At 34.0% G+C, this 72,089-nt stretch overlaps 1 protein-coding gene across 1 annotated transcript; it reads left to right on the forward strand.

Moving 5' to 3' along the window:
* The first annotated feature begins 35,571 nt into the window (after nt 1–35,571).
* LOC128998344 (mesoderm induction early response protein 3-like) lies at nt 35,572–57,573 on the forward strand. Its single transcript, XM_054424448.1, has 8 exons — nt 35,572–35,735; nt 39,772–39,943; nt 42,212–42,295; nt 46,595–46,796; nt 47,083–47,141; nt 51,541–51,756; nt 54,265–54,459; nt 56,386–57,573. The coding sequence occupies exons 2-8, from the start codon at nt 39,797–39,799 to the stop codon at nt 56,422–56,424; spliced, it is 942 nt and encodes a 313-aa protein (XP_054280423.1). The 5' UTR covers nt 35,572–35,735; nt 39,772–39,796; the 3' UTR covers nt 56,425–57,573.
* The last annotated feature ends 14,516 nt before the right edge of the window (nt 57,574–72,089 follow it).

Consider the following 72,089-nt stretch of genomic DNA (forward strand, 5'->3'; position numbering starts at 1 on the left):
TCTTTTAACATATGTCTCCTGTGTACTTAACACCTTAACAACTTCCATTTAGTTAAGTATCAAAACACATAGTGAAAAAAAAGCAGTATAATATAATAGTGTACTTAACACCTTATTAACTTTATTTAGTTAAGTATAGAAACACGTACTGGTCAGCGGCAGAATAGTATGATACGTTAAAATAATACAATACAACACAAGTTTTAATAAAACACTACTACCGGCATAACAGCGTAAAGAATAGAACAGTGAATTAAATGCTAAACTCACCTCAAGTCGGAGAAAGACACTGAACAAGACTGATTTCTTAAAATAAACTTCCATCCTTTTATAAGACAACAAGCGGAAGTAGGCCTTGGCCTCACACCAAATATGGCCAAGCATCAAAGTGACACACAATACGCATATCATGTCCTCGACATTATTAGCCAAAACATTTTAGTCACGATTGTGCTATTATGCCCTCGACATTGTTAGCCAAACATTTTAGCCAAAATTGTGCCAACAATATAACCTATTGCAACAATATAACAGGGTCGCATAACAATGCGACCATATATATTCCAATTACGCACCGTCGCGCGAGCACGTCCATGGTCCCTGTCGCCGCGCGATCACATCAAGCACGTCCGGGGTCGCACGTCGCCGCGCGATAACATCTAACCCAGAGACACGCATATTCACAGTAAAGCCTAGTCAACTTAACGAATATTAAACAGTCACAGCAGCGTTCAACCATCAAGTGGATATTACTCCACAACAGCACTGTGCCACTGATATATTCAGTTTGATACAAACACATATTAATATAACACACTATATGTTAATTAGCATGTTGGTTTAACCGAATACTGTTTTTAGTTCAGTTGTTTAAAACCCTCTGCAAAATAACAGTTAGAATACCCCTACAAACAATACATAAGATTTATTTACACTTAATTATATTAACCAAGCGGGGATTTTTGTGGGATATTTGCACAGGGATCCCGGTGCAGGGATTTATCCCGCTACCACCTAGTGGACAAAATCCAAACTCACAGGACCTAGTGGTGAAAATCAGAACTACACACACCACCCCCGGGGGGCGGCAATCACCTAGCGGCCAAAATCAGGACTCCGTCAATCTCTTACACCGCACAGCGAATTCCCACAGGATTTTTTTTTCCCACCATAGACACGCGGGACACCTAGCGGCCAAAATCAAAACTCCGTCACCCCTCTGGTGGCCAAAATCAAAACCAAACACACCTAGCGGACAAAATCAGAACTCCATCACCCCTCTGGTGGCCAAAATCAAAACCAGACACATTAGCTGCGGCGGCGGCGGCGGCGGCGGCTACCGCGGCTGCTATCGCCTCCATATACACCCTTACACTCTTGTCTTATTAACTACCGTTGTAGCCGAGTGGATAGCGTACTCGCCTCTCACCCAGGCGCCCCGGGTTCGAATCCTCAACCCGCCCAAACACTTTTTATCCTATACACACACACCTCCAAGTCTATTATACCACCTTACACTCTTATCCTATTAACTGCCGTTGTGGCCGAGTGGATAGCGTACTCGCCTCTCATCCAGTCGGACCGTGTTCGATCCCCCGAGCCGCCAAGTACTTTTTATCCCATGTCCAAATATGGAGCTCCCATAAGAGCCCATGTAAGTTCTATCTTCGCCCACATACTACTTTGGGGGATCAACTTAAATTGAAAACATTCTATTAGAAAATCGAGACAGTTTTCCAAGCGTTGTAAACAGGAATCACGTTCAAAGGGGGCTTAGTCACGTGTGGGGTTTAGATTTGAGTAGGTTCGGTTAAAACTAGAGAAGGATTGACGTAAAAGTTGGCGTGTGTGATAGAAATATTTCCAAATACATACAACGACACAACATTTATACAGGGTGAATAAAAAGTCAAATCCCCCCCTCTAATATTTTTCCAAGTAAATATACAGAGATGTCCTTTTGGTGGTCGTGCAAAGCTGCACGATGTCCTTTTAGCAGGAAGTTTTATTTTATGATTTTGAAATTTTTTAGTGTCCCCCCAAAAGGGAGGATTTGGGGGGCAACTCAAATATTTTAAATGTAAACTCCCTTCAAGTGACACCTCATTTTGAAGTGTTTAAGAAAACTTAAAGAATGGTGAAAACTAGAGGTCGCTATCTCTTCTCTATCCAAAATGGTAGCCCGTCAAATGTTGTGGAAAATCAATAGTAAAATTGGTTCGTAATGGTAATATTGGCTACCATTTTGGATAGAGAAGAGATAGTGAACTCTAGTTTTCACCATTCTTTAAGTTTTTATAAACACTTCAAAATGAGGTGTCACTTGAAGGGAGTTTACGTTTAAAATATTTGAGTTGCCCCCCCCCCCAAATCCTCCCTTTTGGGGGGACACTCAAAAATTTCAAAATCATAAAATGAAAATTCCTGCTAATATTGCACGACCACCAAGAGGATATCTCTGTATATTAATTTACTTGGAAAAATATTAGAGGGGGGGGTCTTGACTTTTTATTCACCCTGTATAAGCATTTGAAACATCAATGATAACGTTTCAATTGTAATGCTTTTGTCCAAAAATATACCAAAATAACAAATGCCATGATAATAAATGGGGTGTTTTTTGATAAATAAAAAAACTTTTTGTTCATTTCTGGTAAAGTGATTTGAATACAAATGGCAGACCAGTATTTTATATTTAAAACACTGTATTGACATTTGTAGGTGACTTTTCAACCAGTATTACTTATAATAAGAAGTAATACTCTTATGGACGTTCTTTTTTTAAACCATACTCATATTATTTTGTTTATGCAATCTTAGTTTTTAATACTGTAATATAAATTCAAACCTTGGCTGACCGAACTGTGAAAAACTAATTGAATATTTTTTTCAAAAACTGCGTATTTTTATATGAAAAAAAATATTTATGTTAAATATCAGAATTGAAGTTTTCTGTTGTACGTTCGATCCATTATACTGCCTGCTGAATGACGAAGATTTCCTAGATTATCTTATAAAGCGTATTTGACTAATGATGCCTTCAGTATTCATATTGTGATGAATTTCACTTTGACAAATGACATGAGACCAGACATTGACGAGTATCTAGACATGTGTATTACTAATCCGCTTAGTTAGTAATACCCATTACATCGCAAGACTCTCTGAAGAGGCAAAGCCACTGCTAGAACGATACCAAGGTCTCTTTGACAATGATCCCTTTGCTGAGGACACGCTTCTAGCAGGTGAAGAGCTTATGTCAGTCATTGCCGAAAATCGCAAAACTAAGTGGTGTGATCTTGTGGATAGTTTAGATATGCAGGTGAACAGCAGACGGGCCTGGAAGTTCCTCAAGAACATAAATGGAGATGCGACAAAACCAAAAGTCTTTACAACAGTTACTGCCGATCAAGTCGCTACCAACCTTCTTTTAAATGGCAAAACCTATGGAAGTAAATACCGGGAGCCTGTTGTGCGTGATGTGGCAAGTGAGAATCACTTCCTGGAAGAACCATTCACCATGTCCGAGCTAACTGCAGTCATTACCAGCTTAAAGACTAATAGAGCTCCAGGTATTGACGAGATCAGAGTCGAACAACTAAAGAACCTAGGTAAAAATGTCATGCAATGGTTGTTGAGCCTCATGACCAGTCTTGCACATTAGATGATCTTTTACATGCGAATGACAAAGCCATATCGGTAGCTAATTTTTGGAAAAGCGAAGTCTGATTTCCGGACACGGAAAGTAAGTTAGTAATACTTTATAAGCAATCCACGAATATCTAAATACATGTATTTAGTATTTAATTAGCTTCTAGCCCAGAAGTGTTTCCCAAATTACTTCAGGCTGGGCCTAGAGGGGTCGTGGCATTATCACCTAGATACAAATCCAAATCCAATAGTGATAGAAAAAGATTTGAAACCGGGACCTCGAGTTCATAAGTCCTGCGCTGTGCCACTGGACCAATCCCTCCCCCTATGTATTCAGTAATATGAGCTAGATAAGTAGAAAATAACATCACCTATTTCATTAGATCGGTTAGTTTTCACTGATTAATTTTCTAAATCTTAAATAAGACGTGTACCATAATGTTTTAAAGTCAAATATTCATGACACTCGTTCCGAAAACCCTAACATTTTCAAGAATCAATTTTGTGTTTTAAACTTAAACGTAACAGAATTTCAGGAGTTTTTGTCGCATTTTGAGATTGAGCAATTTAAAGGGGTTTGTAGAGAGATCATAAGTTTTTGTTTACTAATACTGACTGTTATAATATTTTTATATCCTGACTTTTTTTCTATATTCTATATATATGTTTGTGCATAACTCCTAACATGTTTCAAGTGTGATTCTTTAGTAAAGTAAAGCCTAATTTTGGTTCAGGTAAATATTCACATGTTTATAACGAATTCTGTATCTTTACAACTTAACATAATTTGATTACATCCATAGTTTTGAAAACTCAAAGATCTCATGTATTTCCTACATCTTCTTGTTGAATTATGAAAACGCTCGATTTTATGGCTAATATGAAGTACTTTGTGTGGCAAAACATTATATTCACATATGATCAACAATAAGTATTTATCATCATTATTTAGACATAACTCCCGCCCGATCACGTAGTGTCCCGTTACCGAGTATTACCCGTCGGTTTAACCCTAAATGTTTGTTTTTATGTTCGTTTACGTTTGCGTGTTTAATATATTTATTTATTATGAACTGTCGACCATCAAATGAAGCGAGAAGACATATTTATTGGCTCAATCATGACTCCTATTTGAGTTGAAACCGGTTGCAATTTAGCAACACATTTATCACGTAAATGCAGGTATTTGCCAGGGCTAGAGATTTACACAAATTCTTTAGCATTATTTATTCATGGAACCTATCGTAATTGGTGCTTCCTAATGTAACATTAGAGTTAAAGGAATGAAAACTAAATGGCTAGTTATATATTACGAGGGTAACCCAAAACATAATATGACAATCGTATCAATGAGAATTGTATTGATAGTTAGGTGAACAAATTAATTTTCCTACAGTCACCCGTGAAAGTGGGCCTCCTTGCACAGATTATAGTACAGAAAACCTAACTTTGGCACAAAGTTTTTACTTTTGCGCACACCAGTATTCCAACCAAACAATATAGCAGTGCGTCTTTTGGGCACGTGATCCGTGTACGCATGAAATTAAGTTGGTAACACTCACGAATACTAGAAAAATACCGGTATGGGTCATAAACATAAACAAATGACGTTGTTGGCCCGAATCCTATACTAATAGCATTAAACATATGTTTTGGCAGTTCCATTAAAGCAATGTTAAATAATGTTTATTTTCGGGCCAAAAACGTAATTTTTTTATGTTAATGATCCATACCGGTATTTTTCTAGATAAAATACCGGTAACACTTAAAGATATTACGACTACGATCAGCTGGTGCAGCGTTTCCCATTTCGTTCAATGTTTGGATTTAACCCAACCTAAAAACGCGTTGTACAGTGTTTGAAAGACTAATTGTTTATATGATTTATAGTAAATGTGTAGTTATGTTTTACTATATGATTTATGAAAAATAAAGGGATAGGCTAAGGTCTGGAACCCCACAGTTAACTTTTTAACGCGTTGCAGTAAAAAAACCAAACTTGGCACATATTTACAACATAAGAAATTGCACTTTTTCATCAAAGTTACAACTTTGCCCCAGCCCCCAAAATGGGGTATTTTGGGGACAACTTAAAATTTTTAAAATGTAAACACTTATCATGTGACCCCTCATTTTTTAGAGTTTATCAAGAGGAATTGAATGGAGCAAACCAGAGATCAATATTGCACCCCTAATCAAGATGGCAGCTATTTTAATTTAAGATGAGCAAGCAAGATAAAGTCTGGACACCCTCAGTTAACTTTATAACGTGTGACAGTGGTAAAACCAAACTCGGCACATGTTTACAACATACAAAAATGCACTTTTTCATTAAAGTTAGAACTTGTAACCGACAAGTTTTGGGCAGCCCTAAATTTTCAAATGTAAACACCTATCATGTGACCCCTCATTTTAAAGGTTTTCTCAGGACAAATTAAACGGCGCAAACTAGAGGTCAATATCACAGCCCTATTAAAAATGGCATTTTGAAATATCCCTTATTAACTTTTTATCATGTTATAGCAGAAAAACTAAACTCAGCATACCTTTATAAAAAAAAAGGGAATTCACCTTTTGTTCAGTAGTAAAATATTACATTTTTAAAGTTAACTGAGGGTGTCCAGACTTCATCTTGCTTGCTCATCTTAAATAATTAAAATGGCTGCCACTTTGATTAGGGGTGCGATATTTTCCATTGGTTTGCGCCATTCAATTTCTCTTGATAAACCTTTTAAAATGAGGGGTCACATGATAGATTATTACTTTTGAAAATTTGTTGTTGCCCCCAAAATACCCCATTTTGGGGGCTTGGGCTGGTGAAAAGTGTTAACTTTGATAAAAAGGTGTAGTTTCTTATGTTGTAAATATGTGCCGAGTTTGGTTTTCCTACTGCAATGTGTTAAAAAGTTAACTGGGGAGTTCCAGACTTTTGCCTAACCCTGTATAATGTGTAACACGAGTGCAAATCTTTGCCCACTAGTTACACAAATAATTTAAGACATCCAAATTGAAGACTACGTCGGAATTCATACATTTTAACAACATTACGATAGTCAGTTTGTTCAAATTCATTATCATTGTAGATCTTATAGTCAAATGTGGAAAACTCGAGATAATGCTCATGAGTTTAGACCATTGTGATATTGGTTATAAGGCTATCAATTAACAGCCTGTGTAGGTATATCCTCAGTGTTTTTTATGCAAATGGCAAAATACTGTACTCGTGCAGTGGCAAAAACTATTTTCCAGTGAACACTGCAAACTTGGAAAGATCAAATATACTGTAAAATCTGTATCGTAGGAAATAAAATACGCCACGTCCAATTTCCGTAAGCTTTTGTGTTATGTCAGTGTTTCCATGTTAGCTGAAAAAAATCCTTACTTCAACCAATGAAATACACTTGATATAGCAAATATTTATAGTTTTATTTGACTTTAATTATAATAGTTACCCACGTAACATGTTGCTCTACCACGCAATCGATTTCAAACATGTTTGTACTAAAGTACAGAAGTTAGTTTAGAAAAAAATAACGTGGTGATGATTTAAAAGAACATCAACCATTAAACTATTTTGAATGTGTTGAAATGTTTACAGTAAAATCTTTGATGTTGAGAATGTAATAAATAATTATCACTAGTGGCCAGTAGGGCTATAGCGATGCATCTCCGGAGTATTAACTCAATAATATACTCATTAATATTGTTGACACTGGAGAGTAAAGTAATGATGTATTGTTTCTGTTGACGTTTGCTTATCAACGTAACTGTATCAAATTTAAACGTATTCTGAGAGCGTAATAATAATAATAATAATAAATATTTATTGTCATTTGGTAATATAAACATTACAATAGACAAGGTCAACATGTTTTGTTACATATGTTATATAAAATATTAAATAGGCTACAGAAAATGTTAAAATAAAGTTAAAAGAATCTTAAAAGGATAAAGCATCAGTAATAATAAAAAAAAACTTTGATATTAACAGGGAAAAGACCATAACAAGAACAAATAATCATCAAGACTGCTTGGCCTCACATTTAAGAGTTGAAAAATCTACATTCTGCAAAAACTCCTAGGCGTAATGATTTTAGGCGTTGATTTAGGCGTTGATGATGATGAGAGCGTAATGATTTTATCATAAATAAGAACTGTAAGGCCTACAGTATTATACTTATACTCATGAGTTCATTCAATAAGGTGGAACTACGCATACTTGCTTGTGGTATTATGTGCCAATCCACCAATTAGCCCTGAATCCAGTTAGGATCCGTATAAAGTACTAATTTCTTCTTCCAAGGAGAGTTCATATATCAAAATGGGAGTTTACATTCGACAGAAGGTGAACATTCATTACAATACCATTCTGGAAAATATAATATATTAAATTATACGGTATAATTTAATCTACATAAAGCTCACAAAGGAAGATGTGGTAGAGAAATTGAAATAGACTTCCGCCGGTTTTTCGTAGGAGGAATCTTCTGTTTTTTATATATCTAACTTTTGTATAACACTACTTAATATTACAAAATAAATAAGTCATACCAGCGTCAAATTTGAATTATAGCAAATACTTTTTGAAATAACACAAATGTTTACATTCTTAGTATCCGGATCACGGATGCAAATACAAGGTTAAATTACCCATTGTATCTGTCAAATGGTCCAGTTTGAATAACAGTGATCCCGTTTTCAAACCTAAAATCTCATTTTTAAGCAGAATAACAAGCTATTAAATTATTAATACTACGTTCCTGTTTATTCCAAGGGTTGAAAGAAGTCGCGACAAACTCTCAGGAACACTAACGGACAGGAAAACGTTGAATACAAATTTGTTCATGTGTGTAAGTTCTCTTCGCTCTCTTCGCTATCCCTGCAATAAAAAGGATCGATTTGGTCAAAAACTTATTAGTAGGCTTATGAAACCTAGCTTGTTTAACAGTTACAAAATATAAGTTTAACCTCTTATCACGTTTTAATATTAATCAGTACAGAGACAAATAACAAACCCACATAAAGAAATGCCAAGAAATTTAACTAACCTTTACGACTCATACAATCACCTTTTCATTTTTACATCTAAGGAACATTTTAAATTAATCCAAATGATTGTAGATTCCGTTAAACTTAGAATTTTCTCATAAACTGTTATAAACATTACTTGTATTATAAACACAATAATTATATTCGTTTTATTACGAACCTTGGTGTATAATACAAAATATTCTTAGTGTAGATTAATCGTTTAGAAACTTACTAAAATGCAAAATAAATGCTATTTTAACTCTCTCCCCCTACACATAGTATACGGAGAAAGTTTTATTTCCGTAAAAATTTTCGAGTTTGGGTTATTGAGTTATTTTTTAATTATGAGTTGAAATGGTGATTTCCCGTAAAAACCAATAATATAACAGTAAAATCGAATTTTCACAAATACGGCTCAAACGATTTGAATTAAAATTTAGTATTTTGTGGCCCTTCAAAACAAAACTGTACAACCCAAAATGCTTTAAGAATTACGGTTTAAAAGTTATTGTGATTTTTGTGATTTTACCTATATTATAACTAACTATCACTAGTCCCACCGCTTACCCATTAGGGTTTTTGACAAGCTAATGGAAGAAAGTATATGTCAGTTGTTTCAGATACCGTTTATTGAGGTCTTTATTATAAACGTAAAGCTATGAAAGAGGTTCTACCTGAACGATAATACAAAACATGTATTTAACAATAGGATAGTATAAATAGAAAAATAAACATTCTTTGCTATGGTTAGTTATTGCTCACAGTTTTACATACCTCTACACGATAGATGTGTTTTAGCTGTTTTTATATTTGTATTTATTTATATTTACTGTTTATTTTATATTGTTGTTTTATATCCGGTTAAACAATATGTTATTCCTAAATAGTTCTTGTTTAGTTGAAGAACAATTTTGAGGAAATAGTTAAGCTGAATGACGAGGTTGAGATGAGCCTAGTCTTTTGGAAGATTATTAAATTTTTATGTATTTATCTGCATGCCTATTAGCTGAAAACTTTATTAAAGAATAGGTAGGTTTAGAGCTAAAATGAAGAAAATACTAAAATTGTTCACTTTGGCCAAAACGCTAACAATAGAGATGTAAATTTCAACATTGCCAACTATTCAATTAATTGTGTGGAGAGCTTTAAATATTTAGGAGTTACCGTCAATAGTACAAATTCTGAAGATCTGGAGATACAAAGTAAACTAGCAAATGCCAATAAGAGCGTTGGGGCCAACAAACTTTTATCAAGATGCTCAAAATTAAGATTATACAAGACCATTATACAGGCAGTGTTATTGTATAGAAGTGAAACATGGGTCCTCTCCAAAAGAAATGAAGGACGTTTGACGGTGTTTGAAAATAAGGTACTTGATAAAATATTCGGCCCAATTTATGAAGAAGGAGTTTGGCGCATAAGGAAAAATAGAGAGCCGCGTACCTTATACAAATAGCCAGACATAATAGCGCTTATGAAAGCTAAAAGAATTAGTTGGCTAGGTCATGAACTTCGGAGAAAGGATGGTACAAGACTGAAGGAGGTTTGTGAGACCGTACCTACAGGAAGACGTCCGTTGGGCGACCAACCACATTAAGATGGTATGACCAAGTCAAAAAGGATGTGATCCAATGCAGAGGAGAAATCCGGGTGGTGGAGGATAGAGAAGAGTGGAGGCGGCTAATCTACGAGGCAAAAAAATACTGAGATTTGTGACGCCCCATCTAATGTATTTACCAAGTTTCCTTTTTTTCCAGTATTTACCAAGTTAAACAATGGTCAAAACTTGGAAATTAGAAATATTACGCAAATTAACAAACTCCATTATATTCCACGAGAAAATTATAAATGGGTATTTTAAAATTATAGTCACTTACATTTTAAGATCAATTAACTTTCACTTGATTAAGGTTGATTTACAATATAATCAATCACCGCATCATCATTAAACGTGAATTGCTCCTTTTTTTCAATCCAAGGCAATCCACACACAACTATCCTTTTAGACAACGTGGAAATTGAGTCCACAGAAGGCGTCAAGTTCCTTGGTTTAATATTAGACAAACACCTTCGTTTTTATGATCATATCGTCAGTGTGTGTACGAGGGTTGGTTCCGGCATCTTTCTTTTAAAACAATTGTTAAATTTTTCTGATCAGAACGTCCTTATGACCGCCTATTATGGGGTAATTTTCCCTCATTTAGTATACGCAGTGCCGGCATGGGGATGTGAGGATGGAAGATTTCTATTTCGACTTCAAAAAAAGAGAGCAATTCGAACCATCTTTAAAATTAGCTCAAGAACTTCATGCAAAGATTTTTTTCAGTCTTCAAACATTTTAACTTTTCCATGCATATACATCCTTGAAACACTCTTGTCTGAAAAAGAACATTTCCATTTTTTCAAGTTCCAGATCATGTCCATATTCTTAGCGAAACAGTCTTAATCTTCAGATACCAAAACATTCAACCATCTTTTTCAAAAAAACATCTTTATTATAACGGTATACTGCTTTTCAATGCACTGCCAACACATCTAAAAATTGAGTCAACCCCTGTTATTTTTAAAAAATCACTTCGAAAATGTCCAAGTGTTACTTCCGTGTCCGTGATTTTATTGCTGATGGGTAGTCATGGGCATATGGTATGCTTGGTTCATGAATTGATTACAATTAAATATTGTTTATTTTAGTAGTTATTTTATAGTTTATAAGACTCTGTATTTTTTTAAATGTACATTGACTTAGCCAATGCATTAATGTAAATCTGGCCAGATAAAAGACTTATGACTTATGACTTGTAACACACGAATCGATAAACATTACAAAAACGAACAGGTCTACCAGTGTACACTGTTGGCGTCTTGCTCGGATAGTGTCAATGTCAACCGACTTCGACTACGACGACGCTACCGAGATATACAGTTTTAATGACGTCAGTGTAATTACAAAACGGGCATTACAACGGTTACAACTTTTGAGCTGATTGATGAAGGTATATTGATGAAGCCTACTGTTTAGTTACACACCTCAGGGGCTAAAAATGCGGATTGTAATTCATATTCTTGAAAGGCCTTAACGAGAAATTGACAAGACTGATCTCAATCAAGCTGAAACCTACATATATTTAATTTCCTTTATAAGCTTTGTTTAAGTTTAACCAACTTCTAAAAGCAGAAGGTTAGGTTAGTTTAAAAATAGTCATAGACAGACGCTCTTCCTTCAACGCTGGACTCATTAAAACAATTATTGGTAATAAAGACAGGTACAAGGATAATCCTCTTCCATTTAAAAAGCCACTCAAGTGTTAATTTTAGAAATCGCAAAACTACAAGAGACATTACATCGGGGAAACAATGATACTTGCCTTTTTTGTGAAACTTCTGCTCATCCTTAACTATTCTATTTACCCGGTACACCGAATATAAATATTCTAAGCTACAGTCGAGAAACAAAAGTGTAAAAAAACACTGATTAATGTTTGTCATAAATTCGTCATGGTAGTAGGAGTGGGGAAATTAATTAAAATGCCACCCTTAATATTTTATTTTACGAACAAAGCCATTTGTAACATCTGCTAAGCCGGTACTAGGATATTCGTTGAGACTGCAGACAAGTTAAGTAAGTATATCTATCTCTCTCCTCAATTTGTATTTATGTTTTCCTGATTTCGTTTTCATATATCAACAATTTTCATAGGTGATAGTTGACAATTAACAGCTAGGAGACACATGACTAGTTTATGAAGTGAAAATGACTTTTTGGCAATCACTCAATATTTCTGATTCTGAATTCGATTTTATATGGAATCAAACGTTTTCATAACGTGCGTTGTTCGTGTTTTATGTTGATGTTAAGATTTTCAAAATGTTACTTACGATGCAGATGATGTATTTTCAAACTTGTATCAACTCACTTCTTTGATTATTTATCTAGTATTAAAGTTAAATATCACAACAATTACGTAACAAGAGAAACGTACTTACATGTAATACAGGATGTACAGTTTGCCTGTGCCACCATTGGTATCTCAGGAAATATTTAAGTGAAAATCCAATCAGGCAAATGGAAATTTGCTCCTTGATTACAACTAAACGCTACATGTCTAATGATATGCTGTTCACATAAGACACTAAAACTCATTGCATTAACCCTTCAAGTTGGGGTTTTTTTAACGCCCGCCGGACCCTGCTACAGTAGTTTTCCTTCAAATCTCACCAAACCATCCCTCGCGGTGCTCTTTGTTGTTTGACATCAAAATAAAGTTCCATAACATGTAGAGGCTATCATTTAAAATTTTGAGTCCATATTAACAACTACGTGTACACGTTATGGTTACGAAGAAAATTCCGAAAACTGTAAATTTAAAGTTACTATTTAGCTCTTAAGGAAAATAAGTCACCTGTTTAGTTTGCTTATTTATGGATGTATTTTTATCAAATTATAAAACTTTATTTCATTCATTAGCTATTAACTTTTCACTAAATTTGCACTTAACTAACTTTCGAGTAGCAGCAAACTTAAGTACTTTTAATTCAACTTAATATTAATTAAATACCCCCGCCGCAGCAAACCTACCGACTAAGCGAATTTCCATTTGTCTGAATTGATTTTCAATTAAATATATTTTAATAACATTAGGTTTAACGAGTAGATACCTAGGTTTGCTGCTACAAGGAAACTAATAAAGTGTGTTTTTGAGTAAAATATTGATAGCTTAGTCAAAATAAATAAATTTGCCAAGTTTGATCAAAATGTATCCATAAACAAGCAAACTACAACATTTGACAATATTCTCCATAAGAATAACATGGGAATTTTAAATTTACAATTTTTTTAATTTTCTCCGTTACTAATAATAATTGAACAAAAATACTTTTATATACTAAATTATTTGTTTTTTTAAGCTCTTTAAAAAGGTCTAAAGAGAAATCGGGAAATTTTCTGTTTTGAGGGTCAAAAGTGAGAAAAACCAATTTTTACCCCATAAAACCCCCCGTAAAGCCCCGTTCCCATGGTCCGATCGTGCTGGTTCGCGAACTCATTCAAGTTTATCCCGCTTTACACCTTTAAACCAAATTTCATCAAAATCGGACAAAAATTACTCAAGTTATCGCGTTCACGGACGTATATATATATATATATATATATAAGTCTATATATATATATATATATACATATATAAAAATTTGAACGAATGGTGTTTTTGGCCTATGGGGACATCAAAATGAAAAAGTAAATTGGTCCCGGGTCTAGGTCTTACCGTGCCACCTACGGTAATAGCTACTTCCCTATAGGGAAATTCGCTAAAAAGGAAGAAATCTGAAAATACAGCCTAAGGAAATAGTGAAAATCTAATCAGGCAAATGGAAATTTGCTTAGTTGGCAGGTTCGCTGCAGCGGGGGTATTTTGAATTATTGCAATATTAAATACATTAATCTGTGTTACAGTATTTTTTCTAGTAGCCCATTTTAGCGAATTTCCCTATAGGGAAGTAGCTATTACCGTAGGTGGCACGGTAAGACCTAGACCCGGGACCAATTTACTTTTTCATTTTGATGTCCCCAGAGGCCAAAAACACTATTCGTTCAAATTTTTATATATGTATATATATATATATATATAGACTTATATATATATATATATATATATATATACGTCCGTGAACGCGATAACTTGAGTAATTTTTGTCCGATTTTGATGAAATTTGGTTTAAAGGTGTAAAGCGGGATAAACTTGAATGAGTTCGCGAACCAGCACGATCGGACCATGGGAACGGGGCTTTACGGGGTGTTTTGTGGGGTAAAAATTGGTTTTTCTCACTTTTGACCCTCAAAACACAAAATTTCCCAATTTCTCTTTAGACCTTTTTAAAGAGCTTAAAAAAACAAATAATTTAGTATATAAAAGTATTTTTGTTCGATTATTAGTAACGGAGAACATTAAAAAAATTGTAAATTTAAAATTCCCATGTTATTCTTATGGAGAATATTGTCAAATTTTGTAGTTTGCTTGTTTATGAATATATTTTGATCAAACTTGGCAAATTTATTTATTTCGTACTAAGCTATCAATATTTTACTCAAAAACACACTTTATTAGTTTCCTTGTAGCAGCAAACCTAGGTACTCGCTAAACCTAATGTTATTAAAATATATTTAACTGAAAATCAATTCAGACAAATGGAAATTCGCTTAGTCGGCAGGTTTGCTGCAGCGGGGGTATTTTTGTTCACTTTTTTGTTGTTGTACAATTATCTATTAGAGAAAAATAAACCTAAAATATAAACTACTGTATTAACATTTATTAGACGATAGTGAGCCGAAAATATAAAATATTTATTTCATTTCGGATTTGTATGGTATATAAAACATTTTGCACGTTTAGTAGTTCAATAACAAATTATTGATCACTTGTAAAGAACAGCAAATTCATATTTATGGTACATTATGTTATTTATTTACCCAGTTATTTATATTCACGTGAAGTCTAACTACTTATATATTTCTAAGGGCCTCAAAAATTAGCACCGTCTTCAACGGTGATCTTAACCGTAACTATAACTTTGTGGCTTAAATATTCGTAAAAATCTTCAACATAAATGCACGAAAACTTAATATTGTTAGTTTTATGTAAACTATACAATTTCACCTCAGGTGGTCTAGTCCGCAACAATAACATAAAATCTTTCGCTGGTAACAGGTTTTGTTTCGTTGATGCCACATCTGGGGTGAATTAGCATTTAAAGTGATATTTCACAAAAGTAATTTGTCTAATGACAATGCTTGGGAGCATTGGGTAACATTTGTCTTGTGCACATTTACAAACGTCTATTAAGCATTTGCAGTAGGAATATATTGATGTAGACTGCACGATTGTAAAAGTTAATCTTATATAAAATGCATAGCACTAATCCCAATTTATTTAAAAGGTGACATTTACTTTCATATTTTGTATTAATTCATAATATAAACTTCTTAGGTAATATAAAATTATTTAAAATAACGATGAGCACGAACTGTGTATCACCTCACATTGATTTGGTTATTTATGCTAATCCAGTAATAAAATTAAATAATATCACACTTATTACGTAACAAAAACATAATATAAACATAAGTATGTTTTTAATTATAATATAATATAATATTAAAGATATGAATAGTTTGACTGTACCGCCATTAGTATCTCTGAAACTATTAGATGAAAGAAAACTTTAATGTTACCTTATTGCTGAGCTTTAAACTCTTACTTTTGACTGTCAAAAAGAAAGGTTGAGATTCTAATTGATTTATTTACGTATATTTAATAGTTCCTAACATGTATTTGGTAGTTAGAGATTTTCCAACAAGTTTGTATTTACCTAAATGGATTTTTACCTAAACAATTCCTTAAATCTGTCAGATGCATTCTCTGTTTAAATAGCATGAGATTTAACGAGTACTAGGGTTTTGTTACAAGGAAGGTAATGAAGTGTGTCTGTTAAAGAAGTGTTGATAGCTTAGTATAAAATAAATAAATTGAATAAGTTTGATAAAAATATATCCATAAACAAGCAATCTACAACGGTTTACTTACTTTCAAAAAAAAATATAGAAATTTTTATTTACATTTTTTCCGTAATCAATATCAAGTAAAAAACACTTCGAACTGCCAGATTATTTATTTTACTCTATACATTTGTCATACAGGGTGAGGCAGTGAGAGCACCCCAATTTTCTTTCGTTGCCACATTATAAGTAAAGCAACAATGAATGAACAGCTGTGCTTATAACATCAATCAAACTATGCAATATTAGTAAACATTGTGCCTGAGGCGTGTAGCACTGATATTTTGATGAAGAAACCGATTTTTAAAATAGTGATCCTTGTGCAAACACCCAGAGATTGTTTGGACCACGTTCCATACTTGGTCAATATGGTGGTGTTCCAGATTGGAAAACAATAGGGAACTGGGTAAAATTGCTTAGGATAACAGCTTAAACCGTAAAAATGGGTACCGCAAAACTCTTTGTAAACCAGCAAATGTTGAAAGAGTGTGAGTCGCAGTAACTCAAAGTCCAAAAAGAATGTCAGAATGCTTTCGTTGTTGGAAGTTTTACGTTGGCCCTTTGCTTCTTTTGAGGTTCTCCCTATAAGCAACTTAAAATTTAAATTTGACAAAGTTGCCATAGAGATTGTCTTGAATTTTCAAGAAACTAAAGTGATTCCTAAAGAAATGTTTGAAGGAGTATTCAATGGCTTTTCAAGTGACTGAAAGGACAAAGACGTCGCTTAAAGGATTTTGTTTTCAAGAAATTGAAAAATGACTTTGTTAAGTTAAAATGGCAAAAGAGAAGCTTTATTTTGATACGCTATTTATATGTATAGGGTAAATAGTATTGAATTTGTACTATTTATAAATTGGGGCGCTTTCATTTCTTCACCCTGTATTAAGAAATTCTGTTCTGAAGGGTGAAAATTATAAACCCCGATTCTTAACCCGTAAACCCCCACTCCCAACGGTCGTGGTGGTTCGTGAACTCACGAACTACGAATTAACGTAGGAATTCACGCTTGTACTAAATTTTGTTGAAATCTGACCAATTTTACTCGGGTTAACGAACATAAACAAACACACATACAGGGTGTTTTTTTAAAAACTTGCATCTTTATTTATGTAAAAACCGCAATAGATAGAAATATGCAGTTTGCGGGAATCATCTATTGACGTAGGGGGCCCAATTGTTTTGAATTCAACGTTACATTCACATTCCCCCCCTTTCCACCCCTGCCCCCAACTTATTTTTTTAAATAGCAAGGTACCGCTTGTGACATATCAAATGAAAGAGCATAAAAAAAGAAAATGTTTGATGAAAAAAAATTAAAAATCGGTTCATAAATTTGCGAGATATTTCCCCCCCCCCTTCCCCGGAACTTGATTATTTTTTTAATAGCAAAGTACCCCTTGTGACATATCAAATGAAAGAGCATGAAAAAAGAAAATTTTTGGTGGAATTTATTTTTCATTTGATATGTCACAAGGGCGGGTACCTTGCTATTAAAAAAACAACTGATGGGTAGGGGAAAAAGGGGGGGATTATCTCACAAATTCATGAGCCGATTTACATTTTTTTTCACCAAAAATTTTCTTTTTTCATGCTCTTTCATTTGATATGTCACAAGGGGTACTTTGCTCTTAAAAAAATAATCAAGTTCCGGGGAAGGGGGGGGAAATATCTCTAAAATTTATGAACCGATTTTTAATTTTTTTTCATCAAACATTTTCTTTTTTCATGCTCTTTCATTTGATATGTCACAAGGGGTACCTTGCTATTTAAAAAAATAAGTTGGGGGCAGGGGGGAAAGGGGGGGAATGTGAATGTAACGTTGAATTCAAAACAATTGGGCCCCCTACGTCAATAGATGATTCCCGCAAACTGCATATTTCTATCTATTGCGGTTTTTACATAAATAAAGATGCAAGTTTTTAAAAAAACACCCTGTATATATATTTGAACTAATAGTGTTTGTAGCATCTGGGAGCCATCAAAAATGAAAAAGTAAATCGGTCCCGGGTCCATGTCTTACTGAGATACCTACCTATAGGTTATTTCCTATATGGAAAATAGGGAAACAAACAAAATCTTAAATGTGCTCCCTACAGTGCATGTCCTTATGTCTTTAATATCGTTAGATAAAATCGCAATTACGATGCAGGTTATTCCAGGCAGTAAACACCCAACAACTGTAATTATTTTACTTAAATTATCTTACATTAAAATACCCCGGCCGCAGACTAAGCTAATTTTGATTTCCCTGGTTGGATTTCTTCTAAAATATTCCCTTAAAATTGTCAGAAGTATTTCCTATTTACATAACATTAATTTTAATGTGTACTATGGTTTGCTGCTGCAGGGAAGGTAATTAGATGTGTTTTTTATTGCAATGTTAATAGCTTAGTACCTATGGAATAAAAAAATTCAAAATTTGATTAAAATGTATCCATAAACAAGCAAACTAAAAGCGTTTTTTTTTATTCTCCATAAGAATAACATGGAAACTTTAAAATTAATTTTTCTAATTATCTACGAAACCAATTGGCATACAACAACGCTTCAATATACTAAATTATTTCTCTATTTAGGCTTTACAAAATGGTATAGAAATAAATGGTGAAATTTCATGTTTTAGGGACAAAAAATCAAAAACCCAATTTTATCTCATAAATAAGAAAAACACAAAACCATCAATGATTAAAATGTATCCATAAACAAGCAAACTAAAAGCGTTTTTTTTTATTCTCCATAAGAATAACATGGAAACTTTAAAATTAATTTTTCTAATTATCTACGAAACCAATTGGCATACAACAACGCTTCAATATACTAAATTATTTCTCTATTTAGGCTTTACAAAATGGTATAGAAATAAATGGTGAAATTTCATGTTTTAGGGACAAAAAATCAAAAACCCAATTTTATCTCATAAATAAGAAAAACACAAAACCATCTACCACACCCTGTTAGCACAAACACACAAAAATGATCCGATTTTGATGACATTTTTTACAATCGTGTAAACATACGTTTACTCGAACGATATCGTGAGCCAGCATGATCGGACTATGGAAGCGGGTGTTTATGTGGTTTACCCCCGTTTCCATAGTCCGATCATGCAAGTATATATTTACCGTTACTCACAAGACGGTAAATATTCATAAAAGATGGTAAGTGGTGATCAATTTCGATTGGACACTCCAAACATCATCAGACCCGATAGGCGAATAAGACACCACTTACCATCTTTTGCGTCTTGCGAGTAACAGTATAAGCGTAAATATATTGTTTATGTGTTATAAGACGTTTCTTGTATTTACTTTCTTTTATTTTAACAGTAAAAGTCATTCTTACGTAGTAATATAAGTTTCTTCATAACAACTACCAATATTTGAAAAAATCTTAATTTATCTTTTACCCTCCTCATTCAATCACCATTATCATGTAGTTTGACCGATAATTTTACTTAACACTCATGACCGGACACTCTGTCTATGAATTTTAATTGAGGGTGTTTTTGGTCTCTGGGGATCTCATAACGAAAAAGTAAATTGGGTTGGGTTAGGTCTTACCATGAGGCCTAGGGTAGCTTATTCCCTATATGGGAAATTTACTAAATCACTCTTTGCGTGGTATTAATAATAAGACCTATTATTAATAGCAAGAGGTATTAATATTAAGAGCTTGCCACAGTTTTCTACATTAAAGTACGGGGGATTGTTAAATTGAACAATGTTTTCTCCATGATTCTGTGTAAGCTTTCCTTCCCATTCCATTATTATCTGATTTCGTAGCGACTTATCTTGTTGTCTCAATTACAGAAGTGTAGATAGCTATACAGTCGGTGTTATAGTAAACTTGAGTGACAAAGCTAAACTAAGTTTGTGTTTTAAAGTTAAGTGGCTTATTTAAATACTTGAAAAGTGAAACTACATTAAAATATACATTTTAGATCTAAAATAACTTTAATATAATTAGCTTAAAATCCGTTAACTAAATAAAAGAATTCAAAGATGTATACAATTATATTTTCCATGCCAAATGAACAAATACTTCATCAATATGAGGTACTTCATTCGTCATTGAAAATATTTAAGTATAATCTAATTTTAGTAAATATTGTGCATAAAAATCAGCTGGTCGTTTTCCCCTTGCTCTAAATTGGAGCTGGGGTAACAAATACATTATTTGAGATCAGCTGTTTTTGAAAATAACTTTTTCCTGTTCAAAGTGATAAAAAGGGTTTTTTACTTTCCAAATCATTTTTCATGACCATTAATGCTTTAGATAACGCGTTGGTTAAGTATTTCTTATTAGTAACCAATTATAAATTGTATAACAATTTGCAATCTATTGGTTACTCCAATTTTCTGGACCTTATACCTTCCCTAAAACGCAATTTTCAGGAAAGGAATCATTGGGAAAATCAATAAAATAATCCAACAACAACCGGGAGAAACTGTAATAAGTTTAAATGTATCGCAGAATTTTTATTGATCACCTCAATCAATTCAAATTTTTTAGCATTAACAATACCATATTTTTTGTTTTAATGAAGCTTTAATTACACATTTAGGGACAAATTATCAGTTTATGGGGATTGTTAAGAAGAGGGGGCGTTTGGAGACTGATAGAAGCCGTTTGTGAAATCAAGAATAACAAACTATTTTGAGCGATGGGTTGTGTTTGAAGTATCTTTTGAAATAATACCTGACCCACTTTGCGTACATCCCAAAAACGTAGATTTAATTTTCCTAATATTATACCAAGCATATTCCATGACCATAAATGCTTAAGAGTTAAGGGTTCAATGGCCATAAAATCCCCATGTTATTCTTATGGAGAATATTGTGAACTGTTGTTGTTTGCTTTTTATGGATATAAAAACCTAAGCCTATGTACTTTTCAATCTAATGTTATTTAAATAGGTTTAATTTGAAATCAAATCAGGCAAATGGAAATTCGCATAGTCTGCAGGTTTGCTGCTTGACTTACTGTATTTCTATTCTGTCAAAATGAATGTTCTATCTCCCCTACACGCAGGTATTTTTTATTTTTATTTATTTTTTTTGTAAAAACCCCATCTAAACAGATTAATTCATTCAAAATTATAACGGATATATTATACAGTATAGTACACTAAATATAAAGTTTGTCTACGTTCTCAATGTATTTCAATAGTTAACAATGCAGCTTAAACAAAAAAACTAGGCTATGTTTCCGGATAATATCGGTTTGGTAGTCAGTTAGTAAATTTTAATCAGCAGGTTTCTTGTATTTTAGAGGTTGTGGCAGAAATTATTACTAGAGAATATTACCACACTCTGCTTTTAAATTTCTTACTTTTAAGATTCGTTAATCACAAAATCTAAACGTGATTTTGAGATCATAATTGTTTCACAGTGACAATAGTTTACAGATTTAAACTTAACTTAACTTTAAATTAAATTAACCATATTTAATTTAAGTCCAAAGAAGCCTTTATAACGTTATATATTACATTTCTTAAAATTACGTACCCTATTGCATTGTAAAATTTTTAAATTACAATAAAGATTCTTATTATTATTCCGCTTCTTATCCTTAAACCATCGAAAGAGTTTCTACATACATAACTGTTATAACATTTTATGACAGTCTTATTAACAAAATTAATAACAATGTTTACCAATTATTTACAATTAAGATAAACTATCTACTTCCCTAGTTTTTCACTAAGCCCTTTGGTTTTTAAGATATTTTATTGCCAAATTATACGATTTTCAGTTTATCCCAATATAAAATTTATTTATAGCATTAATATGATTGTTTATGCATAATTTTTAATAATATTTTCCAAAATGGATTTTTATACAGCTTGTTACCGTTCAGTTGATTGTGTTTTTGATCTACGTACTGTTGTTGTTATTTACAACGGACATGAATTATTTCACTCTGCTCTTGTACCAAACATTTAGTATTTGTAAAATGGTGGATCCGTTGATATGAATGAATAACTTGCTAAATACTGGTTTCCTGCATTGATTCAAAAACTCGTTGGCTAAGCGAACGCTTTCGAAAAATGAGAACTATATGAAATCTATTTTTAAAACAAAATCCATTTTAATAAATGAGAGGGGTTTTGGTCCCCGTGAAAAATGTATCAAGTAGGTATAAACAAAATTACTAGCCACATAACACTCTAGATTTCCATAATTATTCTTCTTAATACATACTAAATATATGGCCAAATAAACCTATTTATTACATTGTTTGCAAATATTGAAATCCTTAAAAACCCTAAAAATATCGTTAGTTTGATGATTAGATAGGCTAGTATTGTTAAAGTACAGTTTTTGTTTGTTAGTAAAGTAACGATGGATTATTAATTAGATATACCAATTAAATAACGAGTTTTGAGCAATGTTTTATAATATAAACTGCATGTAGGATTTGTAACACCACTGGTTGCTTGAATACAAGTATTGCGAAAAGAGAATTTTTCGTAAGTTTCATTAATCAACTAAGTTGGTAAGATGGTTTTCTAGCTGCCAACAAAATTTGTTAATGTCATGCTAACAAATATATATGGAAAAGATTTAATTGTGGTTTAATTTTTTCTGAGTACAAAGATTTAGGTCTACGGGTTCAAATCTCAAAAAATTTGTTCACGGTAACCTAAAAACTACATATAATGTACAATTTGTTATTGTATTCTAGCCAAAAATTGACTGTTTGTCGAGAGGAATTTTCGGGATGCGACTTGCAAGATATTGGACTTGAATTGTTTTTCCTTTTTTTTCAAGATAACTTGCCATGAAAATATATTAAAACAGTTTATGCTGATTTCGGTATAACCAATATTATCACAGAACTATACATCAATTTTTAAACTGAACTGAAAGTCCCGAGTGTAAAAAGTAACAAAGACGTTATCCAAGTTGAACAATTACGAATTCGTTGAATTTCTAATTTAATTGTCCAATTTCTGCAGTTTGAAAATTCAACATTACTGTTGAATACATTTGAATTCAATTGTTTTATGACTTGTTTACTTTCTATAGGAATGCAGACTCAATGGTATTTTCCGCATTCAATATGTAAATATAAAAAGTAATTGTATAAAGAACTTTTGTGAAGTAATTTCAACACATTCTCAAACCAACACATGCTAAAGTACAACACATCTGGTTCAATCATCTTGGTGGTTCTCAAAGATCCCACGGTGAGAATTGTGTTTGTAAATCAAATAAGTTGGATCCTAATAACAAAATTCAATTCCCTGATATTCCCTACTATTGCATTATTACCTTCACGAAAATGAATATAGAATTTTATAATTTAGAAGTTTTACCTTACCTATTATTTAAAAAAGGCCTCATTGATAATAATTACAGTTAATAAATCACAAACAACCTTAGGTGTCTGCCTTCTTGCACATTTGGTAGAAAGTCACCTTTGGAAAAATTACCAGTAACAATACTTAGCTAATTTACTAAATATGTGGTTTTACACTTTTTCAGCACAATGTGTTTTTATGCCGTACATATGCTGTGTGTTTTTTCCACCCTTAACTAATCAATGTACTTTTAAAAGATACTGTACCTTCAAGTTTATATGTTTTATAGTAATAATCTTTGATGGACCCAAATATTCCATGGAACCAACACTTCAGTGCTAAATCGGTCATGTTCTATATTTTATTAAATATACTGTAAAATGGAAATCTGTATCACCTTCTAAAATGGTTAAATATTTATTTTAGGCAATAAGTGCAAATATACTCGGGTATGAAATGGCAAACTAAGGTAAAACCAACTCATTATTGCCAATTGTCAAACTGTGAATCGCTACATTATTTAAAAAGTGGTAAATTATTTTACATGTTTTATTGCAGACACATTTTGATTGCAAAAATAAAATGCCTTATTGCATTAAAATGTCATGTATGTAGTTATATGTAATATCATTATATCATGTAATGAGTTTAAACTGTTATCACTAACACTGAGTATAGTAAATGTTTTAGTATTATTGTATTTTGTAAATGAAGTATTTTATCAAGATTTTTCAATGAGATTTTAAGAGTCTTTGAATTTGTTGATTAATACTTATTTTATCTCTTAGATTTGTTTTACCTCCCGCCGCTCTGCTTAACTGGTGCATCAAGTTATTTGATCATGTAATAGATTTGTTGTTTAATTGGTGTTCTTGCTCGTCTTCACGCAGAAAGTTTGTCAAAAATTTTAGATTGAGGTAAAATAAATTACTTTATCTATATATTAACACAGCATCATAATTACAAACTTGTAGGTATATTATTAACTAAATTATGTGCTTTAATATGACACAACACACACTAACAATTTAGTAAACCAAACTAAAAGTGTAAACAACACTTAGTACAGATTTCATTTATAATTTTGAGTTACTACCCTTTAGAGGCATAGTATTTTAAATGCTATTTTGATCATTTTAAATTATTAAAACTACTGTTTTTGCTAAAATAAAATATTGTATTTACGTGACATTTCTAAGAGTACAAAATCTACCTTTTCATCCAAATTTTTATATCATTAAATGTTATTAAATTCGATTCTGATTTTAAATTATGCCGATGAAGTGATTATCAGTACAACGTTATTTTCATAAAATATTTCCTTACTTACTTTACCTGAGACAATCCAAAAGTTTTCCGACTGGTAAAAATTCACAGGTTGAAGAAAACACAATTAATATAGGTCTGCACGTTCCGACTACCGCATCGAGACTAACCCGGCCAGGCGCCACGCTGCTATGTGCCGTAGCGCGCCGAGTCCGTCGTCATGGCAACAACGTACGTGGACACTAACAATCAGGCCAGGGTATATTAGAGCAAAATCACCCAATCTAAAGTTCACCGGGGAAAACCCTTCCACCCAAAGGTTAATGATACGCTGCAAAAATAATTTCACCTAAACGAATTGAAGAGCTACCAATGTCAATAGGCTTGATTGTTTCAAACACCCTTCCACTCATAAACTCAAGTAATTGATTTCGAAATCACATTTCTGTAGTTTATGCGCATGTTTTGATCTTTCGTTTCACAGCATTTCATCGCTTCGATTGGCAAAAACAAATGTATCATAGAGGGAGCATTTTGTAACGTTTAATCGGTTATAGAACTGTAATGTAAAACGCATCTATATACTTGAAGAATTTAAGGGTTTTTATTTCAAGCATTAGATTCATCGATGCTCAAAGAATCGTAAAACTCCTTCCTTAGTAAAGAGGAAAGGAATGTACCATTATGTGTTTATATCACACATTATATTTTGGGCACTTTTTACATTTTACCACCGTTTGTTGTGATAAGTGTATGAACTGTTACTCATCGCATTGCTAAATTCGATTTTTTTAGTTTCTGTGTTAGTGCCTTTTTAAATTAAGTAAACCAGAGGTTGATTTATTATAGAAGAATGATTTATAGTTACTCTTGTGGGGTGAGGCACTCTTATCGTCTAAACTCTTATGAAGAACATAGTATGCAAAAATTGTAGAGTTACGCAATTAACGAAATTTACATGACAATTCAATGGCGATCTTTTTCATTAAAATAGGTCAATCAAAATAAGTAGTATTTTATTTTACATTTTAATTTAACTTTTATGCTTTTAGCGAATTTCCCTATAGGGAAGTAGCTATTACCGTAGGTGGCACGGTAAGACCTAGACCCGGGACCGATTTACTTTTTCATTTTGATGTCCCCAGAGGCCAAAAACACTATTCGTTCAAATTGTTATATATGTATATATATATATATATATATACATATATATATATATAGACTTATATATATATATATATATATACGTCCGTGAACGCGATAACTTGAGTAATTTTTGTCCGATTTTGATGAAATTTTGTTTAAAGGTGTAAAGCGGGATAAACTTGAATGAGTTCGCGAACCAGCACGATCGGACCATGGAAACGGGGCTTTACAGGGGGTTTTATGGGGTAAAAATTGGTTTTTCTCACTTTTGACCCTCAAAACACAAAATTTCCCAATTTCTCTTTAGACCTTTTTAAAGAGCTTAAAAAAACAAATAATTTAGTATGTAAAAGTATTTTTGTTCGATTATTAGTAACGGAGAAAATTAAAAAAATTGTAAATTTAAAATTCCCATGTTATTCTTATGGAGAATATTGTCAAATGTTGTAGTTTGCTTGTTTATGAATATATTTTGATCAAACTTGGCAAATTTATTTATTTTGTACTAAGCTATCAATATTTTACTCAAAAACACACTTGATTAGTTTCCTTGTAGCAGCAAACCTAGGTACTCGTTAAACCTAATGTTATTAAAATATATTTAACTGAAAATCAATTCAGACAAATGGAAATTCGCTTAGTCGGCAGGTTTGCTGCGGCGGGGGTATTTTATAAAAGACTAGAAAAAGTATACTATTTTTACACTCTTTTTCAGTGCTACGACTGTAATTTCATCAGGCCTCTGAACATATTTTCTTTATTAAAACGTCTTTTGTGTTTATATTCAGATTTTGTATCTCCAAACATAGAATTAATGTCAAAATAGCGACGGAAACTCAAAGTCATTGTATCATTAAAAATAAATTATAGTAATACAAAATTAATATGTTTGTTTTTGTTAAAACCGTTAAAAACCCGAAATACATGCACTAATCATAAGTGGGGATTTAAATGTTACATGAAGTTCAGGATTGCCAACCTTGTTCCATTTTACCTCTCGTGAGAAAATTATTCACGAGGAGAATTTTGTCTGGGAATGATGGTGTTTTTGTGTATAATCGTATAATATGTACTAAACTAGAGCATGGCAATGCAGCCTTTATACAATCACTCTAGCCTGATCACATTTATTAGGATTTGTAAAAATCATCATTATGTCATCTTTAAAACTAAACTGTATCTGTAAAACTATAAACTGTAAACTGTATCTGTAAAACTACACTAAACTGTAAACTGTAATTTAACAATAAAAGCTGTTTACTACTGGCCCACTTTTAATTGCATAGATGATTTTAATAGAAGAAGTCTTGCGATCGTTTAACTCCTTTTCATAGATTTTTTTTCATTGGAGCTAGAATAAAAGAATTGAACACCTATAAAATGAAGAAAAACTAAATGTTTTGTTATTTAGTCTTACCAACCAGCCAGCCTCACAAACTCCTAGGTTTTAGAGAGTATTTTTACTTACATAAAATTATTTAATAAATAAGAGATAGATAAAAAACACATGACCTTTCTCTTTGTATTTTGGGTGGAAACTCCCTAATACCCATAATGCACAGAGATTTAAAGTTTTTCATTTTAATTTGGTAAATGAACAGGTTTTTCTGAGACAGATGTTTTTCATCGCATAACCAATGTTTAACTTTGTCAAACGTTTGCTCTAGTTTTACCTAATCAACTATGAAAAGTGTATGGTTTGTAAAGTATTGTGTGGCTGAAAATGAAAACTTTGGTTAAGTAAAGCTAAAGATTTAATATTATAGATCTTAAAAAAATTATCACCCAGTTTATATGGTTGAATATTCTTTGAAAACCTTACTATTTACTGGTAGAGACAGATGGATTGGCTTTCATTAAATTGTTTTGTTTATATTTTCAAATTCTAAAACAGTATGAGTAACCAAAGTGGATTTTAGACATATACAGGAGTTGTCTAAAGAGTGTTTAGACAATTCTCATATACTTCGTAGTTTAACATTGAGTTTACGACATGTCACTAGTGTTCGATATCATAGCAGCCTCATGGTTTATGTCGTAACTACTGCCATCTTTCAAACGATCTTCATTCCATGAAATTGCACAACAGTTGTCTCCGGTTTATCCAGAGTTAAAAGTATTGCTCATACTAATTTGCCTCGAATATGTTTTATGGCTATGTTGGTGTTCAGTGTGTGGAGCTACAAATGTTTGAAATTAGTACGAGCTGCTATACGCGTGCTTTGCAACGGGAAGAGGATACGAAAGATAGTAATGCTGTAGTTACGATCCGTATGAAATGGTTACTCATTCATTTTGGACACAAACCTTAATTTTACTTCTTAGCGTAATATAATTATTTTCACTAAATTCAGATAGGGGGTATTAATTTCCTCACCAACCAAGTACAATGTATCATCGGCGCTGATGCGTGTACTGTAACTTAATGAATTTAATTCATCGAACATTGTAAGTTACACCCACTTATTTTCAAACCCCTACATAAAATTTAAGTCAATACAACTAAATGAAGATAGTTCATTTCGTCTTCGGTAAAATACGATACTTTATTTTACTCATATGTTTAGTAGTATAATACATTTTAAAATTTAAGATTCAAAATTGTATCAAAACTGTGTCACTGAGTAGGACGATTACTGTTTCAACCGTAGTGTTCAAGACGTTGTCTGTATATAAGTTTGCTACCTAGCACAAGTATAATGTTAGCCTAGGTGTGGTTAAAATGGAACAAATACAGATTTTAATTCAAACTACAGTCGGTTTAGCATCCGAAAAATCATAAAGTTCAACCATATACTGAAAGTAAGGGTAAAAAGTAGATCGTAATAGTAGTTTACGCAACGATCGCGTTATAGTATACGTTACTAGTTCTGAAAATAGGTGTTTACCGGACGAGTGTGGGGAGTACGGGATTACCATACGAGTCCGGTAAACACATTTTGGACGAGTTACGTACGATAGTTTACGCCATACTACTAAATCTGTACAAATCCTTATATATTACCACCAACTAAAGGACTAACAATCACTAGTTATAACCTCTAAGAGAGGTTATGTTTTTGTTTATAAACTAGCCAGTCTCACTCATTGCCAAATACAGTATATAATCAGCTGGTTGGTGTCCGGAAAACTCATTACAGTACAGTACTGCGTAATGAACTCCCATTTGATTAAGCTGACGGCAAACAGCTGTTTTCTGGACTAAATCCTTGCGTGGGAACTTCGTCAAAACAGTGTAGTGTGGCGTAAAGACTATTTGCGCGAGTTGCGTACACTACTTTACCTAAGGCAGTTTTTTAATTACTAACAATCACTACTCATAACTTCTAAGAGAGGTTATATTTTCGTTTAAATAAACCTATCATTGCAACTGACAGTGATGCAACGAATCATTATTGCACCAAACACCAATTGCACTCATTATCAATTGAATTGACCTGAACAGCTGATTAGTTGAAGTTCAAAGCATTACAATTATACTTCTTTTCTCTCAATTCTTGAACCTCATTGGTCCGTTACCCATGTTATTATGTAAAAAACAATGCTGTTCAGTACCTAAGTAAACAATGCCGTTAAGTGAATTTTTCAATTTTAAGAACTGAACAGAAACGGTTAGATAAAAAAACTGCCGTAGGTAATAGTATATTACGTTACTAGTCCTGAAAATAAGTGTTTACCGGACGAGTGTGGTCGTTCCCGTGCGAGACAAAGTCGAGTACGGGATTACCATACGAGTCCGGTACACACATTTTGGACGAGTTACGTACGATAGTTCACGCCATACTACTTAATTCGTACAAATCCTTATATATTTCCACCAACTAAAGGACTAAACATCACCAGTCATAACCTCTAATAGAGGTTATGTTTTTCTTTATAACCAATCATTGCCATCTAAATACAGTATAATCAGCTGATTGGTGTCCGGTAAAACTCATTGCAGAACAGTATTACGCAATGAAACCCCATTTGAATAAGCTGGCGGCAAACAGCTGTTTTCTGGACTAAATGCTTGCGTGGGAAGTACGTCAAAATAATGTAGTGTGGCGTAAAATATTTTACAAATCTAAAAACTAGTTTTATTCTAATGGTCGGGGTAAGCACAATGCAATCGAGTGCGACTTGAGCATATCGTGGAACGTTCCTACAACAATGGGCGCGATGAACTAACATTCCAATGTTTGTTCTACAAACACAGACCGATACAACGCCCAACGTTTGTAATGGGCTCTGCTGTAATCCTCTGTAACCCATACAATTCTCTCTCCTCAACTTAATGATGTGAAGTGTTCTCTTTGTTATAAAACACAAGTTTGGTACGTTTAGTATAAAACTGTTTGACACGCAACGAAGCACGATGGTTTTACGTAAACGAATATTTTGTCTTGTACTTCTACATTCATTTCGACCAAATCCTAAACAATTTATAATTTCTATTTATATTTATAGGAAATTATTTTTAAGTAGTGTTAACGTTCCTTATTTGTATATTTGTTATTCATTTTTGCCACTAATAAACAGATTTCGTTTACTGTGTCAGAACTATGTCAGAAAGCTTCCATGGCCAACCGCCATAATGAAATTTAAAAGGTTAAGCGGTAAAGGACAGTGTACCAACACCGAGTGAGGAAAACTATAAATCTTCTCTATTTGCAAATTTATGAAGATATACAAAAATATCCCCTTACTAAAGAACTAAATTCATGGCAATAGGTGGTTCAATCGCTGCCTCATTTATGTTACTTAAATATAACGTTTTTTGTGTAAAAATAAGGCAAAATTAAGAGTTTTCCGACTAACTTTGCCTTATTTTTACACAAAAAACGTTATATTTCAGTTGTCTTTGGTCCGATCTTTTTGATATTGGTATCGTTTGATAGGGTATTGCAAATTCTAAAGAAAAGTATTGTTTACATTTTTTCATAGAATTAGCAGTTTTTGAGTTATTTAAGTTAGACAAACTCAAATGGCCGCCATTTTTAAATTTACAATCCGAACAACTTTAGTATTTTTTCTATTATAGGTCTTGTGTATGTTAACATGGTTAATAAATTTCATAATCATCGAACGAAAAACTTCACGGATAAAAATATTTTTGTATAAAAAACAAAATGGAGGATAACTGGGTAAATATGCATTTACGGACATACCTTCACGTAAACTTTTTTCTTCCTTTTAGTATGAGGATTCATTTCCCAGTCCTGAAACGTTTTTTATGGACACCCTGTATACTGTATACATACATGAAAATTTGAACCAATGGTGTTTTTGGCCTATAGGGACATCAAGTAAATCGGCCCCGGTTCCCGGGCCTAGGTCTTACCATGCCACCTACGGTAATAGCTACTTCCCTATAGGGAAATTCCCTAAAAACTAAGAATAATTTATTACTTTAATAATAACTTAATTTACCTAACTTCTAGAACTTAGCGCTCAAAGTTGAAGTTCCTGAGTTACGAGGTACCGTAAGTTCCAGTGAAATAACTACAGCATTTAAAAGCTCCGTAAATGTAACTTATTTTATATGTACTGTTAAAACGATTAAAACAGAGCTCAAAGAAGCCTTTGCAGCGAGCTCAGTGATTGAGGAGACTACATACAATTGAGGTGGTAGCATTCATTATACTATGATATTAGACTACTCTAACATTTTGAATTTTCTCAAACAATGTGACTACATTTGCAAAGTGGCACACACTCCCAATGTAATATGATCAAATTTATAAAAATATTTATCTCTCACTAAGCTAAAATAATTTTACTAAAACCCACACTTCATTACCTTCCTTGTCGCAGCAAACTCAAGTACTCACCTAATAAATAAATAGGGAATACGTATTACTTGTTAAGGGAATATTTTGGTAAAATCCAATCAGGCATATAGAAATTCGCTCAGTCTGCAGGTTTGCTGAGGTGTGGTATTTAGTTTTTTATTGGCCGGTTGGACCTACTGTTACCCTAGTAGTCTCGCTATATTGTAATCTTAAAAACATTGTCGTATGTTACTGTTCTATTAATAATTAATATAACAAAACACATGTTCATGCTAGAGTTAGTTTATAGAATATATTTTTACTTTAATTAATTAGGAATGTGTTACTCAACCAAATTTATTTTCCATCTTAAATACACGTAATAACGATAAATGTCATTAATTCTTTTTAGGAGTGATTTAATCTAATAAATATATTCCTTTGGTAACCATTGACTGTATCCCATTGGTTAGCTTGGTCATAAATCCAAGCAAACCAAATTGAACGTAAATGTATCATTCCAAAATAAAACTGTAACTAAATAGGCCTAGTTGTTTAACTGTTTGTTATCTGTAATCATGTCGTCTGGTTATAAAGGTTGGTACTGTATATTGATATCTATGCATCGCTGGTAGCATTAATTAATTACTTTACTGTCTATGTTTCGAGTCTTGTTATGAAGTCTGCGCATCAAGTGAATGCCTAATAGGTAAGTCTTGTTTTATTTAACCTAGTTGAGTATTCAATTTTGAATCAGCAATAGTGCAAATGAAAATTATTGGGAGGTTAAAAATCAATAAACTAGTTTACCTTGTGGTTGCCAGATTCTTGAAATGTGTAGATATCTTGCTCTTTTATATCTTGAGCATATCTTGAGCAAGATATCTACACATTTCAAGAATCTGGCAACCACAAGGTAAACTAGTTTATTAATAATTCGTTCTTGAAGCTGGAATAATACACAAGTTAAAAATCAATTTTAATTCAATCAGAGTAGTAAATTCAGAAAACAACAACCTAATAATTTTAATAATAAACTTTTGTTCCATTCTCCGTTCTATGCTCACTATTTAACAGCTGTTCAGTAATTATCCTATTAATTAACATATTTAATAATTCCACTTATAAATTACAAGTAATATGTTACTAATTTTTATAGTACTTCATTGTCCTCACAATAGGAATTACTTCACTTCAGATAAGACAAACTACGCTTTATCTACAACTAACTCGTTCTACATTTCTACAATAATCTATCCAAATATCTATACTCATTTAAAAAATGAATAACTGTTCGAATCACCTTCTCTTTAATTTTTAAGCTGAGAGTATTTAAACTCAAATAGTATTGATTTGGTTCTAAACTTCTTGATCAGCATTGTAGGCCTAAGTGTTATTAAATTTAAGAAGTTATTTATTTATTCGTATGAAGCAGTTATTTACATCCTTTTTACAATATGGATTAAGCTCTACAAATACTCCGCACGAATTGCTTAAAAAGAAAAAAAAAACTATAATAATAGTAAGTATAGAAGGGTACAACAAGTCTACAAAGTCCTAAAAAAGTGTATTTGATAATTTACCTACACTGCCTACGAGCGTTCTTATTTACCGTTCTGTGAGTAACAGTATAAGCGTAAATATATATTTAAGGGTTATAAGACGTTTCTTTTATTTACTTCCCGTGAATAAATTAATAAATAAAAATGCCTTTATCTTGAATGAATGAATGATTTATTCCGTCAAATTTGCTACTAAGTACAATGTTGACCTTTTTACTATAATATTAAGTTTAGGCCTACAACATAAAATAATCAAAAACTGAAAAAAATAACAAAGTTGTGAACTTAATGTTGAATTGATCAAATCGATCAAAGCAATCACTATCTAATCGATCAAGCGTTTCTCAGTACAACTGCTTTTCAGAACAATTTACATGTATATGTAGGATGTAAGGATGTAACATTAACTTATTGTTACTTAAGTAACAATAAGTAACAATAACTAACAAACAAATAATAGAAACAATAAAATACCCCCGCCGCAGCAAACCTGCAGACTAAGTGAATTTCATCATGTCTGATTACATATTTACTCAAATATTACCATAAATAAGACATATTTATTCCCAATTTAAATAACATTAGATTTAACGAGTGCTTAGGTTTGCTGCTACAGGGGAGATAAACAGTGTTTTTTTACCAAACGTCAATAGTATAGGATGAAATAAATAAATTTGCCAAATTTGATCAACATATATCCAAAAAAACAAGTAAACTACAACAGTTTTCATTTTCTCCATAAGACTAACATGGAAATTTTAAATTTTAATTTTTTTTTAATTTTCTCCGTAACCATTAGGCATACAACGATGCTTCAATATACTAAATTATTTATTTTTTCAAGCTCTACATAATGGTTGGCAAAGAAATTCAAAAATTTTACGTTTTTAGGGTCAAAAATGGGAAAAACCCATTTTTACCCCATAAAGACCCCCATTAACCCGCGTTCCCATGGTCCGATCATGCTGGTTCGCGAACTCGTTCGAATAAATACACGTTTATACAAAATTTCATCAAAATCGGATGATTTTTGTTCGAGTTATCTTGCTGACGGACACATATATATATGAATTTGAACGGATGGTGTTTTTGGTCTCTGGGGACCTCAAAACGAAAAAGTAAATCAGTCCCGGGTCCAGGTCTTACCATGAGACCTACGTTAATAGCTTATTCCCTATATAGGAAATTCACTAAAACAAAAACAAGTAAATCGAAATAACATTAGAGATAAACTAATCATATCATCAGTGTACAATTCTTTAATTTTTACTCTAAAAGATGACAAGGTTTTTTTTGAGGCCAGATGAGAAGTCATTGTATAGCTAGCTTTGGGCCGAAGTACGAGAAGCTTCTCCTTCCAAACTCAAGCCTCGCTCTTGGAAAGTGCTAAGCTGGAGACTTCCATGGTGGGTACTGTGCTGAAAAAAGAGCCTCTCAAGAAGGTAGGTACTATTTATGGCTCCGGTACGACATGGGGCCTTGTGCACCATGAAGCACGTAATGATCCTGCAAACAGTGTCTACTGTTGTCATCCCTGCTACAGCTCTGAATGAAGAGACATGTTCAACTTTTTTGAGCCCAAAAAATTAAATGAATGGAAGAATTTTCTGTTTTTGCATTCGGTGCATGGCTTCTCCAGAGATGCTGTTTCCATAAGCAGGGACACAATATGAAAACACTGACAGAACTAGTGACTGCATGAGGCGCAGCTTCGCAGACTCTGGCAGCAGATTTCTGTACAGCCCTCTCAGCCTTCCTAACGTGCACTGCGAAGCCATGTGTGACGTGGCACGGCCGTGGACGTGGTCAGAGAAGACGAGGCCTTAAAAATTGCAATAATTTAGGATTGCCCTAAAGACGTTACATCCTTAATATTTATATGTTAAACATTCGTTGGTAAACCGGAGGCTACATCCACTATATAATATATAATTAGATAACCAAACAGTAAAGCACAAAACATGAAATTGAATTGACCCTAAAAATATAGAAACAAAATTTCGTAGACACGAGCGATCAGTGTCACCAACAAGAACTAGACACGAAAAACGAGCGTTAAAATTTACAATAGAATGAGAAGTACAGTATACTTGTGTTGGTTAGTCTATGGCACTGTGCAACAAATTCACTATTAGGCATTGTGGGATTTTGCGGCCGTGATTGTGCACTATGCGGCCCCACAGAAACGGTGCTATTAATTGTTAACTCTATGCTCACTGTAGTTTTTTCTATGTTAGGCCCCCCCCCCCACTTGAGTCGAGTATGTTTATATCGCTTTGCTTGTGTTGTGTTTGTTGTGTTTAAATTCTTAATTCTTGTGTTTGTGAGTTGATCTGTTGATGTCAAAAATCTAAACAATCTTTCACAGATTACAGACAAAAGATTTATGATTTAAATTTAGGTTGGCGTTTATTTAAATGATACATAAAAAAACTTATCATGCCCACTGATAAGTAATGGTTTTTATCTAAGTGAGTAATAGCAATACTGTACTTAAATTCTTAATGGTTTATTATTGCATTGGCCTAGCCTTGCATGCACTGTCTTGTTTAGGCATACATCATGAAATACTTTACTTACAGTGTATGTATATAAGTTGATATGCATTTTTTGAAAAGGTAGTCATCTTTCCTTGATTTAATGATCGTACCAACTTAACTATGAATGAAATAACTTAGTAAAACCAGCCAGGAATCTGTCCAGAATCAATTTCCCATGTAAAGACAGCCCTTTTAGGGAATACAATTAACATAGCCTGCTTATAAGTTAGGCCTAGTTGTATGATGAGGTCAGTTCATATTCTTCATTGATAACTAAACACAATAATAAATCTTGTCATGCAACATGCAATAAAATACAAAGAAAAAACATTAAAAGCCAAGGTCTGCAAATCAAGCAGCTAATGCAAAAGGTGCGTAACTTCAGCTTATGCAAAGGAAGACATTTTAATGTAGGGCCTAGGTGAGTAACCACCATCCAATTTTTTCCCTAGGAGAGTCCCGAATGTTATGACTGAGTCGTGGATACTTCTGAATTTTATGTAAGAATATTACGATAGCCTAATTAGAGTAACTGGAAACACAGAGGATACGCGTCCGGTAACCAGACGTGGATTAGGCGTCCGGTAGTGACGTCATCGGGTTGTGGGGTCCCGGAACGCTATTACCACAACGATACGATGTCAGGCCAGCGTTGTTCGTGGTGTAGTGGATAGAGTGCTCGGCTGGTATCCAAGAGGTCCCTGGTTCGAAACCCATCAGTTTTTTATTACTTTTTGTCACAGATTTTGCTTTGAATGTAATTTCTTCCGAACTGTACATCTTTTGTTAGAATTTTTGGCATTTATAGGCTAATTTTATGTTATGAAGAGAATTGAACCTTCATTTGATTTTTTTCATTATCATCAAGTTTGGTTGGTTAGGTTAGGTTATGACAGTAACTGCCGGACGCCTATCCACGTCTGGTTACCGGACGCGTATCCTCTGCGAACTGGAAAATCTTTGTTTAACCTCATAGGAATAAGTTACCTTGAAATGGCTTTGGCTAACTGTAAACTTACAGGAACTTTTCTTACTGTATTGTAGGCCTAAATTGCTTTTATAACTATTTTTTCACAAGAACATAACTTAGTAGTACAAGAAGCATTTTTACCATTGGATATAACTATATTGGATATACGCCTAAATTGCTTTTATAACTATTTTTTCACAAGAACATAACTTAGTAGTACAAGAAGCATTTTTACCATTGGATATATTTAAAACACATTTATCATTGGATGTAGCCTACAAATCACCAGTTGGTTTAACACAAGGCAAATTAAAGAATTTAATTTAACTAAGTTTATGGTAATATAAAAGTGCCGGTATAAAGTGCTAGGCAATCTTCTTTGTATCACCCGGGCCTATCATTATTGTTTATCAAGTAGGCTAAGTTGAGTCAAAAAATCATTTTAAAATATAGGCAATTAATGAATTAACTGAGATTAAGTTAATGTTCAACCAAGATCGTTATCAAAAATCCAAACAAATATACTTTCTGCTGTTACGAGAGGTCTGTTTCACAGCGGATTGTCTTGTTTGTCATTTTGGGCTATTTTCAGTGAGCCTTATACTTTCTGGGACGATCACTGATCTTTTGATAGCCTATACCTAAGTTAAGTTATATGTTAAGCCTTCCTGAAAAAGTCTTAACATTAAGGCATTGAGTTAAGACTTTAAAAATAATTTCTTCTTCCAAAAATCACTTTAGGACTTCTATATTTTAGTTTTACTGTTATCCTGTTTAAACTTTCAACCCATCTTACAAGAAGTCTGTGAAGCAAGTTGGGTGGATTCTATGTTGTGAATGTTGTAATACAGTATCTAGTATGTCTTATTCTTACTTAGTTCATTTTATCAATGATTAGGCACCTATATAAACAACAAATTGCACATATAGGCATATTATTAACTTACTCTGTTTTGCCTTTTTGCTCTGTGACTGTTTGATATGTTTCAGAATGTTTAGTTTAGTTTTGATGAGTGACAATAGGCCTACGCCTAAGTTTAAGTAATGTAGGTGGTAGAATTAAATTTTATGTAAGTTTACCGGTAGGCTATAGATTAGATTTTTAATAACTTCCCATAGAGAGTACCCTATCCTTCCAACCCATGTAGGTGGATGTCCTTGATTTAGCTCAGCCAAATTATAGCAACACTATACATTACTGGTACTATATTGCCTCCTCCTTTGCTTGGAACCAGATTAGACTGGATAAGCTGTGTCAATTGTTAAGTTAATGATCTAGCCTATAACCTTTAATGATATATTTACACTAGCCTACAAGAGTTTCTAAAACATTTTACAAAAGGAATTATTAGTAGGCCTACCAGTAATGGCGGTGATTATTGGTACTCAAACAGGAACATTGTTGTCAAGAAACTCACGTACCTTGTTGTTCGGTTTTGCTCTCAGGAGACTACTAAGTCCCTCCAAGCTGTTTGATTTTGAATGTTTATGTTGAGTTTTTTTTCTGTCAAGGAGCTTGTTATAGTCCAAGGGCAATGTCCAGAAAAGTATCTTTGGGTCTTACTAATAAGAATAAGAAAGTTTATTGCCATTGACCAAGCTGTACATGGAATAAGCATTGTCAAATTACATTTTAAATTTTTTTTTTTTTTTTTTTTTTAAAAAGAGGTTGGCGGCCTCTTTTAACCTTGCATTTGCCCGTCCACATAGACTAAGCGCCCGTGCGTGGATCGTTTACAGCAAAGCAAGGAGTGAGCCGGTACAGTACAAAGGTGAACTGTACTGATAAAATGTTATCGGCAGTGACCAGGATCCGAACCCACGACATCGCTGCCTTGGGCCCGAAGTCCGCGACGCTACCGACTGAGCCACCGACTCACTAAAATAAATAAATAAATAAATAAAATATTATTGTATTACTAAACATGTTCATATCTATAGGAACCATAACAAAGATTGAGAATAACGATTGAGAATTCTTAATTTATAGTATGAAAGATTCCGCTTTAATTTAAATATCATGAAGTCCTTAACTGAGTAGAATGGGTTAGCTGCAAGCCAGTTATAAATTTTTGACTTAAAAAGAGGAAGATCCTATGTAAGGGGATGTAAATAATTGTGTTTGCCCCTAGCTTTGTTGCTGTATACTTTAACCCTTTAGGCCCGGTTCACACGAACGACATACCTAGCAGACTAAGCTCACTCGTGGCAGCTACCCAGTCGCCCAGTCGAGCTGCGTAGCAATACACGTAGCCTTATGGGAGCGTTCACACGAGCGTTCGGGTAGTCGCGCTGCAGCTCGCATTCTTACCTTTGTTCTCAATGTGCACCAGTGATGGATCCGAGTGGTTTTGATATCGATATTTACACCTAGTCTGTGGACATGTCGCTCGTGTGAACCGGTGTGATCCTGTGGTCCGCTACCCAGCCGTGCTTACCTAGTCCGCTAGGTATGTAGTTCTTGTGAACCGGGCCTAAAATGGTTTCCGGTTAGAATGAACTTTGTTCTCAGAGGAAAGGATGTAGCTGCTAAAGAGTTCAGACCTGTGCTTACAAAGAGTGGCCTACAGTCATCTACCGCCCGCTACAAGTGATGATTTTCTGTTGCTTAAGTACTTTTAGGTGCATAGCCCAATAGCTGTAGACCATAGGAAACATGGCTATCTTAAAAATACATAGTTCACCACAAGCAAGTAAGACTTGGGCACTAGTTTAAGTTAGTTCTCGCCTATTGAACAGAGAACTTGTTTTTGCTAACCTTTTGCACAAGTTTTCAATATGAACTCCCTAGGTCAGCTTGAGATCGAGAGTGAACCGAGCAAGAGCTTGCTGTTTAAACGTAGCCTTCTTAAATTAGGTAGGCCTACCTAAAAATTAATTTCTATTCTGCACATTCAACGTGCATATATGGCCTAGTGTTGAACAGCTTAAAACTGATTTTATACCAAAACTCCTGTTTTCTGGTTATATGGCCTAAGTATTATTTATTCATTTCAGTGTGAATCTTTGGAAACGTTTAGAGATGGATCCAACCTTACCACCTGACGAGCATGAAGCAGATCCTTCTTTTTTGATTATGGATGAAAGTGATGATGAAGAAACTATCGCTCAAGAAGAGTCATTGGAGCCGGAAATTGATCCTCAAGAAGAACTGCATATTTTAGCAAGTGTAAGCAAACTTTCTAAGTGGCCTTATAAAGTATTGAACGTCCTCGATTTCAGTTTTATTTATGTATCAAAAATCTGTATATGAGAAAAATATATAGCCTACAATACATAATATAAATAAAGAAGTTGGATTTAAAAGGTATAGGTCATGTTGTATTATAGTGTTATGTTCCATATCGTATTTATTCTTTGTCTTACTTTAGGTTAGGCTATGTGATTTGTTTTGATGGTAACACTGGTTTTGTATATTATTTGGTACATAGGCTACCTCCGTTTATGCCTGACATGCTGCTTTAATTATGATCCACAACTACTATGACTATGTTATGTTTTGTTCCGTAACTTTATCTTATTAAATCAAGTTTAAATTATGAATACCGTGAGTTATTTCAATACCTAAGTGGACATCTAACATGGCGCTGCAGGAAAACAATTAGAAAAGTGTGGAAAGACTGAACATTCATTTTGAACTCAAGTGTGTGTGAGGTGAAAGTGGGGTTAAGAATGTGACTAAGAATTAAAACTTGTTGTGTTATTAATTAACATTGCCTAACATTGGATTGTTTGTGTTATTAATTAACATTGCCTAACAATGGAATTCAAGCCTCCTGTCTCTTTGTCCCTGGTAAGTGGAAATCTAAACGAAATTTTCAAGAGATTTAAATAAAGTTTCTCGATATTTATGAAAGCTGCAGGACATAACTCCAAAGATTCAGAAACTAAATGTGCTATCCTACTTAATATCATTGGAGAAGAAGCCTTGGATTTGTTTAACACATTTGACTTGACTGAAGATGAAAATTAAGACTATGATGCTGTACTCAAGGGATTTGATGACTATGCTAGTACTAATGTTCACTAATGTAGTGATGGAAAGGTTTAAATTGAATATGAGAAATCAGCAACCTGGAGAACCATTCATAATTTTTTGACTAATTTAAAAAAGCTGATAAAGTCCTGTGAGTTTGGGGACCAGCAAGATGACCTCCTCAGAGACCGAATAATCCTGGGAACAGAAGATAAATCTCTTCAAGAACGGATGCTCAGGGAAGTCGACCTAAGCCTGGATAAGATCGTCAAGCTTTGCCGAGCAACAGAGATGGGAGAGAACAGGCCAAGGAGCTCCAAGGACAACACCCTGGTGTTGACACAGTAAGCACTTGTCCTGGATATACGGCACAACTCAACCAGATGAATTCAAGTAGGCCTAAGACTAGTAGTTCTTTTAACCATAAGTCATCAGAGGGAGCTACCTATAGACATAATGATACTGATAATAATAGTCTTAAGCCTTCATATAATAACGATTGTAAAACGGATGTCTACTCTTGCAAAAACTGTGGTAAGATGCACGGTAAAAGAAACTGTCCAGCATATGGTAGAAGATGTAATATATGTAACAAAGAATAGATATGATATGGAATATAACACTATAATACAACATATAATGTATGCTGTTAAGTGTTACCTATTGAACGTATGTGTAACGTCTAACCTGTTGAGTTCTGAATTTAAAATAAAAACTTAATGCGGTGGCAGTCAAAAATAAACTAACTCTTAACATAAACACATTTTATGTTTGTGTGAGTGTGTGTATTTGTGTGTTTGATTCTGGTTGTAAATTTCTTGATTATTCGTGCAAATAATATTTTCCTACAGTTACGTAACAATGTACATGTTCTCTCACTGATTTGAGAAAGCAAAGCGGCCAATTCGCTCATCAGTGAGACAATGTTAACATTGTCTCACTCCAGATTTGCAACGTGAAGGCACGAAATAGTGAGCGCGTAACATGCAGCCAACGTCGTATACGCGAGAAATACGTTGGCAGCACTGGCTGTAAATCAGCTGGTCAGCTATTGTACTGTTGTATTTGTCACTTCACATTAAATGTTATATTAAAAGTTCACTTCTGTGTAAAAATAGGTTATGTTTTTTTCACCAATTTATTTGTTCTATGGTAACTGTAGGAAAAGTATAATGTGCAACTCGAGTTCAAAGTACAATTGCTCACTTTTCTCACTAGTTGCACAAATAACTATTTAAAATGAATTCTATCAGTCAAGTAAACTTTTAGACTACCTTAATGGTTCAAGAAAATCTTTTCAAGCCTTTTCATGTTTGAACTGTTTACATTCCTTTACTATAAAAAGATAACTCCTATGTGTATTTTTAAAGTACTTATGCTTGTTTTAAATTGTATTTATCACTTAAGTGCAATATTTTGCTCTTACAGATATTTTGACCACTTACCTGTGTTGTGTTTCAGGATTTAAATGTGACCCTTGAAGAGCTTACAGCTCAATCTGATTCAACTCGTTCAAGACGCGCCCGTAAAAAGGTTAATTACCAGGTAATGAAGTAGTGTAAGCTTTATTTGCATTAATATTTTCTATGGATGACATGTTTTAGCATTATTTTATTTAAATGGTATATCATATATCGACTTTTATTTCGAAGAGACCTTTTTCTTTTATAATCTCACTAAAGTATCGTCACTGAAATTTGTTTGTTTTTGAGACAATTACCATCAGCAAATAGTTTATGTCCATTAAAGTGTGTTTTTATATTAAAATATTAATAGCTTAGGTTAAAATAGATAAATTTACCAAGTTTTATCAAAATATATCTATAAATGAGCCAACTATAACAGTTTACTTATTCTCTATAAGAATAACATGGGAGTTATAAATTTAGAACTATGAAAAAAATCCGTAACCAATAACCATACAAAAACACTTCAATTATACTCAATTATTTGTTTTTTTAGGTATTCAAACCCAAATATTACCCCATAAATCCCCCCATGAAACCCCGTTCCCATGGTCCGATCATGCTGGTTTACAAACTCATTTGAGTAAACACGTTAAACAGGATTACACGTTTGTACCAAATTTAATCAAAATTGGATAGTTTTTTATGAGTTATGGTGCTAATGTCCGTTATAAAGTACACGTCTACATTCATTAACGCTGTTAAGGTGTTATGTCATATAGAAGTATAACAAATCTTTTGATTGATATCATAAGAAGACAAAAGATGCAAAAGAGATTGGCATTCTATCAGGAAAATTACTGTGGAGAAGTTGAGAATAATTTCAAATTTAGGGCTGTCACCAAAGAGCAAGTAATAGAAACTATGAATAAAATACGTTCAAAGGCATCTGGTATCGATGGCATATCAATTGATATGTTAAAAGGTGTTAGCCCTTATTGTGTCTCAGCAATAACTCATCTGATTAATGTGTCACTAGAGACTGGAGTTTTCCCTGATAGTTGGAAGCAAAGCATTGTGATTCCGCTCCCAAAGTGCTCTAATCCAACTACGAGCAGCCACTTCCGCCCAATATCAATTCTGCCTGTTCGTTCGAAAATCTTAGAGAAAATTGTTGTGGAACAGTTGGTAAGTTACCTGGAGGAGTCGGACATACTTTTAGAATCACAGTCAGGTTTCCGTAGAGGGTTCAGCACCTGCACTGCTCTTCTCAATATGACTGATGAGCTTCTTCAGGCCAAGGACCAAGGGTTGCACAGCTTTATGGCGTCACTTGATTATTCAAATGCTTTCGACTCTGTTCATCACGACATGCTCATATCAAAGCTCAGGTTTCTAAAATTCCATGAGTGTACACTCAAATGGTTTTCCTCATATCTTTGCAACCGATCCCAGGTGACTAAGGTGAATGGTAGGTGCTCCGAGTTGATTCAAAGAGAAGTAGGGGTCCCTCAGGGGACTTGTCTGGGTCCAATACTTTTCATATTGTACACCCATGACCTCGATAGCGTTCTGAAATCTTCCACTTTACATTCCTACGCTGATGATTGTCAACTAGTTCTTTCCCACGCCCCTTTTGATTTTCATGAAGCAGTCAATCTCATCAACACTGACTTGCTAAGGGTAAAGCAATGGTCTGACGATCACGGTCTAAAATTGAATCCTGAAAAGTGTACTGTGCTTCATTTCTGGTCTTCTGGTTTGCAGCCTAAAAATAGTCTTATTGGAAAGGTAGAGCTGGACGGTCAAATTCTTGTGGTGTCTGATTCTGTTAAGGTGTTAGGTATCAGAATTGATTCTCAACTCAATTTTCGCTCACATGTTAGTTACATTTGTCAGAGAGTCTCAAATAGGTTGAGAATTTTACACCGTTTGAGAGGGATACTATCTGAAAATGCTAAGCTAGAATTGGTCAAATCAACAGTCTTCCCTATTATTCACTATGCACTTCCATCGTTTGGTGAATGTCTTACTCTTGACTGTAGAGTTCTTCTTACGAGGTTGCAAAACCGAGCCCTGAGGTTTGTCTTCAATCTGAGGAAGTTTGATCATATATCTGCCTATCGCAAACAGGCTAAGGTACTCTCTTTGGAAAAACAATGTTTTCTACAAACTGTTTTAATTGTTCACAAGACACTGTCTTCTAATTTGCCTCCCTATTTGAAAAGGAAACTTATGCCTCGAACATCAGTTAGGGAACGCTGTACTAGGCAGGACGGCTTGCTTGAAATGCCGAGAGTGCGGCGTGAGATAGGTAAAAAGGGGTTCTCATACTTTGGACCCCAGGCATACAACACCCTCCCAAGAAACATGAAAATCATGTCATGTAATTCATTTAAGGCCAATCTAAAGCTAGTTTAGTTCCACTGTTTGTAATTATTGTGTACTTGTAAACTTTTTGTGACTTTGAGTTGTCTTGAAAACCAGTGTATCTGAAGACCGCTTTAAATAAAGGCATTTTATTATTATTATTATTATTATTATAAGAGACTCGTCTGATGGATTACCACCAGCCAACATCTGTACAAAAGCGTTGTTAACATATTATGGGAAGGGCATCCATACTTTCTAAGCTCTTTTTGGCAAATTTTACATATAGGGAAAAAGCTTTTTCCACAGGTCTCATGGTAAGACCTGGACACAGGATCAATTTACTTTTCATTCATGTTGAAGCCTTCCGGAATTGGTAATCAATTATAACGGTTACGTTCCTTGACGTTCACAATTCCTCAGTCGAGCTTCTGTTTGACCAGTTTCGACTACTAAGTAGTAATTTTAAAACAGAACGTAAAAATATTCCATTCATTGAATGTCGTCAAATCTTCTTAATTACATTGAACACACATACAAAACATGAACACGGTAGACGTTTAACATATTTGGCCGGCTGGCACACGTCACTGAGCAGTTCAGTGGAATGGAATATTTTAACGTTCTGTTTTAAAATGACTACTTAGTAGTCGAAGCTTACGGGATTTAGACCTTCAGCAACACTCCCTTATTCCCTATATGGTAAATTAGCTGATCATCTTTGTAATGATACTACTTTGTTACGTGCATAATTTATTTTTTGTTTCAAGTTGTTTGATGAATTTTTATACGTTTTATGAGCCTTTTTACCATTTTTACATAATTTTTTAAGGTTATCGGCTCTTTGTGTGCAGGTTTTATTTGTATTTTGAGAATATTTATGATAATTGGGTCAAAACTTTTCTTATGGAGATTTAACATGGGGCTAGTTCTATACAGGGTGACTGGTCATCAGTGTGACAAAATTTTTTTGGCTTAAGTACAAAGAAAATGCAGTGTAATGATGCATATAAAAGGTTCCAAGTCCAAAAATTAGCTTCTCAAAGAATTATTTTATGTTTTTCAAAAATAACTATGTTTTCAAACTTAGTACAGCTATTTCGCAATTACCTGTAAATGGACTTGGAACCTCTTATATGCATCATTACACTGCATTTACTTTGTACTTACGGCAAAAAAATTTTGTCACACTGATGACCAGCCATCCTGTATATTAATAGACAAGCATGTTTATTGTGCATCACAGGGGAAATCTATGCATACTGCTGGAAAGGTATTTGCCCGTAGATGTGCAAAATCCCTTAACAAATTAAAATAGGCAAAAAATTAATTTAAAATTTAAAAATATTAACATGGGCCTTATGGGTTGCCATGCTTTTTTTTGTTTGTTTTTTTGTCCTAGGACGCTAGGCACAAGTCCGGGATTGTTTTTCACCTTACTTCAGGCTAGACCTAGGGGCTGCGGCATTGACTTGGCGGGATTTGAACCCGGGACCTCAGGGACTGAAGTCCCGCACTCTAACCACTACACCAGCTCGCTCCCCAGCTAGCTTCGCATGGGTTGCCATGTTGGTGACGAAATATCAACAAAAAATAAACATAAAATTTAAAAAATGGAAGAAATTCCAATTAAATGTTTTATTTACAGTGTGGGGTGAAAATAAAGAAGTTTGCACAATACATACTTTTGGTCAAGTTTTCGACCATGGGGCGAGTTCTAGTTAGTTTAAAAAAATAATAATAAAAATAAAACAGCTAATTATATACAACCGGCATGATGTCACCTTAAACCTGCCTCCTACCAGCTTTGAGTTCGAAACCAGACGCCATTGTTCTTTTGGGTTCGGACCATCTCATTTGAGCATGGACTTGACTCAAACTTGGATTAATGATCGAAAACCAGGACTATCTGTAATTGGACTCGTGAATCCAACTTTTAAAACCAGGTTTTATCCCTGCACTAATTGTGTGGAGCCTATCAGTTTGGTCTGCGTCTTATAAAGTCTCGAGCTCGTGAACCTGACATGTATGTACTATGTACTAATGTATATAAATGCTTTCTATTTAGGCTTTACTGCTGAAGGAACAAATGAAAAAACTGCAAACTTTAGAAGCGGAACAAAAGGAATCCACATCCAATGCAGAACAACAACAAGCTGGATCATCTAGGGAAACTTCATCCAAACCCCCAACTGACCCCTCCACTGAAGACTCAGAAGAACTTAGTGTATCAGAACTAACCAAGTTCTACATGACCAACTCACTGAGCAGTAAGAACTTTTCACTTCAAAATGATGCCCAACCACTAATAATTTCACAATTAACTGTGAATCTTTTTTAACACTATTTGATTATTGCAGTAAATTGGTTATATACTTACATGGAATCAATATAGCCTACTTGTAATTCTAAATAAACCAATGAACATGAAATATGACCTCCGACACATCTTGTGAGAAAATCTTAATAAATCACAATCAATAAATTATGGTAAATAATCAAAAGGTTCCAACTCATTTCGACTATATTTTTATACATTATGATAATTTGTTTTAGATGAAGATGAAGACGCAGATGCTGATTTCAAACCACTGTTAAGACCCAAATTTAACCGAGTAAGTATAATTGATTTGATATTTAAGGTATTTTACATCAGTATTAAATGGCATTATGCAAATTGCAAGGATAAAAATTGCTTAATTTATATTCCAAAATTATTTAAACACAGTCTTGTTATCCAAACGGGCTCATCTGAACCCTGCTCTGAACCACTAGTTGGTGAGGAAGGTTACTGTATTTAAATAAAAATACCCGAGCCGCAGCAAGCCTACAGACCAAGTGAATTTCCATTTGTCTGATTAGAATTTATCTAAAACTTATCCTTAAACGTGTCAGATTTATTCCCTAGTAAAAATAACATTAGTTTTAAGGTTTGCTGCCACAAGAAAGGGAAAAAGTGTTTTTTGTGAAAAAATTATAATATGGTATGATATAAACAAATTAGCTAGATTTTATCAAAATATAGGCCTAGCCAAATGTCATCAAAATCGGACCAAAATTACTTGAGCTGTGGTGTTGGACACACTTACACACACACACACGTTTTTTGTCTCTGGGGGGGAGGGGGTTTACGGAACCTCAAAACGTAAAAGTAAATCGGTTCCGGGCCTAGGTCTTACTGCACCACCTAACAGTAATATAGCTTATTCCATTTATGGGCAATTTGCTGAAAGAAGCTTTGTGTTCTGAAATATTATCAAGGGTTTTCAGCCAATTGGGAAAACAGGTGCTGCTCTGTAAGTACACAACAAATAATAAACAATATGGAAGTCCTATTAAATTGCTAACCGTGTGTAGAAAACAACTGATAACTCGGTTGTTTGTCATCCGATTTTAACAAACAAGGTCTCATTTGATTTGGATTTAAATTCTCTATCTTTTTGATCCGAAAAATAATTTTTTAATATTAACGGTTTTCATGAAATTTGGCATTAAAGATTTTAAACCGCCGCCATATGAAACTGCTCGAGATATTGGAACAAAACTTACTAAGCTCTTTTTACCTACTAAAATACACATTTTGAAATTTGTATCTTGAAAAATTCCCAAGATATAAAATAATTCTTAAAAATCAGGCCGACTTAAACAGAAATCTAGTCATTTTAGACCCTTACTTATATGCAGGGGTGCCCAGAGGGGGGGTACTGACTGTGGCACGTTTGCGCTACAGGAATTCTTGGGGAGAGGGATTTTTATGGGGCATTTTGGGGGGGATATTAATTTTGCTAGCTGTCATAATGAATGTATAATTTTGTATAAGCAGCCCGAAAAAATTTTTCTAAGTACGGTAGTTTACTATCAACACCAACAACATTTTGCCATTTGTAATTAGGATTGCTTCTAAGAATGGTAAAAACACACCTTGCTACACAATTCACGGTACGGTAGGGTCAAATTTTACTTGCTACATATGTTTTGGTGGTTCTTTAACTCCACGATCGTCAGCTTACAAAATTACCCACTTCTGGAGGTGTCGTCAGAGTATGTTACAAACATTTAACGCAAAACGTATACAGATAGGCCTATCAATTCACGCGTTATAATTTGCCGTCGGCAAGACTGGAAGTAAACTGAATCAGTCAGGTTAAAGTTATGTTGGACGACGTGGTCTCTGGATTGTCTTCTGCGTTTTCAACAGCTGATATTAGACTATTGTAAATATAAATAAGAGTGTTGTAAATATAACTGGATTCATAATTAATCGAGTGTTTTCATTCAAAATTTCTGTGCTGTCCCTAGTATTATGTACAGTATTTAAATATTTCAAACTCTTCCAAAGTATTTAATAAATTACCTTTCCCGCAGTAATGTAGAATTTCGAGAACATAAATTTTCTGTGGAAAACTCAATTATCTCCGTCACTACACTACAATTAGTCCAATATAAGCTGTGGATAACACGGACGACAATCCAGAGTCGGTTCGCCATAACCTGATTCAGTTTACCTCCAGTTCTGCCCGCAGCAATGAACACGCGTGAATTGATGGGCATATCTGTTATCGTTTAATGTTTTTTGTTTAATGTTTGTAACATATTCTGACGACACCTCCAAAAGTGGATCCTTTTGTAAGCCTGAGGATGGTGGAGTTAAAGAACCGCCAAAACACTACCATTAACGCAAAACACAAAACTGGGGCTATTAAAATGAATTATAAGATTACTTCGTCACAAAACCTCTTGTGGTGCTGGTGGCAATTAAGGTATTTTGGGTATTTAGCCCGGTCATTTTTGTAGAAGGCAGCCTGGGAGTGGCGAGCAACCCCTGCCTATATTTTAGAGCAAGTCTGCCCTATTTTAGTGACCTAATTTTGAAACAAGATACTTGTTGCCAAAGTATTGTTCGTGCACTTAAAGTTATTTGAACTCTTAAGCCCTGTAAAAATTTACACCACCTAATAAATTGAACAGTTACAGTACTGTGTTGGAGTAGAGTAATTTACTGAGTATATTGTTGAACTTTTTGAAGACGTTGCCTATTTTAATACTGAGCATGTGTTGGCTGAAAATACAGATTCTAATTGTAAATTGAAAAACTTAATTGGTCCATTAATTAGATTTATTAAGTTTTTATTGTTAAATGACGTTTCCTATTAACCCTTCCAGGGCTATAGACGGATATATCCGTCAATCTTTGTTTACTTTCCGGGCTAAAAACAAATATATCCATCCCGAGAAATTTCTTTTCTGGGATAATGACGGATGTATTCGTCCAAAAAACAAATTGATATACAATGTTTATAATATGGTTATAAACATTACACTGCATTATAAATGAGTTATTTGTTTTTGTGTTTGGCAATAATAATTGCCGCAGCTGTTTCAGCTATTTTGCACCATGTGCGTAGGTAAATATTGCTGTCACTTCACACATGGTTGTTAGTGAGTGATGTTTACATTTTGTGTTTTCTACTTTATTTTTATGTTATTGAGCTAAAGTTACTAATGCAAACTATATGAAATTTGTTATTGAGATGCTTAATAAAAGTATGTCTGAGGAGGGTTTTATACTTGGCAGTGAAAATAATAGTATGGAATGTGATGGATATGATAAACCTGAAGAACAGTATTTACATAGTGGAAGTCTTGGCGAGGAATGGGATTGAGGGCATGGGAGCGGAACTGAGTGGTTTAGATTTACTTCAGAATGATAGATACATTTTTATGGATAAAAATAAAACAAGGAAAGGAATAGCCTAAGGTTGACGGATATATCCGTCTGCCGCCCACAAGAATACTCAAGATTATTGGCAGTGTTCATATATTGTGATTATCACTGAGGGCGGCAGACGGATATATCCGTCCACCTTATGTTTTTTGTGGGCCAAAGACGGATATATCCGTCAAATAAAATTTTTTATTTTCTTCATAACTTTTTTGTACAAAAATTAGTTCAGCCCTAAGTAAAATCTTATGATCCATGAATTATTTCAAGTGAAATAAATACAAAACACAACCACATTAGTTTTTAATTTTTGTCAAAAAATAATTAAGCCCCAGCCCTTCATTTAATTTAGCCCTGGGAGGGTTAAACATTTAATTTTGCAAATTTGTTTTTCTTTACCTCAAGTTTACGAAATACTTTAAATGCTCGTTTTATGTGGTAAAGGGGAAATTGCAAGGTAAATTGGAGGGGGGAGGGTAGGTAGAAATAGAGGGCAGCATAAATTGGGGGGGGATTGCGCCACTGGGTTTGGGGGGGATGGGCACCTCTGCTTATATGGCATTTTATGTTTGTCTTATTCTGGACTAAAATTGAGTTAGCGTATCCACGGACATATATAAAAATTTGAACGAATCGTGTTTTTGGCCTTTAGAGACATCTAAATTAGGGTCTAAGTCTACCATGTCACCTACGGTAATAGCTTCTTATAGCGGAAAATAGGGTAAATTCACCAACATTTTCTAAAACAAACTACATTAAACCAACACATAAGTTTATTAACAGGGAGAAATTGAATATTAGGAATAGGAGTTTATGTGACAGAGGGATAGATAATTTAATCATTATTCTTCACTCAACCTATTTGAATAAGTTCATTGACTGCACAAGTTTTCAAAGACAATTTTGCAGTTTTGGCATTGGAAAAATTTCAACATTTGAAGAAACACTTTATTACAGGAATACTTTAACAGTATTTTGAAAGCAACTGTGGTATGAAATAAACTTATTGTAAATGGTCATTTATTGATAATTTATCAAGGAAAGCAAAAACAAGACTAGTGTCATTGCTAATGACTATCCGTTTTGTAGCCCTATTAGTTGTGATTGATGTTATCATCACTGACAAATGTGGAAGAAATTTCCACCACCATTAATGATATAATAATATTAACAATCATTATTGATTTAATGGTAGTGGCTTACTCACCAACTGGTGTAACCTATTTATGTTTGCTGTTTGAGAGTTGATAAAATTGTGAATCTTGGTGATGTCGGTTATGAAATATTTGTAGGAAATTCGTGTAGGCCCCTCATATCAAGCAGAGGTACCGGAGGGGCCGACCGCCACCAATTACGCTGATAAAGATTCAGAAGAATACGACGAGGAACTTCTGTGGAGACCTTCTCAAGAGCTTAGTGAACAGGATGTGGAGGCTTACTTGGGTCGGATCAATGAAATTGTACACCAAGCCATGAGTCAAAGAGTTAAGAACAGAGACAACAAAAAGGTGAGGTATCTACACAAGTATTTATTTAGATTAATGCATAAAGTGATCTTGTTAGGATGGTAATCAGCTGTGGAAGTTCTAAACAAATTAAAGACAAATTTATCAAACTTGTAATGGACCAACCTGCTTCTAAAGGGCTATTTTATGATACAATGTTGTCGTTTGTGGAACTTTTTGGGGGTAATAATTAAAATAACAACACCATTTGGGAGTGAAATAAAACCTGGCCAACTACATGAACTTAAAAACAAACCATTCCAAATCCAAAGTAGTCTCATTTCGTTTACGGCAACAGGAAGCAGATATTCAGCCTGTGGTTATGGCGGATAATGTACCATTGGAGGTTGAAAATTCCATAACATTTTTGGGGATGCACCTTGACAAAGGGCTAACCTGGGGAGATCAAGTTGATCACATTTGTGCCAAGGTTACATCTGGAATTTTCGTTTTACGTAACCTTGCAAAACTTTGCACAAATGAAGTGTTTTTAATGGCATATTTTGGTCTCATCTACCCTCACATTTCTTATGGAATAAGACTGCGGGGAAGCTGTGCTATCTTCAGGCTCAAACGAGTTTTCAAACTGCAGAAAAAGGCAGTGAGGATAATCTGCAAATTGCGGAGGAGAGACTCGTGTAAAAATGCTTTCAGGGTGTTGGGATTGCTCACTGTACCCTGTCTCTACATCTTGGATGTGGCCATGTACTGTAAGTATGAAAGCTCACTAGTGCAGGGCCGAGACGTCCATCATTATGAGACTAGGGGCAGGGACAATTACCGGACTCTGCAGCATAGAAGTGTGGCGTTCGAGTCTTTGCCATCGCAGTTTGGTATCACAATCCTCAACAAACTTCCTGCCATCATCAAACATGCCGAAATAAAAAACAATTCAAAACTCGGCTAAAACGCCTTTTGGTGTTCAATGTGCTGTACTCTGTTGACGATTTCGTGAACAACCGCTGGGATATCTAAATTCTAGGAAATGTCTCAAAAAAAATTCAGGCACTGATGTTAAAAAAACCCTTGATCAAATGTAAATAATAACTTGTATTGTTACATACGATATGACGTCACAGTCGCCTGATTGCAGTCAGGTCACAAATGCAAAACATATTGCCAACTCTTCATAACACAAATATAAATATTGTAAAAATGACAACATTATGGTAAATTGTTGTGTAAAACTGTAGTTTGTTGTCAAGGTTAAACTTGAAAAAAAAAACAATTCTCCATCTGTATATTTGTATATATGTTAAATTATTGTAACAAAAATCAACTTGTTAAAAATATGTCATTATTCATCAAACCTGGTTTGTTGTTGGAAAATGATAGTTAAATAAAAAATATTGCTAGTGTTTTTTATTTTAAAAAACAAGTATGGTAATACAGTTTATAACAAAAAAACAATTAAAGAACAAGTTCATGATTTTGTTGACCTTTGGATTACTAGATTAAAATTGGAAAAAAAAGTTTAGCTTACCTGTATCTATCAAAATGATCTTTTTGGCAGCTATGTTTTTTTTGTTCATTTTCAAGCATACAAAAACTTAACTAAAACTTAAAACATATTTTTTATGATAAATTAAATGAAAAATAACATGGAAATATTAACTATATCATGTTGTCAAGCCAGTAGTGTAGAACGTAATTCATTTTGACATTAGTAAGTTATGATTAAAAGTCACATGTTGTGGATAGTTCTTCCTACCGCTCTACATTTTACCAGGTTTTTCAGAGATTTTTTAGTAGTGAGATTGTGTAAAATGGTCAGATTGAAAGTAATTTTCAAAATCTTTTGGGGGAGAACCACCAAACCCCCCTCTTTGCCGAGGGGTATTCCACCCCCAAAAAAACCCAGCATCAGCCCCCCCCCCCCCTCAAAGTAGGCTCCTGGATCCGTCCCTGTATATCGTTCACATAGAGGAGGAACAAAATGGGTCCCAAATTTGAGCCCTGTGGTGCGTCTGTAATTGGTTCGGATTTTTTTACCTTTAAGAATTTGTACTATTGCTTTCATCTCTATGTTTTAATGTTACAATCTGATATCTGTCTTTTAGGTAGGACATGATCCAAATCAGGGCCTTATTTTTAGTTCCATAGGCAATAAATTTGTTTCTTAGAATTTTGTGGTTGAGGCAGTAAATAGCTTTATATTAGGCATATCATATAACAAACATAGTATTTCTTCACTTTTTGAGTTTATTGGCCTAGTCCAAAAAGGCTGAAAATTCCACCAATACCAATCAATCAAATTATCAAAATGTTAAGTCATTGTCTTTCTCAGCTAAATTAACTTTTGATAGACGGATAGAACTGAACAATGTGCACATTGTGGTATTTAAACACAAAAAGAGATTTGTGTTCATTAAATTTGACAAAATTACAAGTCATATGAAGAACCGTATGACCGCCTGTAAAACTTAGACTCTCATGGTATGATGTTTAAAAACTGTCCATAATTAATTTACTCATAAGCCTATGCAATAACCAATGTTTTTCTATTTCCAGGCTTTGGAGATTTTACTTCAGTGTAATTACAACCAAGAATTAGCACTTCAAAAATTCAAGGAAACTCTTGAAGAATACTTAAATGGGGAAAATATTGAAAATCACTTTAATAACAGCAAAGGAGATTCTACTAAAGAAGTTAAACGTACCAAGGAGTTAGATGGAAATGAAGAAAATAACTCAGTTGTCCCTAAGGTAAACCCAGTTTTGAATTATCGGTAATATAACATTTATGTACAGTATTTGCAACCAAAATACAGTAGGCCATAGGTCGCATAACTCAAAAGGTCAAATTTTCATCACGATTTTTATTTCCATCAAGTGTAGTTGTGATGACTATTTATATACAGGGTGACAAAAAAGTCTGGAAACGGCTTGATATCTTTTTAACTAAATTCGTTAGAAAAAACTTTTCACATCAACTTAAGCCCCCCATACACTATCGAACATGCCACCCGACCTGACAACTTGACCTGACGACGGACTCATCATCCAACCTGACTTATGTCGGGTGTTTCCCACACACTATCGAGCATGTTACCCAACAAGTCAGGTGAAATATTAGTTCTGAGATGGATTTTGAGACGACTGTTAGCTGTTTCAGGGGGATTTTTAGAGCCTATGGAACTAGGCTCTTAAATTTTCAATTTTATTTTTAACGAACTTTAAATCAAACTCTGGATACAGTTCCTTGCACTTTTCCATCAGGATATCGTGCCCCTATGTGCATGTTTGTTGCAATAGGGCTTACTTTTGACATCCAACAACGCCTTCTGGTCTCTGTAGAGTTAAATAAATTCTGACCAGAACTGTTTATTCATTTTTGTTTATTATTACAATTACACACGGTCCAACATGTCAGGCGGACGGCTCGAGTCTGGTGGTGGTATCGGACCGAGCATCCGACCTGACATATCCGTCGAGCATGTCGGGTTGGAACCCACACACTGTCCAATATGTTCGACAAGACGTCGGATCCCGACATGTCCGTCCAACATGTTGGATAGTGTATGGGGGGCTTTATATGTATGAAAACTACTTTTTGTAAGCATTACCATTTTTTTACCTTAACCAGGGGACGGCCCATGAGGAGTAGGTACATAATTTTTAATGTAAGCATAGGTTGATATGCACGTCATTTTAAAGGTCTGGTCAAGTGGAGTTCATTGCCGGAAACCGCGGCAAAAAAGGTTCATCCGTTACAAAATAACGGCAGTCCAAAGTTCTTGCGGAATATACCTGCAGAAGCCTTAGTATTGGAAAAAACTCATATTCAACATTAGCCGGGAAATCTGAAACCCGTTTCAATTTGTTTTGAAGATTGAATAATATTAGTCTATGAGCTAGTTGACTTTAAAATACAGTTTCAGCTCTCAAGCTAATGTTTAATACGAGTATTTACCAATAGTAAGGCCTGTGCAGGTACATATTCAACAAGAACTTTGGACAGCCGCCATTTTGTAACGGATGCACCTTTTTTGACGCGGTTTCCAGCAATGAACTCCACTTGACCAGACCTTTAAAATGATGTGCATATCAACCTATGCTTACATTAAAGATTATGTACCCTACTCCTCGTGGGTCGTCCCCTGGTAGAGGTAAAAAATGATAATTCTTGGAAAAAGTAGTTTTTATACATGTAAGTTGATGTGAAAGGTTTGAATTTTCTAATGGATTTAGTTAAAAAGATATTAAACCGTTTCCAGACTTTTTTGTCACCCTGTAGGCCTATATATACATATATATATATTTAGTTATTTTGAAACTGTTACTTCTCAAAACAATTTAGTTTAGAAACTTTGTTTTGCCTTAAGTTTTACAGATGTGCTGTGTCCAGTTTGCACTTGTGTTTTCAATGATATACAAAAAATTTTGTCTTGTTGTATTTTTTCAGCTTTTCAGTATGAAATGCAAAAAATCAATTTTTTCGAAAAGTGTGGTTTGTTGGCTGAGGTTGATTTCTCATTCATGTGTTTCCCTGTTTAGATTACAAAGAAATTAGATCGGAAAGCTATATGAAAAAATTGTTCATACAAATTTTATAATTTCATGACTGAAAATAATATAAAAAATACACCTTGTTCATGGAGAAGTGACCAAATGTAATGTGTTCTGTTATAGATGGCGAGAAAAGAAAATGCCAATCCAAGTGAATCATAATAGTTTTAAACATTAAAAATGGTAAACCTTGTGGTAATCATATAGAATATACTTGATACTGCCACAACCAGGTCATTAGAAAGTCAGGATAAACTAAAAATCTTGGAAATTCAACTGCTAAAACAGTAAGTCTTGGTCTGAAACAGAGCTATCTAATCCACTCTCTCTTTCTTGCGGAATTTTTAGCTTGCAATATGTATACAAAGTGTGTCGCTATACCCAATTGAAGTTATTAACTGGCATAAAATGTTAAGCAGATTTCTATTTTCCAGCAAATTTTTTTAAATGTAGGAAAAACAGCATTATGAAGTTTTAATACACACTCTGTATAACAACTGAAAAATCAATGTATAATTTGATGTTTGATGTTTCAGTCTATCATCATGAAACTCAGTGGTGGCGATAGCGGGCCCGCGGTGCGGGGGGGCCCGCGAGCTAGGGAGGCCCTTGCATGAGCCTTGACCGGGATTTTTCAGTAAATTTTACCGGGACACGGGCCCGCGATTGTGCGACAGGCTCAGCCACACGGGTCCCCTATTGTAACAATATTTAAGTATATGAGAATTACCATACGTTTTTTTATGACGAAATTTTGTTCAAACCACCAAGAGCATTAGGACAAGTAGCTTACAACTGCTAAACTGTCACTATTACTTGACTGATCGATATAAACTCTCTACCAACCTAAGTAAAAGAATTGTCAACAGTCGTGCGGATTGCATCAACTGTCGTCCTTGTGTTGCTTAGTCTATGTCTATGTCCTAGCCCCCGGCGGGTCACACCAGAGACGGCCCTCTATGCTAAATCAACCAAATGAACTTGAAAATTTTGTTAACTAGGGATGGACGAGATTGGATTTTTAGTTCGAGACGAGACGAGATTTTTTATTTCTCATAAAATTTCGAGACGGGATTTCCCTTCTCATACACAACGGGAAATGCACGTTCAAAATGTTTACCTGATTTTGTAACATTGTTAGATGACTGTTTAAATACAAAAATAATGATAATAGGCAAGAATATTTACAATCTTTTATTAAAAAACATCAGCATAACATTTTTTTAATATCACGCCTAACTTATTAAAAATGCCTACGATTAGGAAACATAGTGATATCATTTAGGATAGAGTTCAACTTATCCTAAAATAAAATAAATCATAAAATAAAAGCAATATTTTATAAAATAGTTAGGTACTTGTTTTGACTTTTTATAGTAATAAAACATTCCTCACACTGCTTACACTTAACAAAACTTCTAAAATGTTATTAAAGTAATATTATTAAAATAATTAAAGTAATATTTACATTTAAAGAATTAATTAATAAGAATGCCTTCGCAAAGGAAACGCAACTACAACACGCTCCTGTATTGCGGGTATTGCATTGACTTTCTGCAGGCGTTTTTAATTTTTTTTTTTTTTTTTTTTTTATTCTCGTCTCGATAAAAATCTCGGCCAAAAAAAAATCTCGTCTCGTGTAACGAGATTTAAAATTTCCTGAAATTTTGAGACTTGACCATCCCTATTTTTAACGATCAAATCGGCAAATTAACCTAGGTCGCTAGGGCACTAGCTAATAAATAATTATATTCTTCCATTGATGCTTAAGAAGGATTTTCATTTAATTTAATTTCTTACTATTAGGAGGCTGTCCTTTAGATTTGTTTACTTCGCACTTTAGATTTGTTTACTTCGAGTCAGGTAAAAAAATGTTACTTACCTATAAGCCTTAGGCCAAATCAGATCGGTTCAAAATCAGTTTGTTTTGAAATGGTTGATTTGTTATAATATAATGTCGATTTTCCAGCCGAGCAGAGCCTGACCTTCAAGCTTGGGAGATCAAGCACAAACTCAGAAAATCAAGCTCGAACCGATTTTCCGGCGATTTTCTCAGTAGGCCTACTCAATACAATAATGCTCAATTATAAAAGTAAAAGCTTTTATGTCCGCAAGGATCACTCACGCTCATGAAAGTGAAAGATTAGGCCAACGCTTTTGCCGCGATCGCGGATATCGACGAGAACATTTCCCCGCGGGTGACGATGACGATGTCTCCGCGACCGCAGGAGATGTTCAATATTTTACCGCGATTGTGGAAGACGATAATGACGTTTCATTTTCAGCGAGAGATATATCTAGGATTCTGCCACGATTGCGGGAAAAATGATTTCCCCGTCAACACCGACGGGTCGCAGGAGATATTAGGCCGTGATATTAGATTGGGCCGTGAACGCGGGAGACGATGATATTGCTATCTGGTGATGTCATAGGTTTGGTTACATTTGCAATCACTGTAGACTATGATAATGTTTCTCCCATGACTATGGAAAGTATTCACGATTTTGACGCGATCATGGAAGACGAAGATGACGCCTCGGGAGATGCCTTGTCAAATTTATTGCAAAAATGCAAGTATAGGCGGTAATACATGTAAACATGTTTTTAAAGATTATTGGGAGAGGGGTCCCGGCAAACAAACTTGCGGGGGGCCCGCGGGCTCTTATCGCCGCCACTGATGAAACTGAGTTATTATCAACTATGTGTTATATTGAGATAAATGGTAACTGTTGATAAATATTTTGCTGATGTTTATTGGAAGCTTTATTGAGTGTTATAAATTATATGTTTCCTTATATTCAAACATACAAATTATATATTAATGGAAGAAATAAAAATTAATTGTATTTTTTAATGTTCTCATATGTTTATTGATGTTTGTATGTTTACCTTAATGCAAATTGAGTGTAAGCAAAACCTGTTCAGAGAGTAGCATCTATTGTTGAAAAGACTGTGTTTTTTTCATACTCGGCGTTGATCTTAGTGTAAGCTTTATTTTATAGTGTACTTGTTCATAAAGCTTGTATTAAAATGAACTCACTGGAATCATTCCTAGTGAGCAGGTTTGCTGTCATGTTGTGTTTTTGTGACTTAATGTATTTAAGGCAAGACATTTTATGATTTAAGTATAAAAGTTACACGTTTTACCAATCAAAACGTCCATTCTTTGTGTTTTTTTTTATTTAAAGTATCAGTTACCCCTTTTACCACGTGTTATTGTTAGTGTCTTTAGTAATAAAATGTCTTGTCTTTAATATTTGAGAATATTATAGGCCTTTTGGTAAGTTAGCATTGTTAAAACTTGGTTCAAATAGTTGAACAAAATCTGATTTACACTTAATTAATATTGAAAAAGCTCTCCAGTTATTAAGGAATGAAGTGTGACATTAAGTTAGGGAGGAATAAAAATTAAGAGACCTTTGTAATGATGGGAGTCAAAAAAAGAGCCTTTGTATTTACTACTGATCTGTGCACTCAGCAACATGCCTTAGATCCTTAGACAGTTCCCTTACAAGACACGTTAAAAATGCCAAAGGCACACAAAATTAAATTCAAAATAAAAATATTGAAATAATGCAGCATATCAGGTTCTATTTGATTACATGGGTGAAATTGAACAGAAACACTTTTCTAATAATAATAAGGTTATACAATTCTGATTTTGTGAGATGCCTCAATCATCTCAATATTATTAGAACAGAATAGTTCCTTTGCTGCGTAACTAATACTGTATTAAACACGAGAATAAATTACTGTCCAGCCGCCTCCGTGCTGTTTTGTTACACAAATATGAAATAACTCAAATGTTTGCTCACAGTTGCAGCTTTATTCACAGTCAAAACAATTCAAGTCAAAAATTACTTAGTAAACTGGTAAACCATGCTAAAATTGTTTAACTCAAGCAGATTACATGTACAGAAAAAAAAAAATCTACATCTGATCGAGCCAGGCCCCCGCTAGAGTCCTGGGCTCTGGCCCCCCTGCCCCCACCCTCTAGCCTGCCCTGCTTTTGAGGACTTACTCTTTCCATATTGTTTTAATCCTCAAGATTAGCTTTAAACATTGGTGAAAGTTATATTAATATAGACTGCTGCTCTAAAATCCTATTTCCAAAAACAGGTTATATGAGTAAAAAATACTAAAGCATAAAGAGCATAATACAAATGGTAAAAGTGCTACTTTGTGATCACACTGTTTTGCTAACACTTATTCACATCATTTTATCTGTTAACAACGTGTACGTGTATAATGTTTGTAAGCTGTACTTATGGTTTTAGGACCACCATTTTTTAGACTGGGTGATATTTTTCAGATTTGGAAATGAATTTGTTTATAAAATCAATGATATATTTATGGTTTTAGGAAAAAATGTATTACTATTTATAGATAATAGGACATCTATTTTATAGTACTCTGTGTTATAAATGTCATAACTGTGTTCATGTTTCGTAAGGGTATAAATTTACAGCCCAGATGTAATTGGTGACAGAAATTCTTGGAAATGGTGAGTTTGGTTTAAGATATCAATGTTCTTTTATTTGAAACCAAACTTACCCCTAGGGATACACAATTTTGTGTCAAACTCTATAATGCTTCATAATGTGCAGATATATATATACAAACACAGTGCTCTATTTGTAAAAATTAGGTGCTGGAACTTGAACCTATTTATATACCTATATGTGCCAACATTTTTATCATTCCAAAAGAGAGGTACCGAAACTCCGTTCCGCCGCAAATCTACATTTTTTACATCATATAAGTACTGACTGTATTGAGACCCCCCCCCCCCCTTAAGAAAATATTCACTGGTTAAGACAAATAATTTAAATAACATTGCAATATTGCAACATTGATATTGCAATGAATGAAGCCAACCAAATTAAGACAATCGTTTTCAAATAATAAAATTGGTAAATTATTTTAGTGTGTGTATTATATTTTGTTACTTGAATGTTAACTATTTTTTAATAAACATTTGTAATAAACAATGGTTGTAAATATATACTCTCCTGAAATCCCTGCCAGTAATACCCCTTTATAACAAACATGCAGACCAAGCAGATATCACATCGCACTGGGACAGTTGTGAGGACTGTACAGATTCCGTTAACTCTTCCAGAGGCTGCCAAATTAATGTTGGTTCAGTCTTTGGTGTTGAGTCCTGTATACTGCTTTCCTGCATACAGCAACAGCATTATGCAGGAGCAGATGGAACAACTTTTAAAGGCAGGAAAAAAGCGCAGTTTGTTTTGTCAATGGAATCCATACGCGGGAAGTTGGAACGCATCTCCTCTTTTCAGGATTCTGCTGGACTTTTACCAGCCGAGGCTGTATGCAGAGTCAAAACATGCTGTCTCATCCATTGGGTGCTATCTCACAAAGAACCAAAACACCTCATGGAGAGGCTTGTGATGAAACTGCTCCACGAGGCACTAGGCAGGACCTCTTATATCTTACATAATATCACATTTAAAGCACTTTTCATTGGGATTCAATTTCACTTTATTTACATATACAATAGCTTTTGACAGTATCTCACACACAATACTGGTAGTGTGAACTTAAAAGTCTTGGTTTAAAAAAGTATCTTTAGAGTTTTTATCTTGTATTATTAATTCAGTATATTTAAATTACATCCTCTAAAGATGATAGAATTACCATAAATAAATATTCCACATCAGCTCTTACCACTGATTATGGTGTTCCTCAAGGATGCATTCTTGGACCTTTATTATTTCTTTGCTACAACGGTATCCCCTCAGTCATAAATAATAATAATTGTATCAGCAGTTAACTTGTAGTATATGCAGATTACTCTAATTTAATAACATCGTCAAAAAATTATCATTAGCTTGAATTGGCTTGTACACAGCAACTAAAAAGTATCTAGTCTTATTTAAGGAGGAATAGTCTATTTTTTTAGTTCCAATAAAACTAATCTTATGTTTTTCAACAGTTCAAAACAAATAAATACATAATACAGCTATAACTATAGAACAGAATTAAGTTAGTGAAATTTGTACAACAAAATCCGGTACTTTGGTATTATCCGGAGGCCCCTTGTACAGTGTGCTGCGGCTATGTTAAGTTGGGTTATCATAAATATTTTTGTAGGACTTTCCTCATTTCGTTATGAATCAAACTATACAATAAACTGTTGACTAAATTACTGTTAAACTAATTACTGTTGAAATTAGTTGTTAAAGCATAGTGCCTTTTGAATATAAGTTTTATGTCACTATTCTTGTATGTATGTTCAAAATTAATAAAGAGATTTTGATTTGATTAGACCAGCTCGCTCACTCCCTTTGAGACGAGTATTATTGTATTGAGGGGTGGACTCATGGTCGAAGCATGTCAACTGAAGCTTATTATTGTGCATAGACGAGTATTAGCATAATAACAATGAATTCAATGATTTAAGTTTAATTTAATAAATAGTATAAGTTTGATCATAGATAAAACATACTCCCTTGTGTTGCTTAGTCAATGGTTTGATCTATTTATTTTTGTAATCAAATTTTTACCTTATAGTTCTGACACCATGGACCTTCTTACAAATTGTTTTTTTTTTTTTTTTTATGGAATTATCACTAAATAATATTTATATAAAATTTTAATATGATAATTATTTGTTATAATCCGTTTATTATATTTATTATCCTATTTTCCACAAAATAATGAGGCTATTAAAATTATTCATTGGTTATTCATATTAGGAAATGTTGTACGCGGAGTAACTTTAACTGGAGATTTGGAAGCCCAAACACTCAAGTTCCATTGCTGTAGCAGTCATCAGCTTTCCTTATTCACCAAAAAATCTGTAGGAGCGCCACTCCACTAGTCAGTCATAACCAAGTTCACACAGTGGTTAATGTATTTTCCGAGAAAATTGGGTGAACACGTGTGATGCCCACACAGCTAATGCAGCACGAACTCACACATATAAAATAATATGTAGCCTATATATAAATACAGGGTTAGTTAAAAAGTCTGGAGACCCCCTGTTAATTTTTTAACGGCCCATACTAGAAAAACTAAACTCTGCACACCTCTATGGCATGTTATCAAGTACTTTTTGGGCATAACCGCCTCTTGGTGTACATCCCCAAAATTGGGGATTTAGGAGAAAACTCAAAACTTTCAAATGGTAAAAACCATTGAGTGACCCCTCATTTTCAAGGTCCTGGTAAAAGAAAACCAACAACGCAAACTAGAGGTCTCTATCTCAATCCATTAAAAAATTGGCTGCCAATTTAAATTCTCAGAAGTTAAATGTAACTTACAGTTTTCCAAGTCTGGAGACCCCTGTAAATTTTTTAACGGCTCACACTAGGAAAATTAAACTCTACACACCGTTATGGCATCTTATGAAAAGATTTTTGAGCCTAATTGCTACTTGGTTCCCAAACCCAAAATGAGGGATTTTGGAGGAAACTCAAAAATTTTAAATGTTAAGCCCCATTGAGTGACCCCTCATTTTGAAGGTCGTGATGAAGAAAACTAACAACGAAAACTAGAGATCTCTATCTTAACACAGTAAAATATGGCAGCCAATTGAAAATAAAATTGCAAGTTAAATTCTGATTTCTAATGATTTCAATCAGCCGCCATTTTTTACTGGATTGAGATAGAGACTTCTAATTTGCGTTGTTAGTTTTCCTTTATCACGACCTTCAAAATAAGGGGTCACTCGATGGGGCTTAACATTTCAAATTTTTGAGTTTCCCCCAAAATCCCCCATTTTGAGTTTCGGAACCAAGTAGCAATTAGGCTCAAAAAGAAATTAATAACATGTTAACTATCACCGTGCGCACTCAGAGTGCCGCCGCAGTCCCGAGCCCGTTCAGCCGTGCGCACGGTGATAGTTTTACTAAATGTTTTCGTCAGTGTCATGTTTTTGGGTTTTTATGTTTACGTGGTCAGACTATGCTTCTCAATGTAAATTATTTGACGCGATTGCTACACCAACAATGCAACTAAGTGCCAATAACCTAGTGCAACAGCGGAGCAGAAGATGACCTAAAGATCGAAACGTGCGTCCTCCATAATATACTGGATTGATTGACGTAAGTTGTAATTATTAATTTACACATCAATCCGTTTGCTACAAATCAATCATGATAAAAACACAACAGATTGTCTGCAGTTTAAGTCTAGATTTGGTTGTATCACAACACCACCACGGCATAGGGGGGGCATGCTTCAGGATTTTGATGAAGTACTTTGGGCTACAAAAATCTGCCTTGAGATCCATAGCATCTAGCTCTGCTTTGGAACATTGCAAGCCAATATTTAGAATGCTAAAAGTGCATATATAGGCCTACTGTTATTGGGCAGAATATATTCTTTTCCGACAAGACTGATTCAGCAATTTAATTTTCCTACAGTCACCCGACAAAGTTGGCTTCCCTGTACTGTTTATAGTACAGAAAGCTGCTAATTGCTGCATATTTATACTTTGCCGTACGGTTTATACTTTGCCGCACGGTTTATACTTTGCCGCACATCAGGATTCCAACCAAACAACACAAAACAGCGTGGTTTTATTATGCACGTAATCCGTGTACGCTTGGAAATAGGTTGGCAACACTTAAAGATAATAATACTATGAACAGCTGATTGACTATTATAACTACGATTTAACCTGTCATTTCGTGTTTATAGTTTTGGTATTTCTGAACTTTCTGGACTTTTCTTTTAAACGTTTTTAAAACATTCCTACGGTCTTAATAAACAAGAAAATACCTTTAAAGCATTTTTTTAGGCGCGGAAACCACTTCAAATTACAAAAACATACGGAACTATATTCTCAAAAGACGGAGCACATTTCTTGCCGAGGAAAAATAGCGGAGTGATACGGACCACGGGTACTACTTTCTCCAGGGCACCATTTGTGTAATTGTGTTGCTAGCTGAACCTAAAAACGTGTTGTATAGTGTTTGAAAGACTAATTATTTATGTTTTATAGTGACTGTAGGAAAAATATAATGTGTAACACGAGTGAAAAAGGCCTTTGCTGCACTCGAGATCATTCCGCACTCGCCTGCGGCTCGTGCGTAAACATTGCTCTCGTGTGCAGCAAAGTGCCACTTTCACCACTAGTTACACAAATAACTATTTCCATTGAATGCACAGAACATCGGTCATAATTTTAATTGATCGACATTGAAACCGTATATAGTATAATTAACTACCTTATATTATACTGTGTAAGATCCATATTATATGTACAATAGTGTTATAGAGCACCAAAAACAAACATTACATTGAGGTGAGTCGGTGGCTCAGTCAGTAGCATCACGGACTTCGGGCCCAATACCTTAAACATTTTTATCTACGACTACGACCGTTTTTTAAAGTAGCCATTTCAGTCCAGTTCTTAGAATTGAAAAGTTTCACTTTACAGCTGTTTACTTTCATATCCGCATAGTTTCATTTCATATCCGCATAGTTTTCTCATATCCACACAGGTCACGAACCAATGAGGTTCAAGTATTGAGAGAAAAGAATTAAAATTGTAATGCTTCGAACGTCAACTAATCAGCTGATCAGTTGACCAATTTAATTGTTGATCCGACTTGTTCATGTTGATACTCGCGTATTCTTAATATTAAGTTGGTGGAAGTCCAAAAATAAATGAAATATTTGCCGAATTGTACCTCATACAACATTATTTATGGTAAGAATGCTGCTAGCAATGTAATATTTAACGAAGTTTAACAAACACGTAATTACAGGAAATCAGCTGATTATACAACAAGTCATTGCATCACTTTCAGTGGCAATGACAATACACGAAAACATAACCTCTCTAAAAAGTTATCATTAGTGATTGTTAGTAATTAAATCCAGATTGATAGTAATTAAAAAACGGTCGTAGGTAAAGTAGTGTACGCAACTCGCGTTAATAGTCTTTACGACACTCGTAGAAGTTTTTGCCTTATATTTTCTACTCGTGTCGTAGACTCACTTAACGCAATCGTTGCGTAATAGTAGATTACGCAACGATTGCGTTAAGTGAGTCTTTACGACACGAGTAGAAAATTTAAGGCACGAGCCTTGGCGAGTGCCTTAAAAACTTCTACGAGTGTCGTAAAGACTATTAACGCGAGTTGCGTACACTACTTTGCCTACGACCATTTTTTAATTACTATCAATCTGGATTTAATTACTAACAATAACTACTGATAACTTTTTAGAGAGGTTATATTTTCGTGTATTGTCATTGCCACTGAAAGTGATGCAACGACTTGTTGTATAATCAGCTGATTTCCTGTAATTACGTGTTTGTTAAACTTCGTTAAATATTACATTGCTAGCAGCATTCTTACCATAAATAATATTGTATCAGGTACAATTCGGCAAATATTTAATTTATTTTTGGACTTCCACCAACTTAATTAAGAATACGCGAGTATCAACATGAACAAGTCGGATCAACAATTAAATTGGTCAACTGATCAGCTGATCAGCTGATTAGTTGACGTTCGAAGCATTACAATTTTAATTCTTTTCTCTCAATACTTGAACCTCATTGGTCCGTTACCTGTGTGGATATGAGAAAACTATGCGGATATGAAATGAAACTATGCGGATATGAAAGTAAACAGCTGTAAAGTGAAACTTTTCAATTCTAAGAACTGGACTGAAATGGCTACTTTAAAAAACGGTCGTAGGTAAACTACTATTACAGTACAGTTCATGCTTGTACTGTACAGACAGGTTCGCCCCTTGCTTTTGCGTCGCGTGGAACGTTCCACGCACATATTCCCATAGTCCATGTGGACGGGCAAATGCAAAGTTAAAAGAGACCGCCAACTTCATAAAAAATTAAGGATAATTATCGGGGGAACTCAAAGTAGATTTAGGCATCGTATTCAATTTTCATACGATAATTAAAGCTCTCCTTCAGTGTAAGCGCGGAGCGGTGAGATTTATAATTCAACAACGCTAACGAAATAAAGGCTATTTACACATATCAAGATTATAAGCCAATCATCGAATCCGACTTACCAAGTAAGGATTCGACTCTCGGCTTTTCAAAGAGTGTTATAAGGTTATGAAGAGAATAAGAGAATGTAACTTCTTTAGCTTAATCGGGATGTCTTACAATAGCTACTCTAGAAACACTGCGAGAGTCTAGCAGGGACATAGCGTGTTTAGGAAACTAATATACTAAAAACCACAAAATTGTCAATCAATTTTGACTTTCAACTTCTATTGTTAGCTAAATATAAACAATATTAATGTTAGTTTAGTTTCATAACTATTTAAATAATGAAATAATAAAGCAATCGACAGTGAGTAACTGTGATCGATTTAAGAGAAATCTAGCGGTGACTATGGGAAATATGGACCTCTACGCTACTTGGCGCCTAGCGGTGAATAGGTGAACTATGCGGACCTCTCAGCTGCTTCACGAATAGCAGTGACTAAAGGAACATTTTAAAATTATAAATTATATTTTATAAAATAAATAGTTTAGCATAGAAATTAAGTAGATTTAGTTAATTTACAATAAAAATCTAAGATAAATACATTTAACTAGAACAGCTATAGTACAGAAACAAAATTTGTTTGCTCCAGTGTACGGATACCTAAAAAAGTAACTGTTGTAACTAATAAACTAATACACTAACTGTTGTAAACTGTTGTAACTGTGTAAAAGTAGCTGTTGTCAGCTAAAAAAGTATGATCTATTTAAGTTACACCTAAACAATTAAGAGAATACTAAACAGTAAGTTAGCCCAATTTAATCAAACTATATGCTCAAACAAGCAAACTACAACATTTTACTTACTCTCCATTAAGATAACGGGAATTTTAAATGTACAGTTTTACGGAATTTTTCCTGTCTCTATTAGGCGTACGAGTACGATTCAATATACTAAATTATTTTATTTTTTATCGCTACAAAAATGGTTTGTAGAGAAATTGCATTTCTTTTGCTTCGAGGGTCAAAAGTAGGAAACCATTCTGATAATGATGGTTCGCGAACTCGTTCGAATAGTTGTACGTTAGTAGTGTAAAAACGCTATTCACTGGAGGATGAGGACGAGCAACCCCCAATTGTACCATAGCACCCCACCATGTGTACACGATATTTTACTCTATGTTGTGTATTTCAAATTGTTTTCTCCATACAAGGAATAGAAATGCCATTTTAAGACAATATTTTATATTGTTTAATCAGGTAGTTGGTATTAGCCTAATCTGCAGATTTGCTTCGGGAAGGTATTTTATACAGGGTGTCACAAAAAAGTGTGATGGGCTATACAGGACCTGATTCTACATGCAAAAATAAGTCAAAAATGAAGAATAAAATTTTTTGGATTTCGGCTTAGTTTAGCCGTAATCCGCCATTTTGTTTTTTGGGAAAAATATTTATTATTTCAAAATCCCTTTGAGATATTTTTACGAAACTTGGCAAAATTGTTTAAACTGTAGTAAGTAACATTTATGAAAAAAATTATTATTTTAATTTTCCAAATTTCAAAATGGCGGCCGTTTGAATTTTTAAATGCCAAATTTCATTAAAACCGGTACCTAAATCAAAATTTTGTAAGACACAAAAGTTTTAGTATTTATTATGACAAATCCAACAAAACAAAAATAAATAAAATCGGTTCATAAATAAAGAAGCTGTGTTTATTTTAGTAATTTAGACTGAAATTATTAATATTAAAATGTATTAAATGTAATGTATTAAATGTAATGTATTAAATGTAATGTATTAAATGTAATGTATTAAATGTAATGTATTAAATGTAATGTAATAGTTTATGTAACGTATTAAGTAATTTCAGTCTAAATTACTAAAATAAACACAGCTTCTTTATTTATGAACCGATTTTATTCATTTTTGTTTTGTTGGATTTGTCATAATAAATACTAAAACTTTTGTGTCTTACAAAATTTTGATTTAGGTACCGGTTTTCATGAAATTTGGCATTAAAAAATTCAAACAGCCGCCATTTTGAAATTTGGAAAGTTAAAATAATAATTTTTTTTTATAAATGTTACTTACTATAGTGTTAACAATTTTGCCAAGTTTCGTAAAAATATCTCAAAGGGATTTTGAAATAATAAATATTTTCCCCAAAAAACAAAATGGCGGATTACGGCTAAACTAAGCCGAAATCCAAAAAATTTTATTCTTCATTTTTGACTTATTTTTGCATGTAGATCCTGTATAGCCCATCACACTTTTTTGTGACACCCTGTATTACGTTGTAGTTATTCTAATGTTAGCTGAAGACACAGAAGCCAGAAAGCTAGCGCTTCTGCGGCGAGAAGAGGCAACTGGCCTAGTAGTTTGTGTATTCGCCGCTAGATCGTGACACCAATGGCTATCCACTGTAGCAAATTTATAACTATTAATTTTAAGTGTATTAAATCAAGAAACAAAATAGGCTTCAGCTAGAAAGACAATAATAAGCTATAGATTGAAAATGTTGCACATAAAAACAAATTAAAGCCTTGGTAATTAACAAAACACCTTCTTATACGTTGACTCCCGCACTGAGTCAGATGGCTAAAATACATGAATACTCCAACTCTCCTCATACACGGTTATTACCAAATCCAAACTACAAATTAAATAATTATTATTTGGAAGCTACAAATCGTGCCCCTTACCTGGGGTCGAGGCGTGGCCCGTAATCCTGCTAGTCCGAGATGTATATTATTTACATCACCTATTCTTCTTGTTTGATCGTCACCTAAGCCAACAACGATTTCGTTCGTTACGTGTTTTAAATAGTGATACCGTTATTACAGATTAATTTATAGGTTAAGAGTCTATTATTACTTTTAACACCATTTCGTTGTTATGTAACTTGTTTTGAGGTAAATGCATGAAGTTTACGTCTGTTTTATTCTCAACACTAGGTTTAGACCTTTTTCCTAATATTCATTTATGTTATACTGTGGACACTTTAATTCGATTAAATTTTTTATAATTAATTTTTCTAGTTTTTCGGTTGGTTTGCAGCAACAATGGATTAAATAATACTTGTTCTCACTTGCAGCTCCAAGCTCAAATGTCGGAATTGTGAGTCGCAATAGCGGTCTACCACCGCGCACCTGTTTTGCGCATACCAAGGTCAAAGTTTCCTCCCTTGCTACACGGAAAAAACGTATTTATTTTAGCTTCAATTTGACGTACAAACCTTTTGGTTACTTTGAATAGTATCCCAGCAATAACCATTTAAAATCCCGGCATTCTTTATAAACACCCTGTATATTTGAGGGCCACAGCCGAAGCTTACAAAAGGAATAATAAGTAACAATAAGGTGGATCAACTGTGGTCAATATAGATGCCTCTAAAATTATGTTACATAACCTCATTCATGCAAAATATCGAGGAAATTTTATAAATAATTACGTTTCTTTAGTATAATGTGTTGAAATGCATTGTATATTTAACTATGTTTGACCATCATGTATATGCAGTAGGTTCCCACATTATTGTTTTTGAAACAGTTTATTTGAAAAATAAAATAAAATGGAAGCGTAACAAAGAAATATTGGCTGATAGCATCAAGGTCAAGCTATGCAGTTGCAGTTGCAGTTGCACTGTCAGACGTCTGCCCTTACACATCTGTCTGTCAGCTGTTTACCGTCACAACGGTAGACGACATAAATAATGCTTGTGATTGGGTAATTAGTGGCCATGGCAACTTGTTGAATGTGTAGATGAAGAGAAACCCAAGAAAGAATGGAATATATCAAAGAGAATGAATAAGGCGATGTTTTATGTCATAGGTTCATAGTAGTAATAAAACTACTAACAAGGTTAATGACAACTTATCATGATTGCGCAATACTACTGTAATTGTATTTTGATTATATGAAACGCAAATTAATCATCAAAATAATGACCAATTGTTCAGTATTTGAGGAGATTTATGGGTTTTAATATATTTTTATGTCATGTTGGTCTCCCCCATTACCCAGGGTAATCGAGTTCCACATATTATTGTACATTCAAAATTTAAGACCCAATATTTTAGTGAGCTTTAAACATTCCTGATTTTACTGCTACTTATGGTTACTTTACCGCGATCACAGACATAATGATCATCTTCAACGATCGTGGAAAAATCCTTTTGTTAAGGGGGGGGGGTATGACTCCCTTAACCCTTCCCCATTGGCTACACCACTGGTTGAAGTAAAAATCGTCATTTACAGCGAATGTTAGTTACTTTACCTCGCACTCCCGTACACACCTTTGATTATCAAACTTACTAGAATCTCAAACCATTTACTTATACCATTGACTTTATATCTACACCTGTGCAGATATAAAGTCAATGCTTATACTTATAAGGTTTCATTGAATAATGCTCGATGCTGAACGTACACAATATGTGTTCAAAAACGCTCAAGTTCAATTTTAAACCGGACAAATCATCATCGTCTCCCGCGATCACGGAAACTTTATTGTCGCTATTCGTGATCCGTGATCGCGATGAAAGCGTGAATTTTCTATCACGTGATCTTCTCAGACGTGTCTGGTTGTACCGGTATCGAATCTTCACGATCGATTTTCGATATCAAAACTGACATCAATTAATCAGTGGCAGCGAAAACCATCCTTAAAACGATAAAAGACATAGTTATAGAAGCATACGAATTAACCGTTTGTTTTTAAATGTACAGTGACATAAAACGAGTTTTAAAATTCAGTCTAGTAAACATTTCGCCCTCTTGGGTAAACTTTCAATCGTTTGCAGCAGTGTCAAGTCTGTAAGTGATGATACAGAGCATTGTCGTAGACTACAGTGCAATGTTGACCGTGAAATGCCCTGGTGAGAAG

This window comes from Macrosteles quadrilineatus, unplaced genomic scaffold, assembly GCF_028750875.1.
Source record: "Macrosteles quadrilineatus isolate MER2022 unplaced genomic scaffold, UCM_ALF_1.0 Scaffold_7__1_contigs__length_78375512, whole genome shotgun sequence".
Lineage (NCBI taxonomy): Eukaryota > Metazoa > Arthropoda > Insecta > Hemiptera > Cicadellidae > Macrosteles > Macrosteles quadrilineatus.

Coding starts and splice junctions, on each gene's coding strand:
- LOC128998344 (XM_054424448.1), top strand. CDS start 39,797: ATGGATCCAACCTTACCACCTGACGAGCATGAAGCAGATCCTTCTTTT. Junction 47,142..51,540: donor TAAGACCCAAATTTAACCGA/GTAAGTATAATT, acceptor AAATATTTGTAG/GAAATTCGTGTAGGCCCCTC. Junction 51,757..54,264: donor AGAACAGAGACAACAAAAAG/GTGAGGTATCTA, acceptor TTCTATTTCCAG/GCTTTGGAGATTTTACTTCA.